Below are 57,764 nucleotides of genomic sequence, written 5' to 3'. Positions count from 1 at the left end.
AAATCTTGATTTACTTTTTAGCCTTCATAAGTTGCAGCCTCCTCCAATAATCCAGATGTGAATCCTGTTTATAGTAATATTTCAACTCATTGAGGTCAACAGATGTGATAGGAAATCAAAGGTAGGGATGTTTAGAATTAAAAATGTTTCCCTCAATCTGCTGCTTTTAGATTTGTCAGTTTTCGTTAATCTGTCGTTATTGTTTCTCCCAATACACACACACTTAAGTTAAAAAGAAATTAACACTGACGGTGTACCAGTAGTTTCTGTATCTCAAAGGCATTTTTATGAATGCATAGCATACTTTGCATAATCTGTTAAAGCTCTAAATCCTTCATATGACACTTTTGTTATTATAAACTGGAGATTACGTATGTTGAGAATCTGGAAAAGAAGCAAATAACCACAACGTGCACGGATCTTTCAAACCTATTTATGTGTGATCATATTTTAATATATGTTTTTCAATTTCCACCAGTTAACACACTTTTACATCTGTCAATCTCCTTATGTAGTTTAATATTCTCCCCCAAAATAATTCACTTTCTTTACTTATTAAAAAAAAAATAAAAAATTGCCAAAAACCAACTTTAATACTGTGTTTAAGAGAGAGGGTGATGACGGAGCCATGTTTCACCACCACAGATGGCATTTGTACATTAAACAATTTAAGTAGAATAAAACTAATGAATATTATGTTTAAACTCATCCCCCAACAATTATATTAAAAAAAATGTTTTTCAAAACTCAATGCTAATTAAACTATATTATCAGAAACTGATATATCTATCACCTAATGTCTCCAAAAACCAAAGAAACCCATTGTAACCATTAATTACATTCATCATGTCATGAGACAAAGGTTCAACATTGAGGTAAAATGGTTTAAGACACAGAAGTTCCAGAAGAAAAAGATAAGCAAGTATTACAGTATTTGAAAAATGTGATTTCTCATTAACAGTTGTGCCCAAATGTTTATATATATACATTTTTTTTTAAAGAAATAGATTAGGTTAAACCAGAAATCATGGGGAAATGCATTTGGTGTGTGCAAATATTTGTTTTATTCGTCTTATGAATATGGTTTTATATTGCATACTGTCTTCTTGTAACGGAACTACTTGTATTTTTTTTATTATTGTGCTGTATTTTCTAAAATAAAATAAAATGAACAAGGAAAAAAAAAACTGCATCGAAATCGACCAAAAGACCCGACTGTGCTAGCATCGCTAGCCTGCATGGCTAACACACAGATAGCAATATGGCTAATTCGTCACCCTGGAATCAACACCAACTAAACCACTACATAGTAACAGCGCTATCAACTCTACAGCTCGATATATGTGAAAGCTGCACAACATATACAGCTAACTAAAGCAAGGACAAATGTGCGACACTGGCGTTTTTCTATGCTAACCTGTTTATGCTAACTGCTAACTAGGAAGAGGATTTGTTAACCGGAGCAGGTGTTATGGTGAAATCTGAGCCGTTAGATTCTGTGATCGCTGGGGTGAGATTTCATGATTAAAAAATGACAGAAAAAAACTAACGTCAACAACGTAAACGGTGACGAAAAATTATCATTAATGTTTATTGTGTGGGGCGCCAATGCTAAAATAAACTTTTTTTTTTTTGGCAACATTTAGCAACAAACCACGTTTAAAAAACGTATGTACATTTTTTTACGTTACTTTTGACCAGATCAATTTACAGCAATACTTGTAAAATTTGTGATTTTTTTTTTTTTTTCTTGTGAAAATATGTTAATGTAAATTTTAAATAATGAATTTGAATCTAAATGACACGGGTGACACTAAATATTAAACCAATATGCAAATTCACCGGAATGAGCTTTTAACTACTTCAGGTGAACTTGCATATTAGATAAATATTTAGTTTCACTTGTGACATTTAGATTATGATTTAATAATGACATATTTTTACAAGAAAATAAATATCACAAATGTCATGGTTTGTTGCTAAATGTCGCAAAATGTTGCTCCTGGTTTTAGCAAGCGCAACTATACAATTGGTTTCTATCTGCACTGTAAAAGTTAGTTTTTGAATATAAATAGGATTTGAACAAAGACAAATAAATATTTGTATTTTTTTGTTAATTGGGTTGGAGTCGTTAAATCAGTGTTTCTCAAATGGGGGTTCGTGTACCCAGAGGCCGGGGTAAGTGATGGCACTACAGGGAGAGAGCGGGAAAATAACAAATGAAAGCATTAAAATATGGGGTTTCACATTTATTTTTACGTCTCCCTGCTCGTTCTCGACCCCTCTTGTGCACGAGCCCACACTCCAAAGCGCGTCACCGGTGACGGACTCAAAACCGAGTATTTAGTCACGTTTTTTAACATGTATAACAAAGATTAGTTTTTACTTACTGCTAAATGAGACAACGTAAGCGATGAGCAGCGGTGCTCGTGCATGTGAGACGGAGCACAGGGGGAGGCTACATTAAAAATCATGCTAGCTTTCAAAAATCACCTACCCTGCCTTTAATATTCAGGATTTGATCCAGCTATGTTGTTTTGTTCTGTTTACATTGTCACAATTATTATTACATCTTCAGGTTTACGCATTAATTTTGTTAACATCGTTTAGGTCGATTTTCTTCTTCGGGGCTGTTTTTGACGCCGTCCGCATCGGGACGTGGTGAAATGTCGCCCCCTGTGGTCACAGAAACCCACGCGTCACAGAGCTCGGTGTGGTAAACACCGGTACCGTACGTGTTTCGTCCATAGACTGCAGACAAAAATATACTTGTGAGCATAAATATAACATAATAAAGGCTAGATGTCTTGCGGCGGAGACTCCAATGTCATCACCGGCGGCCATCTTAACTCGGGCAGCTCTCTGGTGGAGTCGGACAGTACCAGAGAGAAGGTGAGTGATCTGCACAATCCTAAATACTCTTATCTTACTGAAATCTTGACGGATTTACAAACTGTTTGTTTCTCAAAAACTTTATTAACGTCGCTACAATTCTGGATGTTGAACATGTTAAAATTGCAGCTTTTTTCTTAAAAACAAAAACAACTTAATCATGCAGCATAGTTGTGTAAGGCTGAGACCACCAGATTTAACTTGTTAAAGTTTGTTGGAAACATCTTACATTATGATTCCTACAGGAAATTGTAGCTGAGTGAAGATTCCAGATTTTTGTGCAGCCTATGGATGCTCTAATCGCAGTTGTTTTTGAAACCACAGAGCCCGTGGATCACCTGCACCATATTACAATAACAACACTATGACTATATTTGCAATAATCATTAGTTATTTAGTGAAAGTTTGTACAATACAGGTCCTGTTAGTAACAGCAGGGCTGACCTAATAGTATTTCAAGATTGTTGTTGATGCAAGACTTAGAATATGTTCATCTACACAATCACTGAATGTTTCTTTTGGATACCCTTTTATAACTATTTTAATGTGGTTATTCTTAAAGTATCATATCATCTAATAAATGTTATTTCTTGACTTTACTATGTTTTTTGGGTCATTTCTTATCTCTGTCCTCCATGTGTATTCCTCCACAGTAGTCTAGTTATCTCTAAAGGGATTTACACGTGCACCATTTCTTGATTGTATATTTGTAAAGAGAAATATTGTACATATTTATTTTATTGCAAATAAATGTCCTGTTTATTAAATATTACTAATATAATACAATATTTTGAATTACTACATGTAATAACATAATTTTATTACATTAGTTGTGTAAGTGTGTGTGAAGTGTAACATAATTAACCGTAAGTGCATCACCATATTTGTTTGGGGGTGGAAAAAACAAAAAGTACACACATATACTGTATATATATATGTGTGCTTGTGCCAAACACACAACCGCATATATATACACACAAATATATATATGTATGTATATATGTGTGTGTGTATATATATGCGGTTGTGTGTTTGGCTGTTCGTTCAATGCAAAACATAATACATTTCTTATATCATCCCAAAACCGAAGAAAATGCTGGCTTTCCTTCATTTTCACATTCTAACTTGGACTACCAAATTATCAATGACTGATCATTTTTTATACACGCATTCATTATTCTTTTTATGTTGTCGGCTGTATGTTTTAATGTGTTGTGTATAATCTTGTCAAGTGATAACAAAGTTGTTAAAAAATCAAGTCGATCAGATGTAAGGGTCATTAAAATCTGTTTTGGCACAAATCAGAGGTGACGAGTATTAAAGTACAAATACTTTGTTACTGTGCTTAAGTAGTTTTTTCTGGTATCTGTGCTTTACATGAGTATTTATTTTTTTGCTCTCTTTTTACTTTTACTCCTTACTTTTTCAAACAAATATCTATACTTTCTACTCCTTACATTTTAAAAATGAGCTCGTTACTTTTAAGACCTTCGATGACATCACAACATTTGCAAAATGTTATTTGCATTTATTTTGGTAGTTTGAGCTTATTTCTGTTAGGCAGGCCCGATTATGGTTAGAATTTAAGTTTTTTTTCTTGACTAACCAAACACTTTAAAAAAAAAAAGATCATTAAAGTGGTTTTTAAACTCACGTGTTTGACTTGTTGAAAATCCATCCATGACTGAAATTACCTTCACGGAAAGCATAATATTCATTCAGTTTCAGCTTCTTAACAGGAACATGTGACACAGACTGATACATTCAGAAATTGTCAGAAGTTATAAATAGATAACACCAAGAAACAGAAACCAGGAGTGAAACTATTGAAGCTGCTCAGTTAGGAAATCATAACTCAGTAAAACAGATTTAAATTTTTCAGACTCATTTTAAAGGCATCATCCCTCACAAACTGAACAACAGAAGGTCAAACGCTAACTTGATTTTTAATACGTTGGGTGTCGTACTTCAATCACTGGGTCTGACATTGCACTCCGTGCCTTGGCCCCTCCTCATCTTCCTCGTATGCTTCCCTATTATAGCGCTGCTGCTCTGCTTCCTCGTTTGCCTCACACAATTCCACCTCCTCCATCTCATCAGTGATCATCACATCCTCTCTGGGTGGCAGAAGCCTCTCCAGCTGATACATGAGATGCTGTGGTAGCCAGTGCTTTTCTGGGAATTCAACCTGCAACAGGAAAATTTAGATGATAGAGGTTTGTGTTTCTGACTGTGAAGACTGACAAAATCAGATGCAACATGTTGGCATTGTAATTTGTGTACCATTCATTCTTTGGTTATTCCGTTTTAAAACCAAATTAAAACAAGAAATAAACAGTGTGGTTATTTTGTTTTACTGACTTAAAACAGAAACAGAAAAATAAAAAAAAAAACAGACAAGCAGCATTTTTCAGTTTTTTTACTATTTTTTTTATACTTTTACTTCTGGACATAAAAGAAACAAAGCACAAGTCACATTACTGATAAACTGGTGAAGGTTAATACATTTTTTTGAATTTGTTTTTTTTTTAATGAAGTTACATAAAGTATGCACATGATGTGGTTAAAGTAACCAGAGGTAGTGTAATGACTCTACTGGTGCTCCTCGTTTCTTGTGATCAACTTCCGTCTGTGTTCGTGGCTCAAGGTTTTAAAACGGGCAAAAATAAATATTTTTACTGCCCTCAAAAAAGCTGTAATTATTTTTGCAAAAGTGTTAAATCATAGAAGTTCTAACAAATATTGTTTCTCAGAGTCGATAGTGAGTCACCTGGTTATTTGGATACCATTTGGACCGTAACACTGTTCGCTCTGAAAGAAAATGATGTGCTTAAGGCCTCGCTCTAATTTCACCATAAATATCCAAATATCTCACAGACAAAACAACATTTCGCAATTTATATTTTCATTTTAAAACAGAAACATGCTGCTTTTCTGGTTTTTGTGGTTTATGCATTTCTGTTTTGGTTTTAAGTCAGTAAAACCAAATATCCACACGGTTTGTTATTTTGATTAAGTTTTGAAACAGAATAACCAAAAACCAAACAGTACAGATTCATTGTGTTCTGTGTCCCATCCTACCTGGAAATGGATGAGAAGTTGTCCCTTTTCAAATGGCTCCTTATAAAGTGGCATGCCCTCATTTTGCACATACTTTATATCGTTGTGCTTTATTACCTCACCTGTTTGGAAAAAAAATTATTTAACTTTGTTATAAACAACTTACTTTTAATACCCAAACACCATGTGAAGACTGCAGAATAAGAGCAGCTGATGGTAGCTACCTGACTCAGAGGTGATGATGAGCATTCTGTTGTCCAGGGTTTGAATCGTCTTCCTAAACCCACACAGGGCCTCCACAAGCTTCAGCTTCATCTTCATCACCAAGTTTTCCCCCTGCCGCTGGAACACAGGGTGAGTCTTCTGATCCAGAACTATGATGACATCTCCAGGCTCCAGTCCAGGTTCCTGGTCTCCTTCTCCATGGAATGTGATCTTCTGTCCATCTTTCATACCTTTACAAAGTATCCACAGTTTTTAAGCCCCAGCCACTTTTTGCCGAAAATCACATACCCATAACAAATAATGTTTTTTCTCAGCTTCTGCATGATCTACATGGCTAATTTTTGTTCAGAGTGAAGTAGGACCCTTAGCAGTTATAGATGACATGACATTTTGGAAATATATGATACTGAGTGACAATAAATTATGTTTTAAATACAGAAATCTGTCGTCCGCCCCAAAAAAACAAAACAAAAAGCAACTAGAAATTTACATCAAATATAAAGCCAATTATCATTGTTGAAGTCTGTAAAAGCAAGGATAATTTAACTAAAGTATGGACATCTACTGCAACAAGTTTGGTGATAATATACTATATATAATAATAAGATACACAGCCGGAAGTTTATTCAGGTCTCCGTGGTGCCATGTGCAATGCCATTTTTGGTTCCACTCTTTGGTGCTGTTACACAGGGGTGTTATTCAGCAATGCTATGACCAATCAAAATGTTTGACACAGTGTTGGAAAGCTCAGAGCCTCTAGAAATCAGTGATACCAAACAGTATGGGGGTGGGCTTTAGCACTGGCCAATCAGAGCTGGGTAAAGGAGGTACCGCCTATTAATGTGCGAGCACTAAGCGCTCATTGGACTGAAAAACCGAAAACTGCTGCTCGTCTGGTATTTTCGTTTAGGTTTGAAGTCAGTAAAACAAAATAACCACACCGTTTGTTATTTTGATTGGGTTTTAAAATGGAAAAACCAAAGAATGAAGGGTACACGGATTTACCTTTATCAATGTGAACTTCCATAATCTTCTTTTTGCGTTCTACTTTGTGTCCATTGCAATTTTTGCAGCGATCCTTAGAGCTGAACTTCTCCCCCTGTCCCTGGCAGTCTGAACACATGCTCTGGGTCTGTTGGATCATGCCTGGACCGAGCTGCTGCACCCTGATCTGGACCCCCCTTCCTTTGCACGTCGAGCACTTCTCCAAGGTTCCCTTCTTACCACCGTAACCTAGAACAAAAAAAGGAGCACTCCTTTTCTTTTTAACTGTAATATTAACACATTTAATAAGTCCATTCAGACTTACCGTCACATTTATCACAAATGACATTTTTCTGCAGTCCTAGCTTCCTTGTAGCACCGTTATACATCTCTTCTAGTGTAACAGAGATCTGATGGACAACATTCTTTCCTGCAGAAAAACAGCAAATACATTTTAGTTATTGAATAGTACATGAATAAGGAACTTCTACACAAAGTCCTAAATCTTACCTCTTCTTTCTCTGTGCATCTGTCCTCCACCACCAAAGAACATGTTGAAAATGTCCATTGGAGAACTTGCTCCTCCCACGCCTCCCTCTTTGATAGCTTGTTCTCCTCCTTGGTCATACAAGTCTCTCTTCTTAGCGTCTGATAGCACCTCATACGCCTGTGAGATCAGCTTGAACTGTAGCAAGGGGTAAGAAGCAAACCAACTGTAAAAATCAAACCCAATCCAAGTCAGACCTCAATACAGGACTATCAGTGCCTGGCACATTGAATTATTGTGCATTCATTTCAAAAGTGCTATAAATGAAATGCAACCACTAGGGCTGGGCGATATGGACCAAAATGCAACAGCATTTTTTTATGAAAGTGTCAAAGGGAAATTTTCTGGCGCCCACTACGAGCCGTACCACCCGCCCAACCAAGCTCCAGTATCCCTTATATTTTAAGACAGGTGTACAAGAAATCTAAAATAGCCACTTATCAACCACTTAATAAATACAATTATGTGATTAGAATCTGGTAGTAAGACCTTTATTAACATTGAAATGCTGTGAACATTCCTATTAGGGGTGAGCAATATGGACCAAAACTCATATCTCAATATATTTTCTCAAAATGGTGATATACGATATAAATCTTTATAATTTTGTCAAATAAAGTCTGAGCAGAAAGACAATTCTGGGTTAAATTTGCTGATGCAAAATGCTACACAGGGACATTTATTAACAAACAGCTGATCAATGTGTGCACTCATTAATCCATCTAACTGAGCTTTACATGTTGTTTTGAAAAGTAAAAGCAGCGACTCCTTAAACTAGTATTTTGATACATAACAAGCTATAATATATATATATATGAAATATTATAGTTTTCTATATCGCCAAAAGAAAACTCGATACATCTTCTCAATATATTGCCCAGCCCTAATTCCTAAATTATAAAACAGCCTAAATAAAAACATAAATGTGTATTTGAAGCACGTGTGTTTATTTAATATACTTACAGTTCATAAACAAGTCAACAAGTTGCATATTTACTGTTAATTTCACATTGTTTGTCTTTAAGTTAGACATTAACATTTTATTTTCATTATATATTGTCTTATAATTTCTCATACTCACCCATGTGGTTCTCTGGTATTCACTAATGACTTATTAGACACATTTGTTGCAGACTTTACATCCTTTAACACTTTTTTTAAGCAGTGTATATTTGTGGAGCTTGTGATTGGCTAATTTTTCACGGTGACTTACGTGGTTCCTTCTGCTGTTGAAGATGCTAAAATCTCACTTACTAATTTTACAGAATGTGTGACTGTGTCCCATCCTGCTGCTCTTTAGGAAGATAAACTCTATGTCCCATTTCACAATGTATCTACACAAGTTCTTTGTTTTTTTTTTTTTTGCCGGAACGTCTTCAATCATCATCTCTGTTCTGAGTTGTTTCCGGGTTTGTTGGCGCTGTCGGCACTAATCTCGCGAGAGCTGCTACTCAGGCCATTTCAGGTGGCAGTTCTCGCGAGGCTTGTGAGAACGTTCAGTTTAGTGAGGCATCTTTGAATTATTATTACATTAAAATAAGGGATATTTACGGGAAAATACTAATACGGGAAGGTGGCGGGAAAGAGGGGTAAAATACGGGAGTTTCCCGGCCAAAACGGGATACTTGACAGGTATGGTCACTAGTCTATTACAGAGCATGCACACAATCACAGACACACAGAGACTCCAAATATCTTTTTTTTTTTTAACTGACTTTTTATGGGATGATTACAAAACATATTAGCTACCTTTAGAAAATGTGGAGTCACTGCTCTCTATTTTACTTCACTATATATTAGACTTTAAGGTTTCAAATGTGTTTTTTCAAACCAAGCTAGAGGCTAAAGCAACTTCCTGTTTGATATCTAAAGAAGCATTCTTTATATATATTAATTATAGATTTTTTTTTTTAGTCATTGATTATAGTAATACTGTTATAGTATTGTGTAAGTGTAACTTGCTGTTACTATGGTAACACAACGCTTTCTTAAACACTTAAAAGTCACAGGTTAGACAAACTGCAAGATTCACGTCTAGCTCTTTGAGTCTGTAGTGTAGAAATTAATAATGAACAATAATAAAAAAAGGGAGTTTCCCTGTTATGAAACTTCCTGTTCTGGAAGGACTGGATGTTTCTAGACTTTGAATCTACTTAATGCTCAAGGCACGAAGCAGTTTAATCTCGAGTTTAATCAGCAAATTTAACCCAGAACTGTCTTTCTGGTAAGTCTTCAAGCTAAAAATATCGTGACTAATATTGTTTATCGCCACTTTGAGAAAAAAATATCGAGCTATGAATTTAAAGCAATGAAGTCTCAACAGAAAGACAATTCTGGGTTAAATTTGCTGATGAACGAACAGCTGCACAATATGTGCCACTTTTGGCTTTTTCTCCTATAAGGGACAGCACATGTGAGTGAGTTCTGTCGTGTGGCTTGTTTAAGGGAAGGTCTGGGTTAGGATGCACTCAGCGATCCATCCAACTGTGCTTTTCATGTTGTTCTGAATAGTAGTGAAAGCAGCGACTCTTAAAACAAGTATTTTTATACAAAATAAAATATAAAATAAAAATATATTAATATAGACAATATTGTAAACTATTAAAAGTCACAGGTTAGACAAACTGCTAAATTCACATCTAGTTTTTTGAGTCTGTAGTGTATGAATTAATAATAAAAGGATAATAAAGAGAAGCGAGTGTCAATGTGGTCAGGGTGACCAGATGTCTGATTTACACGGGACAGTGCCGGTTTTCAGAGTTACGTCTCGTGTCCCGGTTATTCACAGCTCATTCCCATTTGTCCCGTTTATTAAGTTTAAATAGCACTTGCAATATAAACCAATTCAAAATCTCAAAAGTCTTCCACGCATTTGCAACTCGATGCTGATTATTCACAATATTACTCATTTGCTTTCTTCTTTAAATTAAAATGTAGCTTTTTTTTTTTTTTTTTTTACTGATGGCCACTTAAAATTTGGTCCAGCCAGTGCAATAATACATTTCATCCAAAAGGAAGAAAAAGGAAATGTCATTTATTTTACTTTTTTTTTTCATTACAAATATAAGAATATGTAAATAATTTATTTTGAAAATCTGTCATCTTTTTTGGTCAAATTAGTGTCCTGGTGCCATGTACTGAGTTTACCTCCATACTGATATTATAACCCTAACCTAATCCAATAAATAAATAAAACACGTATCCGTTCACTTTGAAAACAAAAACAAAAATGAATTATTATTAATTTGATTTTTTTAGCAAAACAAATTTTCCAATCTGTTATGAAACTTCCTGTTCTGGATGTTTCTAGACAGGTGTATCATCCACTACATGCTGCTGGTGTATAAATAGAGCTCATACACGGCCCTGGTGGCGCCTCTCACCCGTTCTCCTTCGTTGGGGTTCTTATCCGGGTGATACTTCAGAGCTAACTTTCTGTAAGCCTTCTTGATCTCATCAGGTGAGGCAGTGGGACTCACACCCAGCAGGTCGTAGTAGCCCGTTTCTCTGACCATTGTGACGATGATAGGCTTTAAAACAAAACACACCAACGCACAAACATGTCACTCACTTGTAGACAATCCTCTAAAAAAAATAAACCCAGCTGAAACAACACGATGCTATGAACTGTTATGAGGGTTAACGCTGGTTAACAAATATTCGGTGAGCACGTGGTCCATCAGCGTTTAAAACGTCACAAACTATGATAATGAATCAGAGCGGAGTCCTACAAATACTCAGTTTCAGTTATTATTACCGTGTGTAAAGTCTCCGGTGTTTCCTGCTCCAGATGTCCTCGGTCTGTGTGACCAGGATGAGAAGATGGTTCGCTTCTATGCCGGAGAGGAACTTTCTAGAAAGATCTGGCTAGTGTTCGAAATAGCGTACGTCTGACGCCACAATTAGACTGTGACGCGTCCCACGAGAAATACCCGGATGTACACTATGGTCGTGTTCGCCGTAATAAAGGCTACAGATGTCTCGTCCAGCCAATGGAGTCGCACGTCCTCACTGGCGGCCATCTTGTCTCAGTCAGCTCGCCTCCCGAGCACTTCTACACTACTGTGTAACAGTGGTGTATTCACTTTTTAATAGGATTGTAACGATTCACTTAACTCCCGATACGATTCGATTCACGATACTGGGTTCACGATACGATTCTCTCACGATTTATTTTACAAAATGGGACTGTAGACAAATTTTTTTTTTGGGAAAAAAACTAGAAAATACTGTACTATTTTCCTTTTTTTTTCATTGTCAAAAGAATTCCTTGATAAACAATTCAAAACAATGCAATTTAACTAAAAATAAATCTTGAATTAAATAAATAAAGTTATAATACAAATGAAAATGAAGCCTATTAATTTAAATTTTCTTTTTAAAAGTGCAACTGAAAATGTATTTTGTGCCTTAACAATTGGACTTTTAAAAAAAAAAAAAACGTGATTACACTGATTTACGTCATATTTGTTTGGACCAGCAGAGGGCGATGGTAACACAGTGGTCGGTTGGCATGCAGATATCTTGCAGTGAAGAAGAGAAGCTATGCTAGCAGACAGAGCTAATAGAAAAACATGACTTTTACAGATATTCAAGTAATATTACAGATATTCTTTCGGTGCTTAAGGGGCAATGAATCATTTATTAACATATTTAAGAGTAGAAGGCAGCCAGACAGAAAGTATTAGCAGACTCCGCCCACCGCCTACACTTGTGGATAGCGCCCTCTGCTGGTTTAAAAAAAGTACTGCGATTCAATTTTCAAAAAATCGATATCAACCGTGATACCTATGAATCGATTTTTAACTGCCTTACGATTAATCGTTACATCCCTACTTTTTAAATCACCATAACTTACTTTTACCGATTTTCAAACGGTTTGGTTTGTTATAAAAGTCAGAGGTGTCGTTATAACACTGCGCTTATGGATAATAATGTTACTCTTCAGTTAGAGTTGTTAATTATGGCCAAATGAGTGTGTTTTAAAGTTGGATGTACAAAGACGTGTACATACTCTGTACTCTGTAGTGTTATAACGGTTTATATTTGCAAGTGCAAAGTAAAATAGCATGTGTGATTTCCCTGGTTTATTTCTATATGGGACATGTGCATGATAAATTCATAAATAAAGTTTGTGCCACTGTAACATTACACAAAGGGCGGAGCTAAAAACTGTTACCTCACAAAAGGGGCGGAGCTTATAACTATACCATCACACAGGGGCGGAGCTAATAACTGTAACATAACACAAGGAGCGGAGCTAATTACTGTAACATTACACAGGGGGCGGAGCTAATAACTGTAACATAACAAACAGGGGTGGAGCTAATAACTGTAACATAACACAAGGGGCGGAGATAATAACTGTAACATTACACAGGGGGCGGAGCTAATAACGGTAACATTACACAGGGGGCGGAGCTATTAATTGTATTCTAACACAAGGGGCGGCGCTAATAACTATAACATTACACGGGGCGGAGCTAATAACTGTAAAATAACAAGACCATAATGATCATAATAATAATAATAGTAATAATAACAAAATAACACCAAATTAATTTAATTCAAAATTATACAAAAAAATCTCAGGCTTTAAGTATTGGTAAATTTATTAACTCTAAAATGTTTGTGTCTGTTTTGCCGGGGTGTATTGCGTTTAATCTGATTATTCGGCTATGATGTGATGCATTTGATTGTTGTCTGGTGAAACCCATGTGAACTTAAAGCCCACTTCCAGTCTTGTAGTTTTATTACGATGGGCCGGCTCTGCGCCTTTAAGATCCTTTGCTCCTCCCCCTCACTCTTGTTCGCTCCGCTGCTGCTGCTATGGCTGCTCGTGCTGTGGCATCGGCATGGTCGGCTTTCTGATTAAAAATAATCGTTCAAACAAACCCTCCATGGAAAATAACTTGACTGATATCTTCTCCTATAAACCCGACATCTCCCCACTCATCGGTGAGTCGATCCACGTTGTATTTTTTTATGCATTTTGGGTATTTGTGTCTTGCCGGACTCCATTGAAACTCCTGCTAAAATTAAACTAACATTAGCTCTGGAACACACATGGTCAGTCTGACCATTTGCACTTTTATTTAAATAATCCTTTTACTTTGTAATTTATTACCAAAGCCAAATTGTTTACCAGACAGTATTATATAAGATAATACTTCGCTTTTAGTAGTTTTGACCGGTTTCGACTATCTCTGTTACTTTTTAAATGCCCAAGCGGCTATGAGGTTTTGAACAGGCTTCTACCTTTTGAATGAATTAAATGAATTAGATATGTTGTGCAACAACAATTATTTATTTAAAGAATAAATTGAAAACATGCATGTTTATGATATGGCTTAGCTTTACAGCTAATTCATTTGATTTAAAAGTGAACTTTATTTTTTTTTTAACTGTGAATGTATATAAGCTTCAAATTGATTACCATGATATGGATTTTTCTGTTGTGATTCATAGCATTTATTTATAACTGTTTATTTATTTAACAGTGAGCAATTGTGAAAGGGTGCTAAGGTTAATTTATTTTCTGCTTTAAAAGGTACTTAAGCTCATTTTATTTACTTTTTGAGTAATTGTTCTTGGCCTTGTTTTATAGGTAAGGTTTTTTGTTAGTTCTGGATCACCTACCACTCTCAACCACTAGATGGCGAGCCACCACCCAACCAACAACCGCTGCATCGCGGTAGGAATAATTAATTTTTTTGTTTCCTCGGACCTAATGCTTGGATTATACCCTGGGGATTTTTTTGTTTTGTTTTAGATTTTTTTTCCCCAATGCAATATAACTTTGCGGAACCCTTTGCATTCCAACTCTGCGAAATCAAACAAACTGAACTGAGACACACCAAAGGAAACGAACATTGAACTGAACTTTAACTACTGAGTTCTGAAATAAGAAAATATTGTCTTTGTGTTTTGTAATTGTATTTTTTTGTTTGTTTATTGCCTATATCTAATTAATAATAGCAACTAAATAATATATATAAACTATATACTGACTCCAAATATATTTAATATATATACTAAAACAAAATATTTTGTCTGACAATTATTAACACACCTTGGCTCAACAGCCGGACCTTTTTCTATTAACCCTTTTTGTAGTCAGTTCCTGAGCCCCTAGTGCGTTACACTGGTCATTCCATTTTTTGGAGTTTCACAACGTCCGTTGATCATCTTAAAACAAAAAAATAATAATTTACTCAGTAACGGTCGAGTGGAGAAATGCAACAAATGACTTTACTTCCTTTAAAAAGTACTTAAGTACAAGTAAAATGACTAATTTAGCAATATACTGCACTATCTATTTATGTGATATTGTCACTACTGTTTTGTACATCATTGTATATTTGTATTGTGTATATATTCTATTTATTTTTTCATATTTATATTTTTCTATTTTTATTATTTTATACTATTATTCTTTTACTCCATTTTTTCTGTACGGGCTTAACCGGGAACCTGGGGACGTTATTTCATCATGTACATTTTCGTGCACATAATGACAAATAAAATCCTTGAATCATGTATTTTTTTAAATGCGCAAAAATAATAAGAAATAAATATGTACCTTTGAAAAAACTAAAAAAAAAAAAATTAACCAGTAATTTTTTACATTTTATTATTACTAGACATTTCGGGCGACCCCACATGGGGTCACGACCCCAAGGTTGAAAAACTGAGTAAACACAAACTGTTTTTTTTAAATGTTTTTCTTCTCTGACATGCCAATAAATATAAAAGGAAATCATTTTTTAAACCTCAAAAGATGAAATATGTGGTTTAATTCTGTATACCAGTCTGTTAACATTCTAGGTATCACAAAAATAGCAGAAGCAATCTTTGACTTAAATCATCATTTTATTTGATAAATTCTCAACAATTTCCAATACTTCCTTTCTGTGACACATGAATAAATGTGACATATATTGTATCAGCTGCTGGAGTTATTCATAGATTTTCTAGATGTACACTCAAAAACACTGACATGCATCTGACCAGTTAACCATCAATCATCTAAAGTCGAGATCCTTTGACACGCATAAACAGATCATATGCAAAACACTGAATGTGAGGTGTGGCCTCTCCTCAGCCGGTTTAATAATTCCCCTCAATACATTCACGATATTTGCAGACGAAAGGCAGCTTGACGGAGAAAGAACTTTTAGTGCGAACGGTAACCACCAGGTTTATTGTTATCTAAGCATGAATATGTTACACATGGTATGTTTTTTTTCAAGTGAAAGCAGGTATTGTGCATTAAATTAAAGTACATAAATATCAATAAATAAATATATAATATGAGGGTCAAATCGCAGCAAATAAATAGACAATGTTCACCACAGAAATCTTTAGGAACTCCCATATACTGTATGTGATCCTAAATATACGTACACACAAAAATGATTTAATTATTTAAGACGGATCTTTGCAGTGTGTCAAGTGAGAAATCAAACATTCAGGCTTTAAATTTCCTGAGTAAATTAATATATATATATATATATATTGTTTTTTTTGGTTGAAATACACATGTTGGCATGTCAAAATTAAAACACTCAAACCCTATTGATACTCCAGTCCTGAATGTTGTCTTTTTAGTCCATATCCCGCACTTTTTGACAGATTGCTTCTGTGAACTCGGAGCATTTTGAGTTTCCTCCGAGGTCTTTGGTTAGAACCTTAAAGGTGATGAAAATAGTAGCTTTATTCAAAACAGTAACACAGTAATAATCCACCAATCATTAGATCTTTAATTTTACCTTTTTGTCTCGAATCGTGTCAAAACAGGCAGTTTCAATTTTTTTGCCATGGCTGTGCAGACCCATGTGTCGCAGCATCATCACTGCACTGAGCAGCAGAGCCGTGGGGTTGGCAAAGTCTTTCCCTGCGATATCTGGTGCAGTTCCATGAACCTGAGAACAAAAAGAAAAGAAAAATAACAACATTCATGTTTAAATGCAGCATCCAGCTCATACATAGATAAATAATATACAGTATATAAGCATCACTTACCCACATTATGCATTTTACCAGGGTTTGGGTCAATTACATTTTTCAATCATAATTACATTTTAATTACTCATGTTCAATTAAAATTCAGTTACGATTACAGTGATCAGCATTTTCCCAATTACAATTAAATTCCAATAATTTTTTTATCCTCAAAGTCAATTACAATTAGCTTCTCAATTACTAAAGTTAAATTACAAATAATCACAATTACTGAGCCTAAAATAACCTAATAAAAGTCAACCTTCCTCTTGTGTTAGCTTTCTATTAGCATCTCTTATGATAACGGGTCCTAAATCAGCTGTAAAATACACTAAAAACAAATATTTATCATCTAATTCATTTTCTATCTATTGGTTACCCTGTTAGGCTTCCCAATCAATGAAAATAATGATTTTAATATTTTTGGTCATCTGAGCCTTTTTTGTGTCAGATAATTGACTTTGTAATTGTAATTTCTATGAAAACTATATAAAAATTGTCAATTATAATTTAATGATTACAAATATAATTGACCCCAACCCTGATGCATATCAATATCACTGTTGAATGTATTGGTGAAGAGGAGAAATTAAACAAAACATACCGACTCAAATATGGCCACACCGTTGGCACCAATGTTTCCACTCGGAGTAACTCCAAGACCTCCAATTAATCCAGCACAGAGATCACTGTAGGGGCAAAAACACCTTCAGGTTGTCTGCTGTGCATCCCTTAAACACCTATTATGACCTCAGACAGGTGAAATACATCTTTATTATGCACCCTCTTATTGTACATTAGGACATCAATTTGATGTATTTAGCATGGACTAGATTTGCAATTGTTTCCATAAATCACAACTGTCTTTTTTTAATCAGATAAAGACAGTGTAGGCCTCGAAGATAATTTACTCAAAAAAAAAAAAAGGAAAATATGTAAAAATTATTGCTCATCTAAAGTTTGTTTTGATCTTCACTGTAAACACGGTTTATTGACGTTATCAGAAAGGTTTTGCGCATTGCATTGTGGGATATGGAGTCCCATCGACAGACACATTGAAGTGTTTTTACATTATTCTTACTGTGCAAAAGTGACTTTCTAACACATTTCTGGTGTTTTCAAGGACTGAAAGTTGTGGCAAAACTGTGCCACTGTGGGCCTGTACTATGAAGCTAGATTTCCTTTTAGCGCGCTAATTTCCAGGGTATTTATTCCATGTGTGCGATACTACAACGCTGTCCGTGTAAAGCAGGAATAAATCTGTGTTATGAGTTTGTCACACCACAGAAACATGTGTCATTGACCACTGAGCCAAATTTGAAAGATGAAAAAAATAAATATAAAATTAGGTCTAAAAATCATAGAAAAACAAGCACTTCTCTCCGCTCTGAAACGTTGGGGGTGTGTCAGTTAGAGGTGCTGGAACCGCGCCCACGCACGGGAAGGACACCGCTTACTTACGGTGTCTATGGGAGAAGGCAGTGTGAAAGTGGCTCCAGCATCAATAGTGCGCGGATCAAGCCAAACTGCACCCACTAGAGGTGAAAAACTAAATTGCGGTGTACAAAAGTGCTCATTTCATGGAAAATGTGGCACCAGCGGACACGTTTTATTCCCCTGAGTCCGAGTATGTGGTTTGTTCTCGGCTAGTGGGTTAATTGTGCCCGCTGGAGGCCGCGTAAGTTTGGTGTGCTTCAGCAGCAGAAATGTTTACTTTTTTCTTATTGTGATTTTTTTTGTGTTTCTTTGCCTAACAAGGACGACAGCCACAACACCATTTTTGTTCCCGTTATTCCTCGTGATATCACTTTACTCCGCGAGACATTTAATTTCGGCCGGATGTTTCCATGTAAGCCTGAAAACTGTAAACACCAGAAACGCGTTGGTAAGTCACTTTGGCAGAGTTTTGGAGGGAAAACACAAGAAATTAATGATCAATGATGGTGTATGCATCAGTCTCCAGGACCCCACGTCCAATGTCAATGAGTGTTTATAGTGGAGATAAAAACAAACTTTCGTGTGGCAATTTCATCCTTTTACATAGCTTTTCTGTTTTTCTTCGAGCAAATGATCTTTGATTAATTGATCAATATCGATCACTGTATCTTTAAATTACATGAAAAGAAAAATGTCTCAAGCAGTTTTAAAAAAAATTGCAACTCTTGCAGTTAATGTTGGGCTTCAATGGGCAGTATCAAACAAACCTAGCATTGACATTGGCCTAGCATTAGCCGAGCCCTGGATTAGCATTAGCATTAACCTAGCATTAGCCTAGAATTGGATTAGCATTAACCTAGCACTGACATTAGCCTAGGATTGGATTAGCATTAGCAGTTGACCGAGTCAAATTCCTCGTGTGTACAACATACACTTGGCGAATAAAGATGATTCTGATTCTGATTCTGATTAACCTCGTACTGACATAAGCCTAGCATTATCAGAAGCATTAGCCTAGCACTGGATTAGCATTAGCCTAGCATTAGCTTACCTAGGAGATAACGGTGTACCCGGAGAAATCCCACGCAAGCACCCGGGAGAACACGTAAACTCCACACTGTTTGCAGGGCTTCACTAGAAAGGGGCGGAGCTTCAATTTGTTTTTGTTTTTTTATTATAAATTATTATTTATTTTGTTTCTTCACAGGAGTTAAAAACTAATATTTTCTAAAAAAAAAAAAAAAAAAAAATTAAAAAAAATTTTTTTTTTTATAAAAAATATGTGGAAAACAGGGAATTTGTAAAAATAGGGCCTTATTTAACCCCGTAAATAGAAATGCATCTTCTTTTAACATTTGTTCTAAATTTACTTTGTTCAAAAAATATAAACCCCTCTTAAATTAAACTTTCCTTCTCTTTGTTTAAAAAGTGATATAAAAGGAAGGTTTTTATTTTATACTCTGAATAAAATCTCTAAACACTTTTAACCTTACTAAATCTATGTCTTATTGTTCTAGATTTTTTTTAAAAGTCAGTGCCCGGACTTCCACTTAATGTATTATTTTTAATGATCTCTTGTGTAATTTGATCAAAGGATCCATATATGTTTTACATGTATTAGCCCAGCTTTCTGAGCAATACATAAACTGAAAATAAGTTGATCAATGACTCACCTCAAGATGTCCCCATACAGATTTGGCATCACTAGTACATCAAACTGGGTGGGATCCTGTACCATCTGCAGGAGTTTATGCACAACGCGACAGTTAGAAAGCAACTATTAACCTTTTCCTACATGTTTCCAAGCAGCAGAGAACTTACATTGAGGCACACAGTGTCCAAGTACATCTCAGTGAATTTCACATCTTTGTGCTTCTCAGCAGCTTCTCTGCATTTTCGCAGAAAAAGTCCATCCGACATGCGCCTAAAAGACATCGTTAATGCAATATTTCAATGGTGGTAAACACAGAATCTATTTGAGATGACTGATTACTTCTAGTTACAGCTTACATGATATTTGCCTTGTGAACAGCAGTGACACTGGCCCTTTGATTATTTCTCGCATATTCAAAGGCATACTCTGCAATACGTTCACTAGCTTGCTCTGTAATGAGCTTAATACTCTGCACGACTCCATCAACAATCTGAAAAATGAGAAATCAAAGTCTATGTTAGGGATATTTTGATTAAATTACTGTAGAAATGTGTGTGTGTGGATGAATTGCAGAGGAGCTTAGAAAGTCTTACCAAATGTTCGATGCCACTATATTCTCCCTCAGTGTTTTCCCTGATGGTGACCAAGTTGACGTCTGTGTAGGGGGTTTTGTAACCCTCGATGGAAACACATGGGCGTACGTTAGCATAAAGGTCAAAGGTTTTCCTCAGCAGCAGGTTCATGGAGGGATGGCCAGCAGCTATTGGAGTCTTCAAAGGGCCTGTGGATGAAGGTCAACATAAAGTCAAAGTCATTAGGTCAAAAAACATATTGGGCGCTGATTGTAAAATTGTGCATGCTAACATAAACAGCAACTTTTTTGCAACCTTTTAGCAACAAAACATGTTTAAAAAATGATGATGATTTACAGCAGTATTTACAAAATTTGTGATTTTTTTTCTTGTAAAAATACAATGTTGATGTTAAATCTATAGTAATAATAATACATTGGATTTTGTTTATTGCGCTTTACATTGTTGTGCGTTATTCTTTCACTCCACATGCAGTGTTGGTAATCTAGTATTGTAGCCACAGCTGTCCTGGGGCAGACTGACAGAAGCGAGGCTGCCATAGTCAACCATCGGCCCCTCTGACCGCCACCAATGCTCAAGCACCACATTCAAATGAGGCAATGTGGGTGAAGTGTCTTGCCTAAGGACACAACTACAGATACCACTAGAATGACTAACTCCCCACTGTGGCACCTGGAATTGTCAGGTCAGATTTCATATTTCATATTTAACATTTAGATATAACATTTAGAATTAGATTTAATATTTAACATTTAGATTTGATATTTAGATTTAATATTTAACAATTAGAATTAATATTTAACATTGAGATTTAGATTTAACATTGAGATTTAACATTTAGATTTAACATTTAGATTTAACATTCAGATTTAATATTTAAAATTTAGATTTAATATTTAAAATTTAGATTTAACATTTAATATTTAACAGTTAGATTTAATGTTTAGATTTAGGTTTAACATTTAGATTTAATATTTAAAATTCACATTTAGAATTAATATTTAACATTGACATTCAATTTTTACAAGAAACAAAATATCACAAATTTCACAAATATTGCTGTAAATCTGGTCCAAATTAACTTTGCAATCGGCATTCCATAAAAACATGTAACAATAATAGTTATAACATAACACTGAGCATCTCACCTTTCAGTCCAATTTTGTTTCTGTCCATTGATTCCTTGGCATCTGGCGGAATCATCCACTTCCCTCCTGGCCCTTTAATAGCTGTCACGTTTCTCTCCTCCCATTCAATAGGTGCCTAGATCAAAAACATTTTTATTTCTAGAGATGCTGTTAAAATTGTAAATCAGTAAACACAAAATTAATTTGAAAAGGTTGAAGGATTACAGTGTCTGTTTTTTTTTTTTTTTTTTGTTTTTTTTACTGACATTTGCTGCTTCAAATATCTTCATGACAGCATTGGAGATCTCTGGACCGATTCCATCACCAGGAATCAAAGTAACAGTTTGCATCTGTTAAGAAGGGAAAACAAGCAAAACTTTGTACTTATTAATATATTAAAAACAAAGTCTTTTTTTTTAATTTTATTAAGACGCTTACCTCACGGATAAAATTCCTGGGTTGTGGACTCCCATTCTTGAAAGAACCAAGTACTCGAGACACCTGCAAATCAAGCAAACAAGACATTTATAACAGATATACCTCGAAAACAATACCTCAGTGTTGGAGTAGGAAATGTTGCACAATTAAATTGTTATACACAAATGACCCATAATATTACAACCACATTACATTAATTTATGTCTCAATGCATGAAAATAAATGAGTTATAACAAAATAAGACAATCAGATAGTATTGATCAGACCAGTCCAAAAAAGAGCCACAGTCCACTTTATTTATTTAGGTCTTTTTGTGCTTATTTGACAGGGACAATTCTGATTACTCAAATGTCATTTTCTTAGCTGGGTTTTAAATTATTTATTGATATGTTGTAATGTCCCTAATATTTACAGGTAATACATTCCAGTAAAAGGCAGCTTGAAGCTTTTAATGCTTCTGTGCACATTATTAAAGGTTTTTCTAAGTGCTACACTTTAATAAAGATGTTAGATGTAATTCAGCTCACCTGTCAGTGCTTTAGCCTTATGTCGTGTACGTTTCTAAAGCCTGATTATTGATATTTAGCTTCTAATGCAACCTGCAGACAACCAGTGCGTTAAGATTTACGTAAGCTTCACTTACTTCCTGTGGCTTGGTTTTATCCTGGCCATTGATCGTTAAACCCAACATTCTTAGCACGTTACGAATCTGTAGATGATACGATAGATGTTTTTTTTTTTTGTCATAATGTAGATGTAAACAATTTCATTAATATAATCTAAACGATAAACAGATTTTTTTTTTAATTCGTGAAATTGTTAGTAGTTGGCTAACTAGCTATAGCCGCGCATCCGATAAACCGGTGAACATTTTATTTGATGACCAACTTCCGGCTGCAACGCTAGCAGTCGCTAAAATTGTGGGCAATCGGTCACCAGTTAAAATAGTGACCAGTTGAACCATAACACCGTCCCGTTGTAGTAGTCTGGTTGCTATAGTAACTGGAGGCTAATCGTGTAGCTAAGCAGTTACCATATGATTTTTGCCTTGTACCTCTAATTCCTTTAGCTTTTTAAGCAAATATGTCAGCAATTATATATTAATCCAATCTAAATGCAATGAACGAAACACTTTAACGGGTTTCCATTAATTTGTGCGTACATTACATACCGCTGACCTCCAAGCCGTCCCTGCCATCCTGAGCTAGCCAAGGTCGATACAGCAACAGCAGCAGCAGCACCAGCGCTCACCAAGATGGATATATCACAGTTAACATCCGGTCTGAATTTTTTAATTTCAAAATAAAATCCAACAACACTCGTTTTTCACGTTTTATCTCGACATGTTGGTTTCTGGAATATAATCTAATACTATCAGTCCAACAATGAGGTAATATGGGTGTTACAGTAGCAGTTAATATACCAAAAATTAGACAAAGAAAAAGAGGAATTCATTGTTAAAATTGTATTGACTGAATGGTGAGCATGCCAGTCACAGCCAGCCATTTGACAAAGCTGCTATAAAGAAGGTAAACAAAGAGTTAACAGCGATGAGTAAAGTGGCAAAAAAAAAAAAAAAAAGGTTCAAAAGTGGCAAAAAGACAAAAAGAGAGCGATAAAGTGACAATAATGGAACAACAAAAAAGTGTCATTTTTCTTCGGGAAAAGGGGGAAAATGGGACTGAGGAAGTTACAAAATGGCCCAAAAAAAAAGGGGTTAAACATTTCCCCCCTCTCGATAATAATTAAACATTAGACCTAAAGAGCCATATGTTAAGTATACTGACTTAATAGCTTCATTATGATTTTAGTAAATCAATTTACTAAACTAAATTGGGAGTCGACGGTTGCCCTACCTTCAGAAGACCCACACTTTTAAAACCTCCACCCCTGTAGGTACATCATTGTCTGTAAAAAACAAAACAAAACTGAATTCTGTTCACAAAAACTGTTCTTCTAAATAATCTACAGATATTCATCAATTTGGTTGTAATTTGGAGATCTAGAGGAATGAGCGTTGCCATTGGACACGTTATGGACACTGCTAGAAACCTCCTTGAAAGCCAGTAGAGACAATAAAAGGAAGACAAAAAATACAATAGCTATGGTTGGTAACAATGGGACTTGTTTGTTTGGACGTTTAAAAGGTATACAGGGAATAAATGCAACGTTAGGATAGAAAATGGTCACATTTTGATATTTAGTTCATTGTCCTATCAGCCAGTGTCAGCAGGTGGCGCTGTTCACTGATTGTCGTTAAATCTGTCAGTGCATCTTTTATAAAGTCTAATCACAATGGAGATCAGTGCTGCACACTTTTATACGTCTATGATTGTTTCTTTTTTGTGTAAACTTGTACTATTAATATGTTTTACTTATAACATTCAATTTTAATGTTTTGCCTCCTAAATAATGTATCAAATTACTGATATGAGGAAAGTTCAATGCAATGGCCAGTATCCAGGGATGGACTGGGACGAAAATTCAACCCTGGCATTTTGTGTCCAGACTCCAGACCAGCTCACCTGTAGATGCTCAACATGTGGCTCTTTATGTCTTAATTTGAATTATTATTCCCCCAGAAAACCTTAAAATGGGGAAACTTTCTAACCCCTTTTTACCAATTCCTTTGACCATTTTGCAACTTCCATTGTCCCATTTTTGCCCCCTTTTTAAAAAGGTCAGACACTTTTTTCAGACTTTAGCCTAATTTTACCAATAAATATCCCTATTTTTTGTCACATTTTTTTTTTTTACACTTTTATCCAATTTTCAGTCCTTTCTTTAAATATTTTTTGGCCACTTTTATCCAAATACTATCACGTTTGCCAAATAAATATCACTTGTTTCCTTTTGGTCCTACATTTAGCTTCTTTTTGTTCCACATTTTGCCTGTTAAAGCTACCTTTTGCCATTACATACAACCTGGTTCCGCTTTATTTGCCCATTTTTGACTCCTTTTGAGTTACTTTTCACTCATTCTTTGCCATATTCTTTTACAATTTCTGGCCACCTGTTACCACGTCTGCTTCCAGTCAGGCGTCAAAAAAACCATAGAGGACCGGACCATCCCACTTTGGGTCGATGGCCCACCAGGACGATGCCCGTTATGCCAGTATCCATCAAAATTAATGTAAGGAAGAGAAGTTAAGTCTTTCATCTTGTTTTGTATATGGAAACACTAAAGTTAACAGTTCTAAGTGAAGAACTTGGATTCATCACAAGTTTGCTGAACAGAAACATTTTAATGGTTAAAAAAATAAAATAAAACCAAGTAGAAACGGTTTAAACAATCATTTCATCACATGTTGGAAAAATTCACAATACAAAGAAAGCACACAATGGGACATTTTTAAAACACACACATTCATAAGCAGCATAGCTCTTAGCATAAATGCAAGCTACATGGTTCAAACTGCACACTGTGCAAGTAAAAGATGTCTTTCAACCCAAATGAGGACTTTCGATTTCAAACCACTTTCATGTTTCATTCGGTGCAGAATGCATAGGAAGCAAACTATTTCCACCGATGCAGCACACTGTAACACATAGCACGTGGCATGTGTACACAAATGCTAGTTTGTAAGCATTTGGGATAAAATGGCAATAGCATTGACAAGCCTACAGTACATTTGTCTTAGTATATCATACATACAGAGGAAAAAAGGCTTATTATTGCACACAAAGGTAGTAGAGCTTAGATGGCGTATTGCTTTGGCTGCTTCTTTAGGCTCATGGATCTCTCCGTTTGAGAGATGACGTGAGAGGCTCTGTTGTTTAAAAGTCTGCATTCATGAATGACATCTGCAGAAATAACACACAAATAGACAATAACACGATTAGTTTACATTTAGCACAGTTTGTGAGGACTATATGTGTTCAAATAATTAGCAATAACACAATCTACCATGTTTACACAGACTCTATACTGTGTCCCTCTGTCTGTGATTCTAATGCATGTGGTTGTCTGTCTGTGTTTGAGCTGCTGAGATAAGTGTGAGGTTCTCATCCCGTTCACAGCAGTTTAATAACAGTGTCTGTTTGTATGAATTCATTGTATTACCCAGTCGTAAAACTATGATGGTGTATTAAAATTTAAAAAAATCTGAGCACAACGAGATTAAAGTCCCAATATTTTGAGAATAAAGTTGTATCTTAATAAAATTGTAATTATAGAATCATAATCAATTTTTATTGCCACGTACATTTACATATACGAGGAATTTGTATTGGTGCGAAAGAAAAAACAAGGCTACGATAACAAGTACTTAAATAAAATAAATTATAATAAGCATTTACCCATATATAAAATAGAATTTAAACAAAATAGTTAAATAAGTTTAAAGTCCAGTGAGCATTGATATAATGCATATTGAGGGGTAAGGACATTGTTCATGTGGCTGACAGCTGAGGGGAAAAACTGTTCTTGTGGCGAGAGATTTTGGTCCTGATGGACCGTAGCGTCTGAGAATATAAATAATGAGATCATACCGTATTTTTCGGACTATAAGGCGCACTTAAAATCCTTTAATTTTCTCAAAAATCGACAGTGTGCCTTATAATCAGGTGCACCTTATGTATGAAATTAATATGTCAAAATGGTTTAGTACAACTTTGGTAAACAATGAAGCTGCACCACTTGATGGATTTTTGGCGCTTCAGGGCTACCGTAGTCAGGCGCCTCGCAGAGTGATATGTACCTGTACTGTGCTTCAATATACTGAACTGAAAAAGTGAGTGTATTGTTCTGTATTTTATGTGTTAAACCTGAACAATGTTGAGAGTTATTGTTAATCAGTTGAATAAAGTTTGACTCATCTGACTATTTTGTTTCGCTTAATGCGTCTTAATAATAATAATAATAATAATAACAAACCGGTGCGCCTTATAGTCCGGTGCGCCTTATGTATGAAAATAGACCCAGTCAGACCCATTCATTGATAGTGAGCCTTATAGTCCGAAAAATACGGTAATTAATATCGGTGTCAGTTGCGTTCACTTGAACAGGGAATTCTGAGCGCTATACCATTAGGAGTTTATTATCATAAAACTACGACTTTATTCTTGAAATATTATGACTTAAATCTCGTAGTGCTCAGATTTCTTTTTATTTTCATGCGGCTTTAATACGTCGTCGTATAAAACAACACATATGCACCTTACCGTTGAACTGTTTGTAGGCTTCTTCCACAATGGCATTGTTTGATCGCTTTATTTCCCAGAAACTCTCTTCCACCCATGGTTTGCTGTCAGAATGCTCAACCAGCTGCCCATTCTTATAAACACCAGCTTTAAAGTAGGACAAGAAAGCAAGACTTAAGTATGAATCTTGCTTGTTCATGACAATTAAAGTACGTTGGAAAAGTGACAAGTCACTGGTAGCTCTTTAAAGTACTGTGTGTACATCAAAGTACATTTTACCTTTGATAGTATCATCAATATCTTTGCATAATTGGTACAAGTCGCTTCCACGCCCAACAACCCTTTCCCCTAAAAAAAAAAGAACAAATAAAGGATGTTTTCTTAAACCAAATAATTGACCAATGGACAGTGATCATCTAAACAAAAACAAAAAAATACACATAGAACATAAATATGATCAAAAACTACTTACCATCAAGCACTTTGATGTTTGGAAACATCTCAAGAACTGTGTTTCTGTACAAACTGTTCCTGCAAACTTAAAGAAAAAAAATATTTTAAATAAAGAATATTTTTTTTCTTCTTCTAAATGACAATTTTGAAAAGTTTAATTCAAACCTACTTGGATTTGAGTAGTTGTACGTGTTGTCTTTCAGACGTATGTTCTCTAACTTTCTTAAGGAGGCGAGGCTGTGCAGGTTCTCAACACTACAACAAGACAAAATACTCACTTCATTACCATAGAACACAAAGGCTGTCCAAACGTGTCGGGCAGAGGTGAGCAACCTGTACTACAGCAGGGCCACAAAAATGTAATTTCCTGATCTGAGGGTCGCATTACCAACATTCCTGTTAGTATTTAGAATAATGAGCGATCTGACCATTACTACAGGAAAAAACAATGAGATTGTGTTGTCATTTGATGTGTTTTTGGCGTAATTTATTGTTTTGTTTTTTGTGTATTTTTCTCTCATTTTGCACTTTCTGTTGTTGTCTGGTGTGTTTTTACTGTTGCTTTGTGTATTTTTGGAGTCATTTTGCATAGTTTCCTCCAATTTTATTTTCATTGTTTTGTGTTTTATGAGTCAATTTGTGTATTTTTGTTGCCATTTGCTGTCATTTTAATTTTGGAGTCATTTTTTGTGTAATTCGTTTTCTGTGTTTTTGTTGTCGTTTTATAATTGTTTTTCTTATTTTGTGCTGCTGTTTTTTTTGTTTTGTTGCCGTGTTGTGTGTTTTTGGAGTCCTTTTATGTATTTATGTTCTCTAGTGTTCTCTTGTGCATTTACTTTAGGGGCCGTTCAAAATTAGAGCGAGGGCCGCGTATAGGGGTGCGTATTGCCTGGCATCTGGCGATACAATTTGTATCTTGATACATAGGTCACGATACGATTTATTCCAAGATTAAAATATTATTTGCGATTTTTTGACTTAAAAAACAACTAATCTGTAAATGTGTACACCTTCATGAGAACATTATGTATGAAATATATTTTATTGGCATATTTTACACTCAAAGCATTGGCTTAACATGCCATGTGCAAACAACTTAAAATAAAAAAATAACATACAATCTGCCATGGATGCATTTTGAATCAATCCGAGAATCGCGCGATGTGATATAGCGATATATCGCTGAATCGTTTTTTTTCCAAACACCCCTAGCCGCATATGGCCCCCAGTTGCCTATGTCTAATATAGGGCATCAAATTTGTCCAAATCTCGGGCTGTGTGTTACGGTGACCCTAGTGATCATGCTATCCTGTGATCAATAATAAATGCGGGGCTTCATCTGAAGTGTGTTTTTTTTTTTTTTTTTTTTTAAAGGATTTTTTGGGCTCTAGTGGCCTTTATGTGACAGTTGCTTGACAGGAAGGGGGTTAGAGAGAGCAGGGAATGACACGCAGGAAAGGGTCCCAGGCCGGGAATCGAACCTGGACCCGCTGCAGGTGAGGAACTATAGCCTCCGTACATGGGGCGGGCGCTCAACCCACTGAGCTACACACCACCCCCTGAAGTGTGTTTTTAACGTGGTGTGATGAACAAGTGGTTCAGATTATTATGACAGCATTTTAATCTGAAAAGACACTGGTTTAGCTGTTGGTGAATTAGTTTAACTGGTGATCAATTTACCTGGTGACAAGTCGCGGCAGAAGCATTACACCTCCAATCACACGGCTGCACGGGAACTTGTGCAAAAAGTGAGGCTGATTCTCCGATTGGTGCAAATTTAAAGGTTTTACAAATAAAGTTTTGGGACAATATCACACATTTCCATGTGGCTGGGGGTCTAAAGTGTCACGAGTGGACGTGTTTTATGCTCTCAAACCATAATGTTGTGTAATTTCAGTTTAACAATCCCATTTTCATCAATCATCTGAAGCATATAAAATGTTAAATTAGTAACAGTAACACTAATAGCTCTATTGAGCATGTTTGGTATGATTTAAAGAAATTTAATCACCAGTAAAATCATTTAAATAGAAAAAGACAATGAAACGGAAATAGAATTGGGGAATTTTTCAAATGGAAAATGAGAGCTTCGAAACATGGTCTAGGGACCAGCAATTATATTATATTAATGAGTTACTCACTACAAATAAATGAATAACAGCCAACGCTGTTTTCAAAATGACTCAGGGGCCAAATAAGGACCAGTTTAATCTCAGGTGGGCCGCAGGTTTTAGGCCATAAAAAGAAGCATTTTTAACGTTAATGTACCCGAGTTTCCACATATAAATGATATGTAAATTATTTATATTAAGCAACTACGATATCCGATGATGAAGTGACTGCCATCAGTCCCCAATTTCCTTGATTTAAAATTTTTTAATTAAGAAATTGTGGGATTTATTTTAATTTTAAATGTTTAGGCCCAAGCGCCACAAGCTGGCGAAGGGCCTCTTACTCTCTTAGTGGCCACACTATTAACTGACGTAACATAACAAAAGGGGCGGAGCTATTAATTGTAACGTAACACAAGGGGCGGAGCTATCAATTGTAACATAACACAGACGACAGAGCTATTAATTGTAACGTAACACAGGGGGCGGAGCAATTAATTGTAATGTAACACAAGGGGGGGAGCTATTAATTGTAATGTAACACAAGGGGGGGAGCTATCAATTGTAACATATCACAGGGGGCGGAGCTATCAACTGTAACGTAACACAGGGGGCGGAGCTAATTAATGTAACATAACACAAGGGGCGGAGCTAATTCATGTAACATAACACAAGGGGCGGAGCTATTAATTGCAACATAACACAGGGGGCAGAGTTATTAATTGTAACGTAACACAAAGGGGGAGCTATCAATTGTAACGTAACACAAGGGGCGGAGCTATCAATTGTAACGTAACACAGGGGGCGGAGCTATCAATTGTAACGTAACAAGGGGCGGAGCTATTAATTGTAATGTAACACAAGGGGCCGAGCTATTAAATGTAACATAACACAGGGGGCGGAGCTATCAATTGTAACGTAACACAGGGGGCGGAGCTATCAATTGTAACATAACACAGGGGGCGGAGCTAGTTAATGTAACATAACACAAGGGGCGGAGCTATCAATTGTAACATAACACAGGGGGCGGAGCTATCAACTGTAACGTAACACAGGGGGCGGAGCTAATTAATGTAACATAACACAAGGGGCGGAGCTAATTCATGTAACATAACACAAGGGGCGGAGCTATTAATTGTAACATAACACAGGGGGCGGCGCTATCAACTGTAACATAACACAAGGGGCGGAGCTAATTCATGTAACATAACACAGGGGGCGGAGCTATCAATTGCAACATAACACAGGGGGCGGAGCTATCAATTGTAACGTAACACAGGGGGCGGAGCTAATTAATGTAACGTCACAAGGGGCGGAGCTATCAATTGTACCATAACAAAGGGGGCGGAGCTAATTAATGTAACGTCACAAGGGGCGGAGCTATCAATTGTACCATAACACAGGGGGCGGAGCTAATTAATGTAACGTTACAAGGGGCGGAGCTATCAATTGTAACGTAACACAGGGGGCGGAGCTAATTAATGTAACGTTACAAGGGGCGGAGCTATTAATTGTAATGTAACACTGGGGGCCGAGCTATTAAATGTAACATAACACAGGGGGCGGAGCTATCAATTGTAACGTAACACAGGGGGCGGAGCTAATTAATGTAACGTCACAAGGGGCGGAGCTATCAATTGTACCATAACACAGGGGGCGGAGCTAATTAATGTAACGTCACAAGGGGCGGAGCTATCAATTGTAATGTAACACAGGGGGCCGAGCTATTAAATGTAACATAACACAGGGGGCGGAGCTATCAATTGTAACGTAACACAGGGGGCGGAGCTATCAATTGTAACATAACACAGGGGGCGGAGCTAGTTAATGTAACATAACACAAGGGGCGGAGCTATTAATTGTAACATAACACAAGGGGCGGAGCTATTAATTGTAACATAACACAGGGGGCGGAGCTATCAACTGTAACGTAACACAGGGGGCGGAGCTAATTAATGTAACATAACACAAGGGGCGGAGCTAATTCATGTAACATAACACAGGGGGCGGAGCTATCAATTGCAACATAACACAGGGGGCGGAGCTATCAATTGTAACGTAACACAGGGGGCGGAGCTAATTAATGTAACGTCACAAGGGGCGGAGCTATCAATTGTACCATAACAAAGGGGGCGGAGCTAATTAATGTAACGTCACAAGGGGCGGAGCTATCAATTGTACCATAACACAGGGGGCGGAGCTAATTAATGTAACGTTACAAGGGGCGGAGCTATCAATTGTAACGTAACACAGGGGGCGGAGCTAATTAATGTAACGTTACAAGGGGCGGAGCTATCAATTGTAACGTAACACAGGGGGCGGAGCTAATTAATGTAACGTTACAAGGGGCGGAGCTATTAATTGTAATGTAACACTGGGGGCCGAGCTATTAAATGTAACATAACACAGGGGGCGGAGCTATCAATTGTAACGTAACACAGGGGGCGGAGCTAATTAATGTAACGTCACAAGGGGCGGAGCTATCAATTGTACCATAACACAGGGGGCGGAGCTAATTAATGTAACGTCACAAGGGGCGGAGCTATCAATTGTAATGTAACACAGGGGGCCGAGCTATTAAATGTAACATAACACAGGGGGCGGAGCTATCAATTGTAACGTAACACAGGGGGCGGAGCTATCAATTGTAACATAACACAGGGGGCGGAGCTAGTTAATGTAACATAACACAAGGGGCGGAGCTATTAATTGTAACATAACACAAGGGGCGGAGCTATTAATTGTAACATAACACAGGGGGCGGAGCTATCAACTGTAACGTAACACAGGGGGCGGAGCTAATTAATGTAATGTCACAAGGGGCGGAGCTATCAATTGTACCATAACACAGGGGGCGGAGCTAATTAATGTAACGTTACAAGGGGCGGAGCTATTAATTGTAATGTAACACAGGGGGCCGAGCTATTAAATGTAACATAACACAGGGGGCGGAGCTAGTTAATGTAACATAACACAAGGGGGGGAGCTATTAATTGTAACATAACACAGGGGGCGGAGCTATCAACTGTAACGTATCACAGGGGGCGGAGCTAATTAATGTAACGTCACAAGGGGCGGAGCTATCAATTGTACCATAACACAGGGGGCGGAGCTAATTAATGTAACGTTACAAGGGGCGGAGCTATTAATTGTAATACAGGGGGCCGAGCTATTAAATGTAACATAACACAGGGGGCGGAGCTAATTAATGCAATGTAACAAGGGGCGGAGCTATTAATTGTAACATAACACAGGGGGCGGAGCTAATTAATGTAACGTTACAAGGGGCGGAGCTATTAATTGTAACATAACACAGGGGGCGGAGCTATTAATTGTAACATAACACAGGGGGCGGAGCTATTAAATGTAACATAAAACAGGGGGCGGAGCTAATTAATGCAATGTAACAAGGGGCGGAGCCATTAATTGTAACATAACACAGGGGGCCAAGCTAATTAATGTAACGTAACACAAGGGGCGGAGCTATTAATTGTAACGTAACAGGGGGCAGAGCTATTAATTGTAACATAACACAGGGGGCGGAGCTATCAATTGTAACGTAACACAAGGGGCGGAGCTATTAATTGTAATGCACCTCAAGGGGCGGAGCTATCAATTGTACCATAACACAGGGGGCGGAGCTAATTTATGTAACGTCACAAGGGGCGGAGCTATTAATTGTAACGTAACACAGGGGGCCGAGCTATTAAATGTAACATAACACAGGGGGCGGAGCTAATTAATGCAACGTAACAAGGGTCGGAGCTATTAATTGTAACGTAACACAGGGGGCCGAGCTAATTAATGTAACGTAACACAAGGGGCGGAGCTATTAATTGTAACATAACACAGGGGGCCGAGCTAATTAATGTAACGTAACACAAGGGGCGGAGCTATTAATTGTAACATAACACAGGGGGCCGAGCTAATTAATGCAACGTAACACAAGGGGCGGAGCTATTAATTGTAACATAACACAGGGGGCCGAGCTAATTAATGCAACGTAACACAAGGGGCGGAGCTATTAATTGTAACATAACACAGGGGGCCGAGCTAATTAATGCAACGTAACACAAGGGGCAGAGTTATTAATTGTAACGTAGCACAAGGAGCGGAGCTATTAATTGTAACATAACACAGGGGGCGGAGCTATTAATTGTAACGTAACAGGGGGCAGAGCTATTAATTGCAACGTAACACAAGGGGGGAGCTATTAATTGTAACAACACAGGGGGCGGAGCTAATTCATGTAACGCAACAAGTGGTGGAGCTATTAATTGTAACGTAACACAGGGGGCGGAGCATGATTCAACAATGCCTGTGGCTGAACGTGGCTGTTTCCCTGTAGTGTGTAGTTACTAGACTGTGCGATATTCTAACCAATATAGTGGTAATAATTAATTGTGAATCACACTCAATAATGCAGCAGAGAATCTGGTAATTCCTACCAGGATATGATATTTCCAGCCACATTCAGGTTCTGTAAACTCTCACAACTACGCAGCGGCTCTGCAAACAAGAGAGCAAAAACAACTCTGCACAAACAAGTAAAATCAGCATAAGACGACATAAAAACACTGAAATTCTGACCTAAATTAGATATCCTGTTGGCTGACAGATTAAGAACAAAAAGAAGCCGCAGAGGCGATAAAGGAGCGATATTTGTGATATTATTTCCAGAGAGGTCCAGTCTCTCCAGATTCATACATTCTCCAATGCAGCCAAGATCATGTATTCCTATGAGAGAGAGATACATTCATTTAAAAACAAACACAAACAAGCAGGGATGGGCAACTCTATCACAGCGGGTGCCACAAAAATGTGATTGTATCTAATTTAAAGGCCACATTATCAACATTAGAATAATGACCGATCTGAGCATTAATACTGGAGGGGAAAAGGGGTTTTGTCTTTGTGATTTTGTCAGTTTTTTGTCATTTTGTGTGTTTTCGGAGCCATTATGTGTTTTTGTTATTTTTTGTGTCATTTTCTGCATTTTTGTGGTTGATTTATACATGTTTAGCTTCACTTTCTGTAATTTTGTTGTTGTTTTTCCGTATTTTGCTGTCATTTTGTTAACAGTTTGTGTCTTTGGAGCTATTCTATAATGCGTTGTTTGCTGTGTTTTTCGAGTCATTTTGCTTGTTTAACTGGTTGTTGTGTCTGTCTTTGTTTTCAGTTTGTGTTTGTCTTTGTTTTCAGTTTGTGTTTTATGAGTCATTTCATCTATTTTGTATACTCTGTGTATTTTGCTGTTAATTTGGGTATTTTTGGAGTTATTTTGTGTGTTATGTCAGGCTTTATGCTCCAACTTGTTGAAATACAATTCTTGGGGATTTGATTTGGGGTGCCGCACAAAATTAGACCGAGGGTCACGTGCTGTGGTTTTGTTGTTTTGTCAGTTTTCAGTCATTGTGTATGTTTCTGTAATTTCTTTTTGATATTTCTGTCATTTTCTGCATTTTTGTGGTTGATTTGTGTTTTTAGATTCACTTTCTGTACTTTTTTTTTGTTTTCTGTCATTGTGTGCAATTTTGTTGACAATGTGTGTGTCTTTGGAGCTATTCTGTAATGTGTTGTCATGTAGTAATTTTGTTTAACTGGTTATTGTGTCTTTTTGTTATTTTGTGTATTTTGTTTGTATTTTTGCATATTTTGCAGTCACTTTGTGTGTTTTGGGAGTTATTTCGTGTTATGTTGGGCTTAATGTTCTTCCAACTTCTTGAAGTACAATTTTTGTGGATTTGTTTTGTCATGTGACCCCCGGGCTGCCAGTTGCCCATGTCCAATCTAAAAACTATTTATGCACAAATATTTTTATTTATGCTTTTTATCTTACCAAGGCCTCTTAGCTTGAGGAAAAGTATTGACTCCAGATCAAACTCTCCTGTCCGTGACTTGAGCAGCGCAGATGTGATCTTCTCGCAGTCTGCGTCTAAAAAGGATCAGCACAGTCAGCACATTTACACGGCACATTTGTGAACAGCGGGGCAGAGGATACGCGCGTTGGGAGGTTGTGTCCTCTGTTGTTTCCAGTGGAGCAGCTGACGGTGACAGCCCATGCTAAATGACTGCAGCAAATGGGTTTGATGTCAGCCAGTTATAAAAGGAGGAGACCAAACACAGCTGAGCCACTGCCAGCCCTGATTCATGCATTAGTAACAACACAGGGAGTTATATTTGGACCTTTTCTTCTCCCTGGGGCCGTGACACTGACGTGGTGAAACAAACAGGGGACATCAGGTTAAGCTTAACTAAAGAAGCTGGAGTCCGTCTGTGTCAGGGTTCGGGTCAGTTATAATTGCAAGCACGTAATTGATGATTGCATAATTACAACTGTAATTCTCATTGTAAGAAATGTCTTGCTGTCGTAATCGTAATTAAATTGTAAATGAGTTCAGATAATTGACTTTGTAATTGCCAAGAAAATTCTATAAAAACTGTCAATTATAATTTAACGCAAAACTGGGGAACCATGTTACAGTTCTACACATATGTAGTTAACAATTATTAAAATATGTTTCATATCAAGCTTTCCCACATGTTACCATTTTAAAAACATTGAAATCTAGGGCTATAGTGACAAAAAAGGCTCAGACGCCAACACCAAAAATATTAATACCAATATTTTCATTGATTAGGATGCACAATTAATCGAATTTTAATTGCGATCACGAGTTTGGTTGCCACAGTTTAATTAATCTGATAGTCTGCAATATTTATATTTAAAAAAACGGGCTCTTCAAACTGTAATAGTGTATTTATTCAGTTAGCCTTTGGAACATTTTACATTTTTTGGTTATTTTTTTAATTTATTATGTTTTGAGTAAAATTGTTATCCAAAGCTTCAATTTGCACTGTAAACTGTGCACATTTTGTTAGTTTAAAAGTTGTCTAATAATGACAATTTTTTTTCGTAACATGATACTGTAAATACCTGATTATAATTGTGATTACAATATTGATTAAAATAATCCTGATCGTTATTTTGGCCATAATCGTGCAGCCCTATTAGGAACGCCTAACAAAGTAACCATGGGATGAGAAACAAATTAGATGATAGATAATATTTTTTGGTGTATTTTACAGTTGATTTAAAAAAGACATGGGTCAAAACCGACCCATTATAATAAGAGATGCTAAAAGAAAGCTAATGCGTTACATTTTATGGGCTTACTTAATAAAGGCAGTGGCTATCCGTACGGTTGCTGTATCAATATACCAACATTCTAGCCACACGCAGCACCACTCATTGGCCAGTTTTGGTCACGTGATAGGTCAGTCATTGGCCAGTTTAGGACGAGTGACTAAGACTAAACCTTACCTTAAACCTAAACCTTACCCGAATTGTTGCATATTGGGTTATAACCTAAACAAAAGACGCTAAGTACTTGTACTTCGGTAACCGTACCAATAGCACCAACGGTTGTCCGTACGGCAACCGTACAAATAGACACTTTCTTTATTAAAGGCTCAGTAATTGTGATTAATTGTAATTGAACTTCAGTAATTGAGAACGTTATTGTAATTGACTTTCAGGAGATAAATAATCATTGTAATTTTAATTGTAATTGGGGGAAAATGCTGATCATCGTAATTGTAATTAAGTTATAATTTATCATTGTGAATAATTTAAGGCGTAACTGTAATTGAAAAAATGTAATTGACCCCAACCCTGGCTGGTACACAGTCAGATCTCTGAGCTCTGGCAGACATAGGGAAAACTGTGGTGTGTGAGATGTGCAGGAACCAGCAGGATATGTCAGACTACATTTACAGAAATGTCTTAAATGTGAAGGCAGCTGTTAGCTGGTGTCAGCTAGCTGTGAGATTTACAACAGTGTCAAAACGGCTCCATGTGTTTTAATATCAGGGACGACAGGAGGAGGAACAAGTGGATACGCTGTTAAAATGTTCGTCTAATTTCCTCGCTCACATAATAAAATCTTAAGTAACAAGCAACAGTGTGTGAGCCACAGGGTTTAAAAGCACAGCTAGCTTAGCATAAGCCGTTAGCATAGCGTAGCAACAAGCTATCATCACAACTTACCTGCGTCTTTTTCTCGCTTTGAGTCCATCATGGTGGAGCAGCCGCAGAAACTAAGAGTGAGAAAATAACGGCCAGGGTGTGAAAGAAAGGCAAAGCAATGTGTATCAGGGACAGTGTGGGGGACTCATGTGTCCTGGGGGCTGCCGAGCTGTCCCAGGCCGGCAGGTGGATCACACGGACCGGGAGGAGGAGAAGGAGAGCCCCGGCTACACGCTGCTGCTGCTGCGGGCGATAGAGCCATGCAACAGGTCTGATGGATCAAAGCTACTCTTAATGCTGACATTCTTTCATTCATTTACACTTCTTATTATATCTTTACAAATGTGGATCTTTTTCAAATCGTGCGAGTTAATAAATAAATAAATTAATTAATTAATATATTTATTCATTCATCGACTTTTTGTGATTTTATTTTTGCGTTAATGTTATATATATATATATATATATATAATTTTATTTTTTTTATTTTTTACTGACCATGTTTTTAAGTTTTTATTTCTTTTTTGATCTTCAATTAACATTTTGTTCAATATTTTAATTTTGTCTTTTGATATATTTTTTTTGTGTACTTTGTTTATTTATTAGTTTTCCTCGTATATCAAAGTTTAATTGTGCATTTTGTCTCATGATTTGATATGTGTTTAGCCTTTGTTTTACGTTGTTTGTGTTTATTGAAGGGGGTGGAGCTCTTATTCAAGCCCTATGGGCTTTGTTCACTCCTTGCGCCTTAAAATGATAATGTTGTGAAAATGACATGTTAATTATAAAAAATGCAATTATAATTATGTGACAACAGTAATGCTGATTTCTTTTAACAGTCCTGTAATGTAGTCATGGGAGCATTTAAAACATTTTTTTTAATAATTATATTGGAATGAAAAGGGCCCTGTGTAAACATAAGATGATTCTTACTGTATTTTCCTGCAATGTTGTAGTTCTTTCTATTTTTTTTTTTTACTGTATTCTTGCTCTTGTTTTGTGTATTTTTCTGTAATTTTGTACATTTACTTTGGGGGTCGCATAAAATTAGACCAAGGGCCGCATGTGGCTCCTGGGCTGCCAGTTGTCTATGTCTGCCTTATATACTGTATATATATATATATATATATATATATACTGTTGTCACATATATATATATATCCACCCCCCCAAAAAATGCAGCCGCCATTAAATTTTAGCAAAAGTATGTCATAATCACAATATTCATAAACCAGTAAATATAGTAGAACAGATTTATAAAATACAAACAATGGATATGGAATCATTAGGTTATTATGAAGGAAAAAGAAATTCTATATAATAATGCAAGAATAATACATTCTATGTACATAACTGTAGTGGCCCAACAAGATGGTTTGTACCCAGGGCCCAAAATGTGGTTTTACGGCCCTGAATGTATAGTGAGTACAGTTACATCACTCCATGACTTGCCTTTATTTCATTATTTCCCTGAGGTTTCATTGGGCTGATGTCCAGCCCCTGGAGGAGAGGAGGATCATGTTTGTCTCCCTTGGGTGTTCAGACGACTCCATCCTCTGACATACCAGCACACCGCTGCTCCTCTACTTTCCTCTGCTTTCCTCTGACCGTCTGTCTCTGTGTGCGTTACAGCCATGCTGGAGCTGGACATCTAAAGCTTTTTCTGTGGACTTTGTGTGTGTGTGTGTGCACAGAGAGCCATAGATGCCTCTCACTGAGGGAAAGCTCCGGACCCTCCATGCTGTGATTGTGATCACTCAGCAGATGAGTTGAATAAGATGGGAAATAAGCAAACAATATTTACTGACGAGCAGCTCGACGCCTACCAGGTGAGTTTCATCAGTTCAAGTCTAGAAAAAGATAACTGGATCATTAGAATATAACTTCTAATGTCATTTGGATCAATTCAAATAATTACGCTCAATGTTTAACTGATTAAACGCGTGTTTATCATAAAGCATAGTGTATTGTTATAGATAGATAAGTCTGTACTGGTTACACAACAAAATGAAAAGTTTTAAATGGTTTGTTTTAAGGGATTTGGACACTATTATCAGAGGTGGTTATTAGGGCTGCACAATTAATCCAGTTTTAACCTGTTGACGACAATATTTACATTTAAAATATGGGCTCTGCACTCTGTAGTCGTTTGTACATTTGAAATTGTCTGGTTCATTTTTTTTAAATATAATTTTTTGTATAATTTCATTTTAAAGCTTCACTTTGCACTGTAAACTGTGCACAAACTAGTGTAACAACACCGATGTTTATCTAACATAATAAATAATTGTGATTCTAATCGTGATTACAATATTGATAAAAATAGTCGTGATTATCATTTTGGCCATAATTGTGCAGCTCCAGTGGTTGCATGACATGTTTTTAAATAGAAATGGTGTTTTTTTTTATGATTCTTCTTAATGTAAAAACAGCTATTAAAAATATACATACACTTGTAGTTGTTTTTTTTTTTTTTAAATCAATTTTTCAAACATTTATTGTTATCTTATAACTAAAAGGGAAAGGAAATTAAAATTAAAAATTGTATTAATTTTTATTCATAGTTTTTGTGCGTTTTAACTGTTTTTGCTGCACTTTAAATCTTTATTGTCTTTTGATCATAGTCAAGTTTTTATTTTTGTTACTTTATAGTGGATATCTTTCTTTTTCCTATATTTAAAGAGCATGCCCCTATTGACTGTTGTTGTCGCTTTATTATCTAAATATTAACATGGTGTTGATAGGTGAGTGTAGCATAGGTATACATATAACGACAAACTAAAAAATAAGGATGTTTTGTTGAGTCGTTCATCTGAGAAGATCTTGTGAGCGCAATCCCAGGTTTTCCCATAAAGAAGCGCATCGTCTTGTGCACAGCTTGATCACGTGATAAGATGTGGGCTTAATAATTGATGTTGAGCAAACGTGGTATGCTGTGAAACTCAACTCTCAGCGAGCAGTTTGGTTCTCAAGAGCCTCTCTTGTTACTCTAGCCACTCTTAGGATACTGATGCTCACAGGTGGTCTCACAGTTTTACAAGAATTTACTAAAAAACACTACTTTGGCATCAGATTTATACAGTCTATAACGTCATGCATTATGTAGGACATAACCGATAGTTCCCCCCCGTATGTTTAAGATGTTAATGGTTACAACTTGTCAATTGTATTGAACACAGTACTCCTATAGGACACCTATATATAGGTCAAATTTTCCTGGTATATTTGGAGCAGTAATATACAAAGAAAGCCTACAGGGTTCCTGCGGATCCTTAAAAAGTCTTAAAAGGCATTAAATTCATGAATCTAAAAAATAAGTCCTTAATTGTCATTAAAATGTTTTAAATCAATGTTTCAAAAGTCTTACATTTTAACACATAATTATTATGATTTTATTATTGTAATTAGCCTCAAGTTTCAAAATAAATGGTAACACTAGTTTATAAAAAAAAAATGCTCAAACAACATGGGAAAATTGTAAATTTAACAAAAATGACCTGTTTAACAAAGATTTTTCTTAATGGTTTTTTTTTTCTTTCTATTTTTGTTGTTGTTTTATAGATTTCTGGCTTTTTTTGTTGTCATCTTGTGTTTTTGGAGGGATTTAAATTTTTTTAATCTGTTTTTGTGTGTATTTTACCATCATTTTGTGTATTTTTGTGTGTTTACTTTGGGGGGCCGCCGCCAGTTGCATGTCTGCACTAGACACTGGAAAAAAAATGTACCCTAACCCTATGTAATTGATGTAGCTTTCCCCCCCAATTATGTTTACTGTGAAGTTGGTCTTAAATTTAATTTCAAATGGCAATATAAAGTCTTAAAATGTCATGAATTTAATTTGATTACAACCGTAGGAACCCTGGCCTATAGAAAATATTATTTATTGAATTCTAATCACACAGTTTAAAGCACTTTGCCCTGAGCTTCTTCCACCTATTCAGACAGAATAGATACTAAAGGCTATAAAGGCAGTTTGCTGACGACTGTGCCAACACGTGCATGTCAGACAACAGCAGATCATGTTCCCGCTGTGTTCTCGACACACATCATCATGGTTTAGAGGAAGCCTGACACCGTGCTGGTAATCCACATGTCCTCAGAGGGACTGTAATGTCATTATTATATGACTCACAAAAACCACTCTATTTTTTTAAAAAATGTGTTATTTTTTATGTACATTATTCTGAGCTGTTTTTTTTCCTCATTGCAGGACTGTACGTTTTTCACTCGCAAAGAAATTCTGCGGTAAGTCGTATCACCTGCTGCAATTCAACCCTTTGAACCCCTATTTACTATAGATTTATCATGAGTTGTCTTCACTCTGTGTATGTGCAAGGGCTTTTCAGTGACTAAATTTACTACCTTCAATATTCTACTGCTCTCTCACACATTACAAGCTCAATACAAGTTTCAATAAAAGATGTTTTATCGATTGTATGTAGTGACCATAACAGCACTTGGCACATAAAGGTTGCATTTATTCAATGATTGTGGATTTTATTCCAGCATAACTTCCCTAAACACTGGATACTGCCAGACTCTGCAATTGTATGTCCATCCATCCATCCATCTTCTCCCGCTTAGCCGTTTCCGGGTCGCGGGGGCAGCATCCTCAGTAGGGAGGCCCAGACTTCCCTCTCCCCGGCCACTTCCTCCAGCTCTTCCGGGGGGACCCCGAGACGTTCCCAGGCCAGCCGAGAGACATAGTCTCTCCAGCGTGTCCTGGGTCTTCCCCGGGGCCTCCTTCCGGAGGGACGTGCCCTGAACGCCTCACTAGGGAGGCGTTCAGGGGGCATCCTAATTAGGTGCCCGAGCCACCTCATCTGGCTCTTCTCGATGCGGAGGAGCAGCGACTGAACTTTGATGCCCTCCCGAATGACTGAGCTTCTCACCCTATCTCTAAGGGAGAGCCCAGCCACCCTACGGAGGAAACTAATTTTGGCCGCTTGTACCCGTGATCTTGTTCTTTCGGTCATGACCCAAAGTTCATGACCATAGGTGAGGGTTGGAACGTAGAACGACCTGTAAATCGAGAGCTTCGCTTTTTGGCTCAGCTCCCTTTTTACAATGACGGACTGGTGCAGACTCCGCATCACTGCAGACGCCGCACCAATCCGCCTGTCGATCTCTCGCTCCATCCTTCCCTCACTCGTGAACAAGACCCCGAGGTACTTGAACTCCTCCACCTGGGCCAGAACCTCATCTCCAACCCGGAGAAGGCACTCCACCTTTTTCCGGTCGAGAACCATGGACTCGGATTTGGAGGTGCTGATTCTCATTCCGGCCGCTTCACACTCGGCTGCGAACCGATCCAGTGAGAGTTGAAGGTCACGGTATGTTGGAGCCAACAGGACCACATCATCTGCAAAAAGCAGTGATGCAATATTGAGGCCCCCGAACCGGACCCCCTCAACGCCCTGACTGCGCCTAGAAATTCTGTCCATAAAAGTTATGAACAGAATCGGTGACAAAGGACAGCCCTGGCGGAGTCCAACCCTCACCGGAAACGATTTCGACTTACTGCCGGCAATGCGGACCAGACTCTGACTCCGGTCATACAGGGAACGAACAGCTCCTATCAGGAGGTTCGATACCCCATACTCCCGGAGGACCCCCCACAGGAATCCCCGAGGGACACGGTCAAATGCCTTTTCCAGGTGCACAAAACACATGTGGACTGGTTGGGCAAATTCCCATGACCCCTCAAGGACCCTGCTGAGGGTGTAGAGCTGGTCCACAGTTCCACGGCCAGGACGAAAACCACATTGCTCCTCCTGAATCCGAGGTTCAACTATCCGGCGGACCCTCCTCTCCAGTACCCCTGAATAGACCTTACCGGGGAGGCTGAGGAGTGTGATCCCTCTATAATTGGAACACACCCTCCTGTCCCCCTTCTTAAAAAGGGGGACCACCAGGTCTGCCAATCCAGAGGCACTGCCCCCGATGTCCACGTGATGTTGCAGAGTCGTGTCAGCCATGACAGCCCCACAACATCCAGGGCCTTGAGGAACTCCGGGCGGATCTCATCCACCCCCGGAGCCCTGCCACCGAGGAGCTTTTTAACCACCTCGGCAACCTCAGCCCCAGAGATAGGAGAGCCCACTCTCGGGTCCCTGGGCCCTGCTTCCTGATTGGAAGGCGTGTCGGTGGGATTGAGGAGGTCTTCGAAGTATTCCCCCCACTGATCCACAACGTCTCGAGTCGAGGTCAGCAGCGCACCATCCGCACCATACATAGTGTTGACGGTGCACTGCTTCCCCTCCTGAGACGCCGGATAGTGGTCCAGAATCTCTTCGAAGCCGTCCGGAAGTCGTTCTCCATGGCCTCACCAAACTCCTCCCATGTCCGGGCTTTTGCCTCGGCGACCGCCGTGGCTGCACTCCGCTTGGCCCGTCGGTACCTGTCTGCTGCCTCCGGAGTCCCACAGGCCAAAAAGGCCCGGTAGGACTCCTTCTTCAGCTTGACGGCATCCCTCACCCCCGGTGTCCACCAACGGGTTCGGGTATTGCCGCCACGACAGGCACCGACTACCTTGCGGCCACAGCACCGATCAGCCGCCTCAGCAACAGAGGCACGGAACATGGCCCACTCGGACTCAATGTCCCCCGCCTCCTCCGAGACATGGTTGAAGTTTTCCCGGAGGTGGGAGTTGACGCTCCATCTGACGGGAGACTCTGCCAGGCGTTCCCAGCAGACCCTCACTATATGTTTGGGTCTGCCAGGTCTAACCGGCATCCTCCCCCGCCATCGGAGCCAACTCACCACCAGGTGGTGATCAGTTGACAGCTCCGCCCCTCTCTTTACCCGAGTGTCCAAGACATGCGGCCGCAAGTCCGATGACACGACTACGAAGTCGATCATCGAACTGCGGCCTAGGGTGTCCTGGTGCCAAGTGCACATATGGACACCCTTATGAACATGGTGTTTGTTATGGACAATCTGTGACGAGCACAGAAGTCCAACAACAAAACACTGCTCGGGTTCCGATCAGGGGGGCCGTTCCTCCCAATCACGCCCCTCCAGGTCTCAATGTCGCTGCCAATGTGAGCGTTGAAGTCCCCCAGCAGAACGAGGGAATACCCAGAAGGAGCACTCTCCAGTACTCCCTCTAAGGAATCCAAGAAGGGTGGATACTCCGAGCTGCTGTTTGGCCCATAGGCACAAACAACAGTCATGATCCGTCCCCCCACCCGAAGGCGGAGGGAGGCTACCCTCTCGTCTACCGGGGTAAACTCCAAAGTACAGGCACTAAGTCGGGGGGCAAGAAGTATAGCCACCCCGGCCCAGCGCTCTCACCATTGGCGACTCCAGAGTAGAAGAGAGTCCAACCCCTGTCGAGAAGGCTGGTTCCAGAGCCCTTGTTATGTGTCGAGGTGAGACCGACTATATCTAGTCCGAACTTCTCCACCTCGCACACAAGCTCAGGCTCCTTCCCCGCCAGAGAGGTGACATTCCACGTCCCTAACGCTAGCTTCTGTAGCCGGGGATCAGATCGCCAAGGCCTCCGCCCTGGACGACTGCCCGATCCACATTGCACTGGCCTCATACGATCCCTCCTGCGGGTGGTGGGCCTATGGGAGGGCGGGCCCACGTCGTCCTTTCGGGCTCTGCCCGGCCGGGGGCCCGTGGGCAAAGCCCCGGCCACCAGGCGCTCGCACTCGAGCAATTGTATGTATTTTAGGTAATTCAGTGAATTCAAGAACTTGGGAATGAATCCTCAGTAAGCTTAACATAACACAACAACAAAAACCCACAAAAGGACAAAAAACCACATTCACAATAACAACAAAAACACATAAAATTACTCCAAAGACACATAAAATAGAAAATTGCACAAAGCAGCAACAGAAATATACAAAATGACTCCAAAGACGCAACAACAGAGACACTCAAAACTACGACAGACATGCAAAATGACTGCAGAAACGCACATACTGTAAAACAACAAAAATACCAAAAGGGCCTGTACTACGAAGCAGGTTTTCAACACTTTCACTCAACCCATGTGATTTCAGCATGGCTACGTGCATGCTCACAAAAGGGGCGGAGATTGCAGCGTCAGACCAATCACAATCACGGACAAACTGTGTGGAGCAACTCACATCACAATTTGAGGAATAATTATTTAAAAATAACAGGAATCTAAATCCATAATTATGACCAAAAAAGAATGCAGACAGGAAGCTGTCGACACTGTTAATGCATTAAAGCATGAGATGATCAATATTAATCCATGAGATGATAAACACAGCGCTCTGATCAGTTTCACTTTTATTACATCACAGACGTGTTTCTATTCAGGTAGTCCTCCTCAATTTATCACACACACACTGGGATGAGAGTGCATTATTTCACTTCGATGACTCAGTGAACCCTGTGAGGGACATGCTGCATTCAGTTTTACCATTTAGTCAGCCTACATCACAAGGTGAACATTATTTGTATTTTGTACAAAGGCAGAGTTTGAGATTCTTGCCGGGGGGGGCAAAAGAAAAAAACAAAATTAAATATATAGACCGTCTCAATATTTGCGCCAATCACAGTGTGTGTAACAAAAATATTTAGTAACATAATTGATAATGTTGAGTCCAAAATTTTGCGTTGAAGTGTTGTTTAATGTTGTCAATTCATGATAAAATCTTTCAGCTTCATCTTTGCTGCAGTACCATAACATGAACTGCTGGATGCAGTGTCGCTTCACCATTTACATTGTGAAGAAAAATTGCGCAACAGAAGAACCAACCTAAAGTCTGAAGTTTGGAACCATTTCACTGAAAACGTATACTACACACCTGAGGTAGAACTAAAATCTGTGACATGAAACTAACAGTAGTATGTTGGAATCAAAGCAACAGAAAACTCATTTTTCAAATGAATATGGGAAAATTGTAATGAAAGCTGAATGACCACTGGGGGGGAAGTTAGCGCAATAAGAAGAATCTAGCTTCATAATGCAGACACCCCCCCCACCCCCCCCCCCCCCAAAAATCCCATATTAATACTTAGATTGGCCAATATTTGAAATGCTGACTTGCTTTCTGTTGACGCGGCCCTCATATTAGACAATCACATGTGTGGCTCTTGCTGTGAGAACAGCTACCCATCTCGTTTCTACGAGTCGGTTGGAAACAGAACTGATAACCATTTGAGGACGTCATGGGGTCCTGCACTTTATGATCTTCATAAAACATGTCCTCAGCTCTACCTGTTACTGTTACAGCATGGTTATGTAATGTCCCAGCATGGAGTTCATCACTGGTCGTCATGATGATTGTTTTCTTTAAAAGCTCTGTCAACATCTGAGTGATAAGCATCATTCCACACGCAGCAGATTGGACAGAAAATTTAATTGTCAATCGTTTGCATTTCGATAGCAGTTTTCTAATCATGAACCTGATAGTTACAGAAATCAGTATGTGTTAAATGTGGAGATAAACTATATCAGCAGCAGTGTACATTTAGTTGACTGTTGCTTTTTCCTTGGACTAAAACTCAATAAAAGCATAAATACATACAAAAGCATGTTGAACTCTATTTATCTGATCAGTGCAAGTTAATGTGAAGGATATGGTACATTGTGATAAATGAGCGCAAGAGAAGTAATCTCTATGGGAGAACAAAAGACATAATACCAGTTAGATCAGGCGGTTTTAAGTATGGGAGAGTGAGTCCCCCCAGAGACTGAGTACACAGATAATAGGCCTACATTGTTTTTAAATGTTACAACATGGACTCTGACAAGGACTGGCTGCACATAACACCACAAAGCCAGACTGATGCTAACTCAGCGAGAAAACATAACCTGCGAGCACACAGCAACTAACACACACACACACACGCACACGCACACGCACACACCGAGACAGACAGGGAGGCACACACACTATAATGTTATGATCTCACTCCCACACACTTATGCGCACTTAAACCTTTGATCAGACGCTTGAAAATGTAACAACCCCTTAAAGGGGACATATCATGGTTTTAAATCCTTCCTTTTTACATATAAATCATACAGTTGTGGTCTATATAAAGTGGAACTGCAATGCTTGGGTCTGAATCCCTCATTATTACAGCTCCACAGGCCCCTTTTCTACCCCTTTTCTGATGTGCTTCTGAGAGCAACTCGTTTTGGTGCGGTCTCTTTAAATGCAAATGAGACACTCCATACCCCGCCCCCTCTTCAGGTGACACTCGGTTCAACTCCACCCTGCTCGGCCATTTTTGTAGTTTGATAGAAGAGATACGGCTATGTAGCGGCGCATAAACTTTTTATTCAGAGGTTATTTACAAAATGTCAACAACGGAAGACTTGTCCATCCAGCCTTACATGTTCGAGCCAGAGTCTGACCCAGCGGAGCAAGATGAAAATAAAGATGATGAACCTGCAGAACCCTAACAAGTGAGCTAACACAAGCACCGAGCTAACGCTAGCACCAAGCTAACGTCACGAAATGCATTTTAATACAGTCTTTTCAAAGACAAAAACGGCAAAATGAAATGACTAATGAAAACTTTAGACTTAAATTAAATCACGTATTCCATATCATCAAGGATCTAAAACGAGCACACAGCGCTAACATATGAAGTCTGAAGACGGTGCAACTGCTAATGCTAACAAAACAATGACAGGGACGTCTTATCATCACACTTTTTAGCGTTATTTACAGCTTACCGAAGTGCTCTGTTCATCGTCTCCAAAGATAGAAGGAATTGAACCCTCAATCAAACAAAGTCTTTGGCAAATCCTTCTTTATACTGGCAGAGGTTGCAGAAGCAGTCATCCTTGAAGTGCTTCGCGCACACAAAAATGATCTTACCCACAGATGTGGGTACATTTCCATGAAAAAAAAAAAACTCAACCAGGCACTTTGAAAAGGTTCTGATGCTGGGAGACGTTGTAATGAAGCGTGTGGGTTACTACATCCAACAACCGAACATTTTGACTTATCCTCTCGTAACTTCGGCATCCTTGAGCTTGGACTACAAAATAAAAGCGAGAAATAAAAATGGCGGATTGCTCGAAGTGTTGGACCTGGAGTTGATGTACTAATTTGGCAGTTCCGCTGCAAATACTGTGATGTAATAGTTCAAAAAACGTAATAGAGAATAGAAAAATCGAAACAGATTGAAAAATATGAGCAAAACAGAATATAAAGATATCTACGGAGCACCTGAAGAGACTAATTTGATTTTTTCTGTACTTCTAAGCACTCTAAATATACAACAAAATGCATTTAAGGGCTAAAAAAGTGGATTTAGCATGATATGTCCCCTTTAAAGCTTCAGTATGTAAATATTTTTTGTCATTTGGTCAAAAATCCACAATCCCCTTTGATCATATTGTAATTCAAAGTGTTCTGAGAGGACTCTGAAATTAAGGGATGAGGTACTCTTTTTTCATCCAGCTAGAGATCTTTTTACAAACCAAGTGTACCATGAGCTCTTTGTAGCGTTACTATTGGCTGTTCGACAAAAGTCGATGCGGGATCAGGTCCTATCAGTAGTGAAGATGTAATGGCAGACGTTGGGGCAGGAAAAGTCCCCTTTAGGCACAACGGCTTACATGGCAAAGCAAGTCAAGGAAGGAAGAACAATGTGGAGAAGTGATTCTAAATGCCCAGACATACTCAGGTATAGGGGTGGAGCAATGATTTTAAAAGTGAGGGTGTTCTAAGTGTAGGGCACTCATCCACTCCCAATTTAGCAATTTAGTTTTTAAATCTAATTTACTAAAAACCATTATAAAGCTGTTATTAAGACACTGATACTCAACATGTGGCTCTTTATCTCTTAGTTCTCATTATTATTCCCCCAGAAAACCTTTAGAGGGTGAAACTTTTTACCTTTTTCTTTGTTTTATTTTTAAATTCTTTTTTTCAGATTTTAGCTACCTTTTGCCAATATATATCCCTTTTTTCTAATTTTTTGAAAGTTCTTTTTGACATTTTTATCCAATTTTTGTCAATACTTTAACCATTTTTTAGCCACTTTTCATCCAAATAAGCTACCATTTGACCAATAAATAACACTTGTTTCCTTTTCCCCTACATTTTTGCCTCTTTTTGCTCCACATTTTTGCCCTTTTTCACTATTGTTTGCCACATTTTACTCATTTAAGCGACCTTTTGCCATTACATACCACTGGTTTCCTCTTTTTTTGTCAATTTGTTGCAGGCTGACCGAAGTCTGCAAATGCATACCAAACAAAAAACATAAAAAGGGAATATGAACTGCTTTGACATCTTAGAAGCCGTAGTATACACAAGGTTATGATGTGCTACAAATGCAGGTTTGCTTGTTCTTTTCCAGCAGCATCGCTACAATGTTCCATCATTTTGACAGGTTTATCTAATATAATTCTGTAGCTGTGTCCTCAAAGACCTGCTGACAAACGGCTTGGCTTTAGAAAATGAAGGTGCATCCTGACAGGATCAGTCAAAGGAGAGTCTGTAGTGTACTGTTGTTTTCTGATGCTGCTTCGACTCAAGGGTTAAGTGTGAGTTGGGCTCGCACCAGTAGTTGAGTTGCCAGACCCTGCACCCTACCTGGGTTGGTAGCAGGTCAGTCAGTGTATGTTTTGGTCATTGAATTTTCCATTCTGAAATGGAAATCCAAAATCAAAAAATGAGTGCGTATTTTGAGAAGATTGAGCAAATTGAAAAATTTTAATTAGAATTCAAGACATGTTTCTTTATCAGGGTCAAGAAGGGATAAACAGACATTTAAAAATCAGTTGATTTTCAAATTTTTTTTTGTTTCTAAAATCAAAAAACAGAAGGACCAGAGGACAAAAAATAAATAAAATAAAAAAACACCCGGTGAGACCGGAAGTTGTTCTTTTCAAAAAAAGAGCACATAATGACAACGCTGCTGTTTTTTTTGTTGATAAAATGTAATAATTATCTCTATATATATATTTTTTTTTTTGTTTAGTTTTTTTTGTCCTCTGGTGTTTGTTTTTTGGTTTTAGAAACAAAAATTGAAAATCAACTGATTTTTAAATGTTTGTTCATCCCTTCTTGACCCTGAAGAACTATTCCTTAAATTTTAGTTTTTTGTTTTTGGATTTCCATTTCAGAATAGAAAATTCAAGGACTGAAATGTACACTCACCCAGGTCACACCCTACTGTTGCCTAGCTTAGGTTAGCGTATTCACTAAGATCTGAAATAAAGGGTGGCAAAACAGTTGCTTCCCTAAATTCTTTAGTTTCCTCACCTGCTGAGCGTAATTCACTAAGATTGCAGCAATGATTAGTGCACGTGCAGAACTGGTGCAGACCGTCCTTATTTAAATGAGCGTTTTCTACGTGTTGTGTTGAACATGGAATTAGAATTAGAATAATCTTTATTGTCATTGATCACAGGTGAACAACAAAATTATGACGGAGGGTGAACATGAGTGCGAGGAAGTGAAAATACAAATTTGAAGCAGCATAATTGGAGGTGTTAGTAGAGGAAACGAATAGGTAGAAGAGAAATAGATACTCTTTATTCATCCCGCAGTGGAGAAATGTGCGTAGATGTGACTGTGAGTGACGGATGGGTGCATGCGCATGGCTGATTGCGTGTGTGAGAGGCGGTGATCGGCGGAGGAGAGATCGACACGCGTCCAGCTTTTTTTCTCTCTCACACACACAACTGGAGCCTTTTTTTCATCTCCGCTGTGTTTTCTGTCCACATTTACTGCAGCGATGATCTCTGCGTGTGTGTTTGCACGTGCTCGTCAGTTTTTCTGGTACTAGAACTCTCACCGCAAACAGTTCCAGATTTCATGGATTGCATTGCTCCCCCTGCTCACATTTATTTGCATTTCTTTCTCCCATATTTTTGCTCCCCCTGGGAGATCCGCCTGCTCTGCATATTCATGAGGGGGAAACACGCTAAATCGATTGAGGGCGCAATGGGAAGCGCAGCGGCGGTGCACTCCTGATCTTTTTTAGCGCGTGGAATGACATTTGCTCACGTTTCAATACCACTAAACCTTAAGTGAATCTGCCCCTTAATGTGTTCACACAAAAGTGTGGTGGCAACAATTACACACAAGCTTGTAAAACTCCTTTCATTTAAAAAAATATCTATAAAAAGCATTTTTAAATAATTACTCTGGTTTTCTTTATTAATATGTTGAGCATTTTTAAATGGACATCTTTACCTGTTAATGCGTATTTGCATTTTTTAAGCACCCTATTTATTGTATACGGAAGCAGATTAGCGCCAGTTTTGATGGAGAAAATAATTCTGTTTGGGCAAATCAAGAATAAACTTGAAATGTTGAGATTAAAGTCAAAATTTTGAAAATAAACTCATAATACAATTATTGTGATAAAAGTTGAAGGTTTGCTAATAAAGTCAAATCTACAGAAGCTGACAAAGACTAATTCACCATATACAACAACAGTTTCCATCCAAACTGGCTCTAATGTGTTTCCGTAGCTCCACAACAAACTTCACTGTTTTTTTTCTTCTGTTTTTGTCAATGTCTCTTCAAAGTCCTTAATTGTTATACCCAACTTCGGATAGTTTAATGCATTTATTGATACAAGGCCACAGTCTTCTGTTTGATGTTATATGATGAATTGGCCCTCATCAGCTCCCATAGATTTAACTTTATTAGATTTTTATCACGATATTGTAATTTTTGAGTTTATTTTTAACATTTCAACTTTTTTTTTCCTTGATTTTCTCCATCCTAATTGACCCAAATCCACTTCCGTAATTGTAACTGTTGTATGAAAACCCTTTTCTTCTCCAGGCTGCATGGCAGATACCACGAGTTGGCTCCACATCTGGTACCGATGGATTACACCAATGAACCTGATTGTAAAGTACCATTATCCTTGATAGTCAACATGCCAGAACTAAAGGTAAAAAAAACATTGTGATCTGCATCACATTGTGTCCTGACTATGTTTGCTGCGTGTGCACAAAGGTGGCGGCCAGTGCTCGTGTTATCCAACATCTAATCAATACACACTTTCTTCCAGAGGACAACATTGATTTTCAATCATCATATTAACTGATGTGATTGTATGACATTGCAGAAAAGGAAAATGCAGAAACTGATGCATCATGATATAAATCATTACACAATTTTGCATGTTATTCTACAATATCTGCGCTGTATCTTCTTTGGTTCCTGTGTGTAACTCCTATGTTAATAATGAAACAGTGCCTTCTTTTCCTGATGTTGAGTTTAATTCAGTTTCAGATAGTAGCAAAAGTCTTATTTTTGTTTATTAAAAACATTTATATTCAGTTGAAAAACTCTTAGAGTTGAAAAGTTGAATGAATTTTATTTGAATAAATATACAGTGAACATAATATTGTGTATCGTATTGTGAGCTGAGTGTATCCTCCTACCTCTACTACTTGTATATTCACGTAACAGTGGGTCATGTCAGAATATTTTAAATTAAAAAAAAATGTTGTTCAATCGTTAGGCAGAAATAATATTTACTTTGATATATTTAATATGTTTTATTGGGATTAAAAATTGTTCTCTATTATTAAAAAAAAGAAAGTGAGTTTCTCAGCCACCATGGCACACTGATGCATGTAAAACAGTTCTAGTAATTCATTTAAAAGACATGTAATTACAATTATTTCTGAAGTTACTTTGCTATTGATTAGCATAATTGCTTTTAATGTGTACGTAGTTAAGCAGTCCTCCATATCAGCAGTTCATAATAGTATAATAATGTAATACATTGCTGTGCCATTTTGTTTTTTTTAATGAAAAAATGCTTTTATAAGATAGTGTGCACTTTTGCACAGGAGCCAGGAACTATAATTGTATTCATATACAGATGTGTAAATCGATGTGTTTCTATTTCTAATGACGGACATTGCAAATTAGCCTTGGCTATAAATGCTGTAGTGTGGTACATGTTGATTGTTCACACTTGTCCCTATTAAATAAATTAATAAAATAAATATTGTGTCGTAATTTTAAAGTTGGATGCCAGTGCTTAAAAGTGCAGTACATTAGAGTGGATGAGGATGGAAATTAGCTTCGGCTACATACCTGCCTATTCATAGATACATAGTTCTTGCGTTCTCTGCATTTCCTTGTTTTTAATATTCATTGTCCCTTAAATAAATACATAAATAAATAAATTAAATCAAATTAAATCCTTTTGTTTAATACTTTTGAATAAATTCCCTGCTTTATTTGTTGAAGTATAAATAAAATTAAACCTTAGTGTAAACTGATGATATAACACTAATCAAATAAAATGATTAAAAGTAGACATAATTTTTTCTTCTTTTTCTAATAATCCTACTTTATTTTACACATTCGGATTTAAACATGGCAACATGTATCTCACAATAGAAAAGGATAGCAACAATAATTGTTTCAATCTTAAAACACATGCCTACTCTATGAAGAATTGAATAATAAGGGATACAACCAATAAATTATTGTGGGGGGTTTATTGCGATTTTGAAATCATGATAATTTGAAATCATTTATTGAACTTGCGTTCTTCTCTTCTGCAGGAAAATCCTTTCCGTAACAGGATTGTTGAGTCATTCTCCGAGGGTGGCGACGGTAACCTCAGCTTTAATGAATTTGTGGACATGTTTTCAGTCCTCAGTGAAATGGCTCCTCGAGAACTAAAGGCTATTTATGCCTTTAAAATATATGGTGAGGCCAAATTACCTTATAGCACTCACTCTTTCCTTTTTCCAAATGCAAAACAAAAAACAAAAAAAAAAAAAAAAACAACAACCCAACAACTTACTGCAACGTCTTTTGCTGTCAGATTTCAATGTGGATAATTTTCTGTGCAAAGAGGATCTGGAGAAGACGTTGAACAGACTGACTAAGGAAGAGTTAACTCCTGAAGAGGTGGAATTGGTGTGTGACAAAACCATTGAGGAGGCAGATTTGGATGGTGACAACAAACTGTCCTTTGCTGATTTTGAAAACATGATATCCAGGGCACCTGATTTTTTAAGGTAAGCAGCATACTCTTTCACCCGTTAAAAGCTAAAATACTGTATACGTTTGTGTCCGTTTGTGGGATTAGAATCACAGCACCATTCCCATTTGTTCTGTAGAGCTAACTTGCCTGTTACTGTACCACATGTTTATACAAATGAAGAAAGAAAGCATTCAAACCTTGTATTATCACATAAAACAACTTATTTCTACATGATGGAAAGGAATACCAGCTTCTGCAGGTGTCTGATTATGTAGTGGACTGGTCTGAACACAGAATGCCAGGGCTGAATTTTTGTCTCAGTCCACCCCTGGTGTCAGGTCTTATGGAACAATTGAGCACGATGGTCTTTAAAATATTTTAAAGCTTACTCTTTTAGAGCTTAGTATTTATAACAATTATTTTAAAATTCTATTCTAGATTTCACAGGCAGTCAATGAAGGGAAAAGTACCTGTCAATTTCCCATGATCAATTACAATTCAGTTACGATAACGGTTACCAGCATTTTTTTCAAATATAATTAAATTCCAGTAATTTTTTGTCCTCTCAATTACTAAAGTTCAAGTACAATTCATCACAATTACTGAGCCTGAAATAAATAACCTAATAAAAGTTAACCTTCCTCTTGTGTTAGCTTCCTCTCTAATGATATCAGATCATTTTGCCATAATTGTAATTAATTATCAATTATGTGATTACAATTATAATTGACCCCAACCCTGGTACCGGTACATAGAAGAGAAATATGCTTGCTTGTGCTTGTACACACGGTATCGAGCAGTAGCATTTTAAATCAACTGATGTTTTCAATATGACACTGGGGCATGATATCAATAAAGATCTATAATAATCTAGACTTGATCTACGCAACCTTTTCAGCATCACTCCGAGACAATATTTTTTGTGATTTTTGAGACGTTGTAGAGGAGAAAGAAGCTGTGGAGGTATTCAATGAGAGTTAAAGAGTAACTCGCTTCTTCCTCATACACTTTCTTTTGTTTTTCCAGTACCTTTCATATACGGATTTAATGTGGTTGGATGGATGATTTCTAAGTTTGCCGTTGTGCTGGACCTCAAACTCCACCCGGACCAAGTCCTGAGCCTGTTTTTCACTTGCATCCTACTAAAAGCAAAAAACTATTCTTTTAACATCCTTCAAACCGCCCTTACCTCTGTGAAGGTGAGGACCAAATGACTGGATACTGCTGATTTTTAAGGATGTGGATTTTTGCTAAAGCAGTTAGAATGTATTTTCTTTTTACTACCTAATGAAAGGGCTTTATTGATTCTTGTAAACCGCTTTTCCCTCTGAATTTTATGGTTGATAAACAACTGCATTATTGGCTACTAGACTTTTCCAAGAATGCATAAAAAACGTATAGTACATTGCACAAGAGATGAGTCTTCCTACATGGATCTTCAGTATTTATATCAAACAGAGCTTGAAATGAAAGCACAGCACTGGTTTTAAGGGCAAATATTCTATGCAGTATTTGTATAAACAATGTTAAGTTCATTACATGTAAAAAAAAACAAAAAAAAAAAAACACCATGATGACAATCACATCTTACTGTCCTCCAGTTTGATTAAGGGCTTTGTCATTTGAATGACTTTGGTAGCTCTCGTCTTCTGTCTTACAATTGTCATGAGATGCTAGTCACAGCCTTCTTTTTTTGAGGGGGGAAAAATATTTTACAGTAATTGTCTTCCTTTAAATAAAGGCCTCTTTTTCTGTGTGTTGGTTGAAATCTTTTCTTTGAATCTTATTGTTGCCAGGGAATTTAATGAAAGAAACACTGTCTCGATGAAAACCAGTGACCTGACCTGCAGATTCAACAATTAACTCCAACCCACCCGTCCATGATGATGAAAGGGGTGTGCACTGTAAAGATCAGGAAATGACTGCGCCTCCGCATAGCCCCTCATATGAGCTGCAATAACTTGTTAGGGAGGATGTGATCATTAGGAGCACGCTGCCTCAGCATTCAGGACAGTGATTGCATCCTGCACACACAGTTAATCTCCACAGGAAGCTGGGCGGGGGATATGGCCTTGGCTCTGTCAGACAACGATTAATGAGTCTAAGGTTCTGTGCACAGTTGGTGCACATTTGCATCAGGTACAGATTCCCACTCAGCTATAATTGTGTTTTCCTTAGCCGTGGAGAGCCATGACCACGTATTTATTACACTTTGTATCATACCCTTGGTGACTTGGTTCTGACCTTAATGAATGAATGGTAATACAACACTGCTCTAAAATGAAGCAAGACACAAAGGATAATTTATCTCGAGATCCATCCATCTATCTTCTACTGCTGCTTATCCATAGTTGGGTTGCAGGGGCAGCATCCTGAGCAGGGAAGCACAGACTTCCCTCACAACGACTTCATTCAGCTCTTCCCGAGGGAACCCAAAGCGTTCCCAGGCCAGCCGAGACAAATATAGGCGGATTGACTAAGATCTAAAATAAAAGGTAGTAAACTAGGTGCTTCCCTAAACCCTTTGGGGCTGCCATTTCCTCACCTACTATGTGGAATTCATTAAGATTGCGGCACTAATAGCTGTGCGTGAGGTGTATTGTGTTAACATTTACTGCAGCTAGGATCTCTGTGTGTGAGTTAGCACCTGCCTGTGAGTCCTACTATTTTCGGCGCTGGAACAATTACCCCAAACAGTTCCAGATTTGATGAATTGCATTGTGTCCCCTGCATTAATTTATTTGCATATCCCCTCCCATTTTTTTTTCTCCCCTTATGAGATCCGCCTACTTTACATATTCATCATTGGTAAACACGCTAAATGGATTGGGGGCGCATTGTGATGCGCAGAAGATGTGCAATCCTGATTCCCAGGAGTTTGTACCCCTTATTAGTGTGTGGAGTGACGTTTGCACACATTTTGATTCCCCTATTCCTCCATGCTGAAATGGGTGAAAAGACAGGTGTGTGTGTTGATGACCTGACGTCAGTGACATCAAAGTCTCTGATTGGCTTTTGCACCTGCGCGTCACGCAAAACATTTGCTGGAGTTCAATATTTACTACTCAAGTGAATGACGAATGTCACAAGAAAAACAGCACTCTTGCAGCTCGCATGCCGCGCCCAGCACTCTTGCC

General features: G+C 37.8%; 4 protein-coding genes across 11 annotated transcripts; 1 reads left to right on the top strand and 3 right to left on the bottom strand.

Moving 5' to 3' along the window:
- Positions 1-4,763: 4,763 nt before the first annotated feature.
- Positions 4,764-11,645, bottom strand: dnaja (DnaJ heat shock protein family (Hsp40) member A). Its single transcript, XM_028451123.1, has 8 exons — positions 11,466-11,645; positions 11,092-11,238; positions 7,672-7,846; positions 7,487-7,591; positions 7,183-7,410; positions 6,177-6,407; positions 5,974-6,074; positions 4,764-5,080 (listed from the first exon to the last, which is right to left on the bottom strand). Exons 2-8 carry the CDS (start codon positions 11,221-11,223, stop codon positions 4,865-4,867), a joined length of 1,188 nt encoding a protein of 395 aa, XP_028306924.1. The 5' UTR covers positions 11,224-11,238; positions 11,466-11,645; the 3' UTR covers positions 4,764-4,864.
- A 3,978-nt stretch (positions 11,646-15,623) lies between these two features.
- Positions 15,624-23,230, bottom strand: idh3a (isocitrate dehydrogenase (NAD(+)) 3 catalytic subunit alpha). 4 transcript variants are annotated; one of them, XM_028449656.1, is made up of 12 exons: positions 23,132-23,206; positions 22,604-22,669; positions 21,961-22,023; positions 21,789-21,872; positions 21,544-21,658; positions 20,396-20,583; positions 20,159-20,292; positions 19,970-20,072; positions 19,822-19,886; positions 17,316-17,400; positions 16,480-16,632; positions 15,624-16,398 (listed from the first exon to the last, which is right to left on the bottom strand). In XM_028449656.1, exons 1-12 carry the CDS (start codon positions 23,156-23,158, stop codon positions 16,315-16,317), a joined length of 1,167 nt encoding a protein of 388 aa, XP_028305457.1. In that variant the 5' UTR covers positions 23,159-23,206; the 3' UTR covers positions 15,624-16,314. The 4 variants fall into 4 exon arrangements, with proteins under 4 accessions (XP_028305457.1, XP_028305456.1, XP_028305458.1 ...); XM_028449655.1 differs by having other exon boundaries at positions 23,123-23,151; XM_028449657.1 differs by lacking the exon at positions 22,604-22,669 and having other exon boundaries at positions 23,123-23,203.
- Positions 23,231-25,185: 1,955 nt separating this feature from the next.
- On the bottom strand, positions 25,186-37,972 carry lrrc61 (leucine rich repeat containing 61). The gene is made up of 9 exons (XM_028451169.1): positions 37,717-37,972; positions 35,506-35,601; positions 34,257-34,403; positions 34,115-34,175; positions 27,725-27,810; positions 27,575-27,640; positions 27,382-27,450; positions 27,124-27,249; positions 25,186-25,764 (listed from the first exon to the last, which is right to left on the bottom strand). The coding sequence occupies exons 1-9, from the start codon at positions 37,745-37,747 to the stop codon at positions 25,658-25,660; spliced, it is 789 nt and encodes a 262-aa protein (XP_028306970.1). The 5' UTR covers positions 37,748-37,972; the 3' UTR covers positions 25,186-25,657.
- On the top strand, positions 37,195-56,497 carry cib2 (calcium and integrin binding family member 2). Of its 5 annotated transcripts, none has more exons than XM_028451172.1 (7): positions 37,195-37,964; positions 39,390-39,524; positions 41,906-41,940; positions 52,452-52,563; positions 54,200-54,347; positions 54,466-54,661; positions 55,654-56,217. In XM_028451172.1, the coding sequence occupies exons 2-7, from the start codon at positions 39,474-39,476 to the stop codon at positions 55,673-55,675; spliced, it is 564 nt and encodes a 187-aa protein (XP_028306973.1). In that variant the 5' UTR covers positions 37,195-37,964; positions 39,390-39,473; the 3' UTR covers positions 55,676-56,217. The 5 variants fall into 5 exon arrangements, 4 of the variants coding, with proteins under 4 accessions (XP_028306973.1, XP_028306972.1, XP_028306974.1 ...); XM_028451171.1 differs by having other exon boundaries at positions 39,328-39,524; XR_003674352.1 differs by lacking the exon at positions 37,195-37,964 and adding an exon at positions 56,424-56,497 and having other exon boundaries at positions 38,892-39,524; positions 55,654-55,826.
- The last annotated feature ends 1,267 nt before the right edge of the window (positions 56,498-57,764 follow it).

The sequence above is a fragment of the Gouania willdenowi genome, chromosome 6 (assembly GCF_900634775.1).
Source record: "Gouania willdenowi chromosome 6, fGouWil2.1, whole genome shotgun sequence".
Taxonomy (NCBI): domain Eukaryota; kingdom Metazoa; phylum Chordata; class Actinopteri; order Blenniiformes; family Gobiesocidae; genus Gouania; species Gouania willdenowi.
The sequence above is the reverse complement of the archived record's forward strand: the minus strand, read 5'-3'. Positions and strand labels throughout refer to the sequence as shown.

Excerpts from the sequence above, each read along its gene's own strand:
- dnaja (XM_028451123.1), bottom strand. The coding sequence starts at position 11,223 with ATGGTCAGAGAAACGGGCTACTACGACCTGCTGGGTGTGAGTCCCACT. Across the intron at positions 7,592-7,671 it reads GATGCACAGAGAAAGAAGAG|GAAAGAATGTTGTCCATCAG; the intron begins GTAAGATTTAGG and ends GTTTTTCTGCAG. Across the intron at positions 6,408-7,182 it reads GGAAGTTCACATTGATAAAG|GTATGAAAGATGGACAGAAG; the intron begins GTAAATCCGTGT and ends TACTTTGTAAAG.
- idh3a (XM_028449656.1), bottom strand. The coding sequence starts at position 23,158 with ATGGCAGGGACGGCTTGGAGGTCAGCG. Across the intron at positions 20,293-20,395 it reads ATAGTGGCATCGAACATTTG|ATTGTTGATGGAGTCGTGCA; the intron begins GTAAGACTTTCT and ends CTCATTTTTCAG. Across the intron at positions 16,633-17,315 it reads GTGTGGCCATATTTGAGTCG|GTTCATGGAACTGCACCAGA; the intron begins GTATGTTTTGTT and ends TTTTGTTCTCAG.
- lrrc61 (XM_028451169.1), bottom strand. The coding sequence starts at position 37,747 with ATGATGGACTCAAAGCGAGAAAAAGACGCAG. Across the intron at positions 34,176-34,256 it reads CAACAGGATATCTAATTTAG|AGCCGCTGCGTAGTTGTGAG; the intron begins GTCAGAATTTCA and ends TCTTGTTTGCAG. Across the intron at positions 27,641-27,724 it reads GTACAACTACTCAAATCCAA|TTTGCAGGAACAGTTTGTAC; the intron begins GTAGGTTTGAAT and ends TTTTTCTTTAAG.
- cib2 (XM_028451172.1), top strand. The coding sequence starts at position 39,474 with ATGGGAAATAAGCAAACAATATTTACTGACGAGCAGCTCGACGCCTAC. Across the intron at positions 54,348-54,465 it reads TTATGCCTTTAAAATATATG|ATTTCAATGTGGATAATTTT; the intron begins GTGAGGCCAAAT and ends TTTTGCTGTCAG. Across the intron at positions 54,662-55,653 it reads AGGGCACCTGATTTTTTAAG|TACCTTTCATATACGGATTT; the intron begins GTAAGCAGCATA and ends TTGTTTTTCCAG.